The 72,089-nt window shown below is 37.4% G+C and overlaps 1 protein-coding gene across 1 annotated transcript; it reads right to left on the bottom strand.

The window, feature by feature from the left end:
- Positions 1 to 34,045: 34,045 nt before the first annotated feature.
- On the bottom strand, positions 34,046 to 68,142 carry LOC128241003 (mucin-19-like). The gene is made up of 19 exons (XM_052957989.1): positions 67,791 to 68,142; positions 55,816 to 56,030; positions 54,577 to 54,666; positions 54,161 to 54,311; positions 53,514 to 53,655; positions 53,146 to 53,239; positions 52,694 to 52,771; positions 52,337 to 52,532; positions 51,554 to 51,668; positions 49,171 to 49,335; positions 47,153 to 47,297; positions 46,579 to 46,692; positions 45,985 to 46,036; positions 45,520 to 45,669; positions 39,950 to 41,111; positions 39,422 to 39,547; positions 38,052 to 38,836; positions 35,872 to 36,016; positions 34,046 to 34,094 (listed from the first exon to the last, which is right to left on the bottom strand). The coding sequence occupies exons 1-19, from the start codon at positions 68,140 to 68,142 to the stop codon at positions 34,046 to 34,048; spliced, it is 4,326 nt and encodes a 1,441-aa protein (XP_052813949.1).
- Positions 68,143 to 72,089: the final 3,947 nt, after the last annotated feature.

Here is a 72,089-nt window from a genome sequence, read left to right as displayed (position 1 = left end):
AGGGTCTTGGAGCATGCTCCCTCCATTTTTTTTCTAGGACATCTCTTAGTTTGCCATTGACGCCACTTCAGCCATGCAAAACTACCGTAAAATTCGTATTATTGGCACTTTATATACATGTTCATTTTTAATGAGCAAGCTTAAAGGAAAGATTTTCATACATTTATTATTGGTATTAGGACCCAGGGACGAGCTCGGCGGAAAAAGCGGGGTTTATGATTTTAAGCAATTTCTGATTATTGAAAGACAAATGAAGTAAGCAAACACTGAAGATACACCATAAATATAACATTTAATTCTGTTTTCTGAATCAAAAGCAAAAAAACAAAAACACTTCGATGTCCGGAATCACCGTATATGTGCAGTCTATTGGAATGTTTTTATGGACACATATCAAACACAAACAATTAAGACTAGCTATAAACCTGTTAAAAAACTGCGCAATATTTGATTTGGAATGTTTTTCATCATGTGTGCTTATCTAGTTCATGAAGTAGTTATTATTTCCGTTCACGCGGTTTTGGACTTTTAACCAACCCCCTGAGAGGAATTCCCCCTGCGAAAAGTTTATAATATCTGAAATTATGTCCATGTGGACATGTCTGCGTTTGTTTATTTTCCTGTGTGTTAAACAAGCGTGCTCTACACTTAGCAACCGGAGCTTTTCATTCAATTAAATTTCATTAAATGTTTATATATTTGATACATGTAGCCGAGATTTAAGCATGTCTAAAATGGAACATGCAATAATTCGTTGATAAAATTTGTATATATTGTCTAGGCTGTTATAAAAATAAAATATTTCAAATTCATTCGGAATCAATGGAATAATACGGAGTGCCATTCTGTATATATCTAGCGTGCCCTCAATGCGCGAGCAAAAAGTCATTGCTGTAGAATTTGGTACATTGTACAGAGTCCCGGCAGTACTAAATGACAGCAAAGAAGGTGCCTCGGTTTGGCTCATTGTCTGTTGCTACGGCATTTTTCATAATTAAATGTAACATAGTAATGATTTCGCGAATTCAGAGGTCAATCTTATTAGTTTTCATTGTATAAGTTTTTTTTTATTTATTTGCTCTCCAAATTTTAACCGAGGTACCTGCCTCGGTGTGCCTCAGTGTGGCTACTTGCGCTGGACATTTGAATAGGAATCTTAATTCGAACTCGTCACGTGTTTTAATATTGCTCGGTAAAGGTTTTGCTGACAGGTTTGTTATTTCGTTTCACTTGACTTAGTATACCTTCTATACTTGTTTTGTGTTGTTCGGCCGCTTTTAGCAATGAGACACTAACTGAGCGCCGAAATTACCAATTTCATAACGAATTCGTGTCTGGTATATCAGACCTGAGCAATCGTTAAAGCGAAAGTTCCAAAGGCCGTTATTCTCAAGACATTGTCTTAAAAGGGTAATTATAATGTAGACTGGATTTTCTTGGACTAGATGAGCGAAGTGCAGCGGTATTTTCGTGATTATGCGATAACATGTAAAATACCTTTCTACCTTTCCTTAAGATAAACAGTTGTTAATGTTTTCGCTGAAATTAATATCCCTATCTGCGGCGATATAATAGAAGCATTTTAAGTTAAAGCTGTTCCTTTTCATTAAATTCATCATTTCCTGAACTTTTATTTATTTCACTGATAGAAAGTGTTCCGATAAGTGTATATTCTGCAATCCAGCTATGGACCCGTGAGTTTTTTAAAAATGAAGACACAATGTCAAGGAATTTATTTTTTCTCAAGAATGATATGCAATCCAAATGTTAAAATTTTCCTCTGATGGTTTTGTAATACAGCCACTGACACTTACACAACATCGCGTTGCAATATGTAACCTGTATTTGATGAAAAACTGTGTTGTCATCTTTACGACTTTCGTGTGTTTTTTGCTTACAATACAATGATACAATATATAGGAAGGTATCTGCTGCCAAATAAAACAACCAGCTACCAACAAGCAACTTCGCCATTTCACAAAATGTTCAACTTACGTGCAAAATATATCTAGACTAGAACTTACATGGCTCGAGTACAACTCGTAGTACATATAACGCCGTTAAGCGACCATACAGTTTTCAGTTGAATAATAATCGTTTTCTAATCAATTAGGTCATGTTACTTCCCATACCCCCAACATAATTGACATTATTCCTTGTTTCTGACGTCAAATATTTGACCCGCCGCTAAATTATGTCTGATAACATGTATATAATTGAAATTGATATAAATGTTAAATGTTAGATTATTATTGAAACCTGACATAAATCTGGTTTTTAAGTCGTTGCTACCTTGTCATTTTACGTTTTTAACAATTTGTTGGTCTGTACATAAGTCTTATTCATTAAACTCGACGTCTGGTAAATTATTTTACTGCAACAAGCTTGTCTTTAAGTCACACATGGCTGCCTGGAATGTCGATATGTATGTAGACTCCCTAGAATCTTTAACAGTGAGAGAACGTCAATGAAGTTTGAACTAGCTGCTGTTGAGCTTTGTTGACGCCCTTTGTCGATGTTAATCAATTGATTTAAACATGATATCCACCTAAACCATTGTACTTACCAAAGATTGGGCGAGATAAGATTTCTGCATGTCTATACTTCAGCATAAGGAATTTACTTAAATGTCCCATGGCTTTAAGAGTAGATGAGACGGCATTTATATATGCATTACCTACATTATAATCATGCTTCTGATATGTATATAGGTGTCAAGGTTGTTGAGACAGCACATCTGCATGTCTATTTCATACTAGAATTTTTCATCAGAAACTGTCTACCATATTACAATAATATTTTTATAAGGAACTCTAATACACTATTTCAATCCAAGCAATGGTGTTGTCTTATCAGGACATTGTTGCCAGAAGTAGTTATGGGTTTATTTTATAGATACAATGGTTAAATTCCTCGGCTTGAAATGGCTCCCCAGTTTTAGTATCATATGATTATTTTTTGTTACTCTTACTTTAATTATTCAAGCCATGCTGTCTCGTTGAATCAAGATTGGCAGGGTTATCTTTATGTTGAGTAATAAAATTGGTGTTCTTCATTAGAAAACCGACGGCCAAACTTATTTTCTAATTTCATTAAGTTTGTTTTTGGATGGTCAATTCAGCCATGTCAGTATGTAGAAAAACACTGTAGTCAGGGGCCGGACTTATTTGTCTTATATATGGACCAAATGTCGGTAAATTTATAGAAATATTTATGAGTTGTTTTCAATGACGAAAAATGTGTCATTGTTTGGCTCGTTCTGTCTGTCCTGAATGTTCGTATAGAAGAAGAAGAAGAAGATTTTATTAACTATAAGCTTACAGCCCATCAGTTACATATAATATAAACATGTACAGTATATAAACATTTCCGATAGAACAACTTTCAAAATCAATCATAATGTATAAACAAAGTAAAGTTATATCACATTTGCTTTAAATACTGAAAAATAGTTAGTGGAGAAAAGTGTCTAATGTCTAAACTGACGCATTTCAAAGCCCTTATAGACAAAACAACATAGTTTTCTAATAGTAGTTACATTTTCGCTCGAAATCAGTTCGATAAATTTAGGAATATTTGGATTGCGCCAATAATATCGCTTAATGTATAAGATTCTTAATTCATGATATAAAGGACATTCTAAGAGAAAATGGAATTCATCTTCAAGGGTATTACAAAGTTGGCATTTTCGTTCATTTCTTGGAATTATCTGGGGCTTGTGCCATCTGCCCATTTCTATTTCTAATCTGTGTGATGCTACTCTTAGTCGTGTTAAAGCTGTTCTGAATTTATTGTTTTGTATGGTGTCTAAATATGAGTGATAATTAAAATTTGCAAATAGTATGTATGTTGACGCTCTTGATGACTCTCGTAATTCTTCATTCCATTTTTGCATGAAACAGTCTCTAGCCCTCATCTTAAAGGTGTGTATAAAATATTTTGTATTTACAACCCCTTGGTTAAGCCAAACTTCAGCGAATCCCATAGATTCTAACAGATTTTTAACTTTAATTGCCCAATTTATTTCCGTTGCGTTGTTTTGTATATCAGTTAACATCGAGTTATATGTAAGTCGGATGAATTTTCTTTTATCCGTCAATGTTATTTTCAACCAAAAGCGGATGATTGATGTCAATCTATGGACATACAATGGGATTTTTTCAAGTCCATCTGCTTTCGAAAAACCCCATACTTCTGAACCATAATTAAGTATTGGAGTTATTAATTTATCGAATAATGATAAGACGTGGCTTACTTTCAAATTTGTAAATGTTGATAAGTATTTTTTAAGTTTAAATATGGCTTTGAGCGCTTGACCTCCAAGGGCTTCAAACGTTTTATTAAATGAGCCCCCAGTGGAAAAAGTTATTCCAAGGTATGTAAACTGATTTACTATTTCTATTTCTTTATTATCATAAAATAATTTTAAATTATTTCTTAATCTGCCCCCTTTCCGAAACACCATAATCTTTGTTTTTTCAATATTAACAACTAATTTCCATTTCTGACAATAATTTTGTAAAATATTCAAGCCATTTTGTAGGTCTTCCTCTGAATTGGAAAATATAACGATATCATCGGCATACAATAATAGCAGTAGTTTGAGTGTGTTAATATTAAGACCTTGGAACCCTTTTAGTAAGAATTCTTCTTCTAAGTCATTAATATACATAGAAAATATAAATGGAGACAAGCAGTCCCCCTGACGTGTCCCTATTGAACATTTAAATGTCTCACTTAGCTCATTTTGAAATTTTATGCTTGATTTTACATTGCAATATAACGACTGTATAGTATTCATCATGTTGCCACGTATGCCGTATTTAATTAGTTTGTAAAATATATTACCCCTTAATAATAAATCAAATGCTTTGGTAAAGTCAACAAAACATACATACAGTTTGTTGTTCTGTTTAAGAATACTTTCAATGATATTACTAAAGACATATATATTGTCAATCGTACCCATATTTTTTCTGAAACCGGCTTGTGACTCGGTGTAAACATAGTAATTTTCTGCCCATGTATTCAATCTATTATTAATTATACGGGTAAATAATTTGCCTAATTTGTATACGTTAATGCACATAAACTTACATAGGAATAAATAACGGACACATTAAAACTTCAGTTGTGTATTCAACAAAAATAAATTCTTAAAAAGGGTAACAATATAAAGATTTGAAAATTTAACAAACAAAAAATGATTAACTCATCGATGTATAAGTAATCTATGTGAGTAGATTTAAAGATGTTCGTATATGTGTTGGTTTTAATAAAACTGTCAATATGACATGAAAAAATAGCAATGAAACAGTTGGATATGTGACCAAGATCATGTTTGAAGTCACAAGGCTCTTGGCTAAACAAGCAACACACGAGAGTCAACAACACACTAACAATTCAGAACTGATAGAATATTGTTATAAGTTAACCTTGAAGCGGTCATTGAAATTGAGATAGGAAGTACACTTACACATTTGACTTCTGGGGAGGCGTGTGTTCAAGCAGCCGCAATAATTTTTCATAATTTTTCACAGCAACAACCATTCGGGTTTTCATTTATGCATTTTAAGACAGTCTAAAATAATATATGTTTGAAACAGTTTTTGTCAAAATAGATAAAATTATAGTTTACAATGCATCATGTTATCACTGAAGGCAGACTTACTTTAATCTTCATTATCAATACTCTTTTAATAAGAAAGGTGACAAATATCTCCAGAATCCATATCGTTTAAGTCCTGGTGTAGCCAGTCTGGTAATGATGTAGATTTTGTGGAGCGTTAGATGGTCTCGTGTGTTGTTTGTTTGTTTGTCATTGTTTTTGATTTTGATATCTGTGATACTAGAAAAGACCCTATACTAGTAGAATATTCATCTTGTTATCTGATTTTTGTACATTCCACTGTATTACAATAACCAGCAAAAAACTCTGAACTCTCAATTCCCTTAAACACCCGTCTTTGAACTGTACATCCCCGATATCGTTATAACACTATTCTGCGGACAGCGTCTTGAGTTTTGAGCCTTTCCCTGTGGATTAACGACCTGGAAAGTAAAATAGCAAGAAGTATGTTATGCTATCATCAAAATAAATTTACTTGGAAACGACTAGTATAAATTTAAAAGTTCTCTGAACCTAGTTCGCCCATGACCTCAACACTATTTGTGAATGCATGCGTGGTCTGTCCGTGGTGTTCTATGCGTTTTAATTGTCTAGTTCAGTGTCTGTCAGGCCATGCTTTTGTGCCTTTTAACAGGGTATTTGTTTAACCATTGGATACTAGGCTTGTCTCTGTAGTTTTAACTGTATCAAGACCATACACAGTGTGTGCAACATTGCTTGAGTATCTATTAGTCGAACCTCTATCAACATGTTACCGTATGAAACCAGACATTACTACTTTCAGAACATTTTTTACTGATGTCCAGACATATTTAATTAACATTTCTTTTTCAAAAAACATGACTGTAAGTTAAGTAATCGATTTTTTTTTGCATATTAAAAATCCTATTTCGTTTGACCTTGTCACAAATCTGTGAAGAATGCAAGATGCCTAGCATAACATATACGGAATCATTTGTTTGGGCATTAAAACAGCGCATTTCAAATCAAATTGATTTGGATTCATCTTTAATGTGCATTTATATGTCGGAATTGCAAACTGGACGAGGGGCGATTAATTTTAATGTACTACTAGGTGATTGTATCTAAGAATTCCATTCAAATTTCAAATACAGCAGATATGCTTTGTACATTTTATTTCAAACAAGAGATGTTGCCTTAATGGGATGGATAATGATAGTTTTAATTTATTAATAGCTGGTGTTTTAAATATGGGGTTAGTGTAATCAACGCCGTGGGCTCTTTAAAACACATATTGCAATACTAACCGATTGTTTTGAGCTAAAACAATCTACAATTATAACATTAAATTATCAGATGTGAAATACTCTCATCACTGCAGGAACAATTTACATTGCTTCTGGTAGAATTGCACCGGCAATTCTTAATAATGACAATGATTCCTGCCGCAACCAACACGCAGCCACAAGGCACGCCGATCATTAGAACCACCCTCTGCCAATCTAGATGTAAAAGTTAAGATTATTAATTATTGAGGTCCTAACTGAAAATAAAATGTATTGATAAGTATATTAGCCCAAAAACAATATTAAGATAACTACGTTAATACAATTGCTGCCATCTACATGTAGTAGGCTTTATTTAGTTTTAAGAGAAAATCATGCGGAAGGGTTTCATACCTGCTATACCGTAAAAGCCCTGGTCTTCTCCCGGATCATTTCCATGACCCTTTCCGCTCGGTTGAGAACTACTTCCGGAAACCGTCGTCGTCGTCGCATTTGCATTTGTTGTCGTTGCTATCGATGATGATGCCGTTGTTATAGCTACTGTTGTAGTAGGGGAAATAAGCGTTGTAGTTTGCAATGTAGTCGGCGGTGTTGATGGCGTTAAAGTTAGCGTAGTAGGTGTAGAAGGTATTGTAGCTGGTGTCGTAGATGGTTTTGGTGTTGTAAAAATGGGCGTTGTATTTAGCGCTGTAGGTGGCGTTGAAGTTGGTGTTGTTGTTGACATTGTACTTGGTGTCGAGGTCAGTGTTGTTGGTGTTGTTGTAGCCGATGTTGTAGTTGGTGTTGCAGTGGTGGTTTCAGGTGTCGGTAAAGTGGTAGTTGTTGTCGTGGTTGTCATTGTAGAAGTCACAGCGCATGTTCCGCAACACAAGACATCATGGGAATTTTCATCATAAAAAGGACATCTTTTAACATCACAACTGGTCGATCTATCGCCATATTCACAACCTGTAAATATATTTTCACAATTGTGACATCCAGTACGGCATGAACACGTTAAATAAACTATAAAACCTAATACACATATGTCTAAAGACGTTGCCTTGGTTCTTAAATGGGATCTTTAATTTTTGATCGGTTTGTATCCTCTTGACAGTAAATAAGCAATGATTGTATTAAGTGTCTATCATTTATTGGGTTTTCAATGGCAGTGAGCTTTGCTCGTGATCCGTTAAAGATTACTGTTATGTTTTCCAACACTCACCGGTGATTCGGATATAGTGTGCATTGCAAGTCTGACAACATCGTCCGGAGAAATACTGTTGGTAGCAGTAGCCTGGGTTCCCGGAAATCAGTTCGGAACAATTCATGGAGTTGTGCACAATCCCGGGTAAATCCCCATGGGGACAATCATCTACAGGGCCAGCAGATAAAGTCAGATAAAATATTTAGAGGATAATAATAAGCATTAAAATAACTTGATAAAACATAGAATGAGATCTAACATAAACTAGGATGTGCGGTAATATGGGCTGGTATTCAGATTTACTAAGTTGCGTATTCAATACCACCTTAGTTCAAAACAGTTCATAGAAAAGTTGGGTTTCCAGAGATCAGATCAGTGTGTATTTTTAGGATTGTACACAAAGCGATGAAGTCACCGTGGAAATGGGAGTATGGTAGAGTTTTCATCGGGCGAATGGTGAACAATATTCTATTTGAATCGCTGTGGAAATAAATCATCTAAAATAACTAATTGCAGATGTTAAACCTGAGGCATTTTCATCTTAAGTTTTAACTGGAATTTGGAAAATATTTATCCTTTTCTCTTGACATTACGATACAACTGAATTATGACTGGAAAGTATCAACAACATAATAATCGCGCCTACTTTATATCATCAAATGACGGAATATACGTTTGTAATGATGGGATTCTTGCGAGACTTTTTCTTCAATTTACGTTTATTCTTAAGCATACCTGAAACGGCTGGAGCGGCTGAGTCATCCGTACAGACACCAGAACGACACAACTAAAATATAAATGTAACAACTGTTCATACCCATTTTTCCTAGTTCTTTTGTTCATAAAAATATGAACGGCGCTGTGAAATCATTGTATAATTCATTGCTACATTTTTATTGCACAAGCACGACGTCAGTTGACCAATGGTAAACGAAGTTTCAAATATCGGCCATTCTTTTCACAGAGAAAACAATCAGACAGAGAATAAGTAAATATAAGGAGTGTTTGCGCTTTCATTCAGTATGAACGTTCGCATTCGATCTTGCTTATTTCTGAAGAAGCGCTAGCACGCATCATGGATATATCTTAATACAACGTTTCGATATTATTCAGTAAAAAGACGTAGGTTGAAACTTTAACGGAATCATCCATACAATACGTTTTAAAACAAAGGGAGAAAATAGCAACTATTGCCGTCAATACAGATTTCAGGAATAATCTACCTTCATTCTTGGTTTACTACAGAGTTATAAAATAAAAGTTTTATTAATCAGAACAGTTGTATTGTAAGTTGTGATTAAAAAATAAAGATGTTTTAAACTGGAATTAGGCCAGACCCACGTCATATCAATTAATGACGACGTGATAACGCCTTAACGTATAATTCCTGAATATTGTTTCCTGCGTTTCATACATCTCATAACGGGTCATTTACTAACCCCGTAACGTATATATCACGTTCACAACCTATATCACACCTTTATAGTTCCATAATGGGGAATGTTTCATTTAAAATGTTCCTCGGAATCGAAAAAAGACGCCATTTTCGGACTATATGAAGATTAGTGCCCCATTATGGACACAAACTGGTCATGGCGTTGCGTCCTTTATGCTGGAGGCGGGACTATGAACGTGAGTATACATATTTATGTGACATCATAAAGTACCAATAACACAAAGTCTAGTACCAATTTAAAATCACTGTATCACGTTCCTTCCTCTCGTCCTCACAAAACGTTCCCCAAATGTTGTACATATCGTGCTTGAAAACAATATATCGTCGCAAGTATACATTATTATGATGGTACTATATCACATGACCTGCCTTGCTACCTCCCACTCCCCACCCCTAACAGCCAGTGTTTACCATGATAATACTTAAAATGACATCATAATAAGTTATCTGCATGACGTCAAAGCATCACGTGACGTACCTTCTGATTACCACAAACACTTCCCTCCCAAGCTATTCCAGCTCGACATGACGTGGAACCAGGTACAGTACACCAGAGTACTGCACAAAGCTCGGACGTGTCCGTGTACAATTGCTGAAATATACTGTTCATGTATTTGGGAACATGATAAAATATGGTCAAAATACAACGAATGATATATATTTATCAAATGGAGCTATATAGTATAAATGTAGACATAAAGTAGACAGAGCTTTGAAAAATCATTGTGGTTAACGTAGCCATCATTAACAACAACAACAACAACAAGATCATCTTGTACTTAGATAGCAGTAATAAAATCACCACCAAGAATAGAAAACACTGTTAATTGTACATCAAGTCTTTATATCCATAAATTGCAAAGCTTAGAACATAATTAATACATATAACGTAGTTTTAATCTAAAATTTGACCTAGTCACTGTTATCAACACGACTAAAAGATATATCCCTGCAAATGCGCACATACCCTGCAGAAACATGACCCTGTTCCCTCTTCGACTTCACATTGAACATCCGGGCCATATAGAAGCCCGGCCTCCAGCCCGTTGTAAGCGTCCAGAGCACCGGGATCGTGGTCCGCTGACAGAGTCAACAAGCAATTGTTACCAGAGCTAAAAAAAAACGGAAAACATTGTATTTACATACCAAAATTAGCAATGGTCCAGCAGCTTGCATTATGATGAACACTGCCTACGATACGCCGTCTGTGCTAGTTATTATGTCACATTGATGGCGACCATTGAAAAGGCATACATGTAGACTGAAACCTTTCTTAATATATATGATTGAAATCCTAATTTATTTGGGGTCAACACATTGGTTGTTATGCACCAGTCAGTTATAACCACGGCCCCTAGGTCCGGGGTATACCTGGGTTACGGGGCCAATGGACCCTGTTTTTCCCTTCCAGTTGGCCCCGCTGTGCCGAGTGAATGCCGTGGTTTTGATTTCGCGCCGAAAATAGCGAAAATGTGGCTTAACTAGGATGTCCCCATGGTGCGGGGACATTTGGCGGGGATTTTCCAGCAGTGTCTAGGGCACAGTCTTGAACATCATTTTGTGTTATACTTTGGAAAATAGTTAAGACTGAATTTAAAGTATATTCAGTTATTCACTAACCATTTTTGTAATAAGCCTTCGGCGATAGCTACAGTTTGTGTTCAAAATTATATTTTGTCCAATGGGATGGAAATAAAACAGCAGTCAAATCATTTTTAACATATGTTGATTTAAACTGAGGTTGGACCATTAGTTTGACGACTAAGTGGGTTAATATGCTTGTATCCTATGAACAAACATTTCAGATATAAAAGTTCGTCCTGTTTGAACTGTTGTGTTAACCTATGCTGTGGTGGTGTAGATTTTGTTGTAGATGTTGTAAATGCTGCTGTAGTTGTTGTTGTAGTTGTTGTTGTTGTTGTTGATGATGTTGCTGTTGATTTTGCTGTTGCTGTTGTTGTTTTATGTTGCTTGTGCTGTTGCTGTTGCTTTTGTCGTTCAAGCTATACAGGAAAATCCTTTCTTGAAAAGCTTCAAATTCAAAGCGCAGCAAACCTGTCCAACGTAGAAATATAGGCTTCAAACTGGTCGACACTGCACGAGGAAAATACCAAGTGGTTAACTGCACGTGAATCTGTGACCCCTCCCTTACTCGGTGACATCACGTTCTTCTCGTCTGCTGAACAAGCGTTTCCGTCCCCATCATGGGTAGAACCGAGGCTGAAAGAAATAAGGGAGATATTTAATGAGTTTAAGGTAGTCAACCAACACGTCATGTTTAAGCCTGATATCTGGTGAATTCATTTTAGCTAGACAAAGGCATGTGGACAAAACATCGATGTTGCAGCATAATTGACGTATGTTAAAGCTGTTCTTCATAATCAGCAGACACTAATTAGTCTGAACGTACACAACACTATTCAGATATGCTCTCCTTAAAGTCATAACGTCATTATCCCCGGCACAATTTCTCAATCTGTTGTGACATTATGGCCATTACTTATATATAAAAAGTCAGATTATGACGTCACCTACTTGTGCCCCAGCTCGTGCGCTGCAGTGACGGCCATTCCAGCGCCGAAGTGATCCTCGGAGATGCTGTTAGCGTTAGGTGACGTAAAATCACAAGCACCGCCTACCCATGCAAGACCTGTGGTATAAATCAAAGTAGCCTTTATAACAGAACTACAAAAACGATAGTTATCAAATTAGCATAAACTTCTGAAATAGTTCATTTTTTCATTAAGTAAAAGGGCTGACTATATCAATAAGTGTCTGAAACGGACTAGTTAAACACTTTCATTATGTGCTTTCTGTCGGTTTATAGAGCTTAATCGGTGAAATAAAATTGATTTTTACTGTCTCAAACATTGAAAGAAAACTTTCTTTCTTTTTTAAGGAGTCGACTACATCAGGTCTTGGACACACATTCATCCTCCAAAATGACGAATGACGCTACTTAATAATAGTTATTATTTCTTTGGTTTCAAATTTGTATTTAAAATAGAATAATTGCACGTTACTTTTGGACAAAACTTGCTAAATAAACTTATTTCGTTACCCAATATAACCTATTTATGTTTGCAAATATATTCGTACCCGCAACCGTATTGGATCCTGATCGCACAAGGTCATATCCGGTAAATGCCATCGCGTGGTCGTAGACCGGAAGTTCAGCAGTCTTGGCGGCTAGCCAGTCTTTGAAATCGTCCAGGGCTACACTGGAGTCCACTTGATCCTTGCCACCAGAAACTATGACCTTGTTGTCTTCCGTCCATGTGGACACTGTAGGGCCCTGTTATATTTATGTTTATTTATAGTTATGATAGCTGAACAACATTCCAATAACCATTACAACATAATCCAAATATAAATTCCTTGCATTTGTTATAATATATTATTTAAAATATCAACTCGCCAGTATTTGCTTTTTTAATGAAATTGTCATACTTTCATGACCGTCGGTTAAACCACTAGGTTGTTTGAAATTGAATATCTACCACCCTTGCAGTAATTAGGTCATCAGCTATATGTGTGTACAGAAATTCGTTTCGTTCGGGTTTCTTTAGCCATATATGTATGTACAGGAAGTAGTTTCGCTGCGGTTTCATCAGCCATATATGTGTGTTCAGAAAGTAGTTTTGCTGTGGTTTCATCAGCCATATATGTATGTAAAGGAAGTAGTTTCGCTGCGGTTTCATCAGCCATATATGTATGTACAGGTAGAAGTTTATCTGTGGTTTCATCAGCCATATATGTATGTACAGGATGTAGTTTCGCTGTGGTTTCATCAGCCATATATGTATGTACAGGTAGAAGTTTATCTGTGGTTTCATCAGCCATATATGTATGTACAGGAAGTAGTTTCGCTGTGGTTTCATCAGTCATGTAAGTATGTACAAGAAGTAGTTTCGATGTGGTCACATCAGCCATATATTTAAGTGTACAGAAAGTAATTTCGGTGTGGTCCCATCAGCTTTATGTGTGTACAGAAAGTAGTTTAGCTGTGGTTTCATCAGCTATATGTATGTACAAGAATTAGTTTCGCTGTGGTCACATCAGCCATATATGTGTGTACAGAAAGTAGTTTCGCTGTGGTCACATCAGCTATATGTGTGTACACAAAGTAGTGTAGCTGTGGTTTCATCAGCTATATGTATGTACAGCAAGTAGTTTCGCTGTGGTTTCAGCAGCTATATGTGTATGAACAAGAAGCAGTTTCGCTGTGGTCACATCAGCTATGTGTGTGTACAGAAAGTAGTTTCGCTGTGGTTTCATCAGCTATATGTGTGTACAGAAAGAAGTTTCGCTGTGGTTTCATCAGCTATATGTGTGTACAGAAAGAAGTTTCGCTGTGGTTTCATCAGCTATATGGGTGTACAGAAAGAAGTGTCACTGTGGTTTCATCAGCTATATGTGTGTACAGGAAGTAGTTTCGCTGTGGTCACATCAGCTATATGTGTGTACAGGAAGTAGTTTCGCTGTGGTCACATCAGCTATTTGTGTGTACAGGAAGTAGTTTCGCTGTGGTCACATCAGCTATATATGTGTACAGGAATTAGTTTCGTTGTGGTTTCATCAGCTATTTGTGTGTACAGGAAGTAATTTCGCTGTGGTTTCAGCAGCTATATGTGTATGAACAAGAAGTAGTTTCGCTGTGGTCACATCAGCTATATGTGTGTACAGAAAGTAGTGTAGCTGTGGTTTCATCAGCTATATGTATGTACAGCAAGTAGTTTCGCTGTGGTTTCAGCAGCTATATGTGTATGAACAAGAAGCAGTTTCGCTGTGGTCACATCAGCTATGTGTGTGTACAGAAAGTAGTTTCGCTGTGGTTTCATCAGCTATATGTGTGTACAGAAAGTAGTTTCGCTGTGGTTTCATCAGCTATATGTGTGTACAGAAAGAAGTTTCGCTGTGGTTTCATCAGCTATATGGGTGTACAGAAAGAAGTGTCACTGTGGTTTCATCAGCTATATGTGTGTACAGGAAGTAGTTTCGCTGTGGTCACATCAGCCATATATGTGTGTACAGAAAGTAGTTTCGCTGTGGTCACATCAGCTATATGTGTGTACACAAAGTAGTGTAGCTGTGGTTTCATCAGCTATATGTATGTACAGCAAGTAGTTTCGCTGTGGTTTCAGCAGCTATATGTGTATGAACAAGAAGCAGTTTCGCTGTGGTCACATCAGCTATGTGTGTGTACAGAAAGTAGTTTCGCTGTGGTTTCATCAGCTATATGTGTGTACAGAAAGAAGTTTCGCTGTGGTTTCATCAGCTATATGTGTGTACAGAAAGAAGTTTCGCTGTGGTTTCATCAGCTATATGGGTGTACAGAAAGAAGTGTCACTGTGGTTTCATCAGCTATATGTGTGTACAGGAAGTAGTTTCGCTGTGGTCACATCAGCTATATGTGTGTACAGGAAGTAGTTTCGCTGTGGTCACATCAGCTATTTGTGTGTACAGGAAGTAGTTTCGCTGTGGTCACATCAGCTATATATGTGTACAGGAATTAGTTTCGTTGTGGTTTCATCAGCTATTTGTGTGTACAGGAAGTAATTTCGCTGTGGTTTCAGCAGCTATATGTGTATGAACAAGAAGTAGTTTCGCTGTGGTCACATCAGCTATATGTGTGTACAGAAAGTAGTGTAGCTGTGGTTTCATCAGCTATATGTATGTACAGCAAGTAGTTTCGCTGTGGTTTCAGCAGCTATATGTGTATGAACAAGAAGCAGTTTCGCTGTGGTCACATCAGCTATGTGTGTGTACAGAAAGTAGTTTCGCTGTGGTTTCAGCAGCTATATGTGTGTACAGAAAGTAGTTTCGCTGTGGTTTCATCAGCTATATGTGTGTACAGAAAGAAGTTTCGCTGTGGTTTCATCAGCTATATGGGTGTACAGAAAGAAGTGTCACTGTGGTTTCATCAGCTATATGTGTGTACAGGAAGTAGTTTCGCTGTGGTCACATCAGCTATATGTGTGTACAGGAAGTAGTTTCGCTGTGGTCACATCAGCTATTTGTGTGTACAGGAAGTAGTTTCGCTGTGGTCACATCAGCTATATATGTGTACAGGAATTAGTTTCGTTGTGGTTTCATCAGCTATTTGTGTGTACAGGAAGTAATTTCGCTGTGGTTTCAGCAGCTATATGTGTATGAACAAGAAGTAGTTTCGCTGTGGTCACATCAGCTATATGTGTATGAACAAGAAGTAGTTTCGCTGTGGTCACATCAGCTATATGTGTGTACAGAAAGTAGTTTCGCTGTGGTTTCATCAGCTATTTGTGTGTACAGGAAGTAGTGTAGCTGTGGTTTCAGCAGCTTTATGTGTATGAACAAGAAGTAGTTTCGCAGTGGTCACATCAGCTATATGTGTGTACAGAAAGTAGTTTCGCTGTGGTTTCATCAGCTATATGTGTGTCAGAAAGTAGTTTCGATGTGGTTTCATCAGCTATATGTGTGTACAGAAAGTAGTTTCGCTGTGGTTTCATCAGCTATATGTGTATACAGAAAGTAGTTTCGCTGTGGTTTCATCAGCTATATGTGTGTACAGAAAGAAGTGTCACTGTGGTTTCATCAGCTATATGTGTGTACAGGAAGTAGTTGCGCTGTGGTCACATCAGCTATTTGTGTGTACAGGAAGTAGTTGCGCTGTGGTCACATCAGCTATATGTGTGTACAGGAAGTAGTTTCGCTGTGGTTTCATCAGCTATTTGTGTGTACAGGAAGTAGTTGCGCTGTGGTCACATCAGCTATATGTGTGTACAGCAAGTAGTTTCGCTGTGGTTTCATCAGCTATTTGTGTGTACAGGAATTAGTTTCGCTGTGGTCACATCAGCTATTTGTGTGTACAGGAAGTAGTTTCGCTGTGGTTTCAGCAGCTATATGTGTATGAACAAGAAGTAGTTTCGCTGTGGTCACATCAGCTATATGTGTGTACATAAAGTAGTTTCGCTGTGGTTTCATCAGCTATATGTGTGTACAGAAAGCAGTTTCGCTGTGGTTTCATCAGCTATTTGTGTGTACAGGAAGTAGTTTCGCTGTGGTTTCAGCAGCTATATGTGTATGAACAAGAAGTAGTTTCGCAGTGGTCACATCAGCTATATGTGTGTACAGAAAGTAGTTTCGCTGTGGTTTCATCAGCTATATGTGTGTACAGAAAGTAGTTTCGCTGTGGTTTCATCAGCTATATGTGTGTACAGAAAGTAGTTTCGCTGTGGTTTCATCAGCTATATGTGTGTACAGAAAGTAGTTGCGCTGTGGTCACATCAGCATTGTGCATGTACAGGAAGAAGCTACACGAAGCATACACGAGAGTGCTTTTTTAACTTGTATTGGGTTTTTAAAATATCAACGGACAAATTGCAAATAATTATACGTTTTTGTCCCTTTTGGAGAATTGTATCTTACCGTTGCTATGAAAATTCCTGCAAAAACTATTTGTATGGAGATTGTGCTGCTTACAATACTCTGGTAACGAATATCAACCTGAAATTGGGAGATAGGTTTGTTAGAAATATCATGATCGCTTTGCGTCTGGCATCCATTGTCTTGCGTCAAGCATCTCTTAACCACTGGCGGATCTCAACTTACTTTACATAAATGGTCCTTCGATGTTCCGCAAAGTGCTTGTTAAGTGCTTAAATAACTGAATTCCCTGTAGAACTATGTTGTCAGTGGCAGAGCCAAGCAAAGGTCCTTGGTTTGATATACATTTGACAGATGGTAGTTCGGTATAGATTCATTGGCAAAACACAATATCATGTTAGTACGTATTGTTGAAATGTCAATGGTTCCAACATCTATTAGCTGTAGTGACAATTAAAAACATTGATCTTATATTAAGGAAAACCTTGGTAAAATCGTCGTATGAGCTGCATTAGCTTGAGTGAACATTTTAGGTATATAATAGTATCTAGTCATTCACTACGAAGTTTGTTTAAATGGCAATACTGGGTTAAAATTCGTCCATATCAAAGCGATTTCTTAGTTTATTTAAAATCAGGTGAGCTGTATGAGGGCATTCTGCGCCTCTTGCTTAAAAGAATGTTCTTCCCTGTTTACTTGACGCTATACCCATGAGTGTCTATACAGCGGTTGATTGAGTAATTGCAGTTAAAAAGTATTTGACAGTAATAAATATTTCAAGTATCAATCGCTATATCAAATTAGCATATAAGATAAATTTTATTTTTATCAGGTCGTTTCACTTCGTCAATTTGAACCGACTATTACATTACCTTTGAATTTTAAATCACTGTTAAGTTAACCACAATTCTTACCGCATTCAGTACAAAGGCGTAGAATTCTCGAATTTTCTCCACGGCATCCAAATCCTTGGCGCTGGCTGTAGTCGCCTCGCTTCTCTGGTACCAGCTAAAAGACGGACGGACGGACGGACATGTAAAAATTATCCAGCCGTCTAACAATATCAATTGTTTTTCTCATTTTTTTTTAAAAAATTAATGTAAAATACATGATATTACATATACGGCATTTACGTTAACATAGAAAAAAATATCGTTCAGGTTAAACTGTGAACGAATGTTTATCAATAAATTCAAAAAGTATTATTTTACTTGTTTACCCTATTTCATGAGACGTTTTATTTGCAAATTGCATACACTTACAATTGTTAAATGATATTGTTCCACTTCGATATATATATACTTATATATATTGTATGTAATGTTCGTTTTATAAAATAAATAAAATAAACGGGTTGTCATGAACTGGCAATTCCAAAAAGAAAAAAATGCATACACTATAAATACAGTACATATATATAATACTTACAAATCATATATAGGGTAATCAGTTACTGGCAGAAATTCGACTTTGTAAGGTACCACTGCACGCTTCTTCCGGTTCGTTGGCACATGGTGGGAACTTCCGGTCTGGTTCAATGGACGGTCTACACGGAATTTAGGTTTGCCCTCTGGCACAGAAGAACAGAACATAGTTTAAAAGGCATTACAAAATGAATGCAACGAAAAAGATTACAAAATGTTTCTGGGGTGTTGTTTTCTCTCATTTATATTCATAATTCATTTCTATGGCAAAACGCATTAAAGAGGTATGTTTTGTTCAAAATTCTTTCTATTGCATGCAAGAACCAAGAGAAATAAGACACACTTTTATTGCCTGATATCAAGACTATACTGCAAAAACGAAAACAAAATACAAAAAATACCTGGATAAATAGAGTCAGTCATAAAATCGTAATTCACGTGCGTCTCATAGACGACGTGGATGACATCATCAGTAATGTCACGATCGTCTGAAATATCGGTGTCGTCTGGCTCAAGCATATAATTGTTCTGTTGGAATGTGAAACTGCCCCTCTAAATCAATAAATGGAGTGAATAGAATGGAATTAAATATGTTTTCATTTCAGTGTATGTCAAACTGTACTAGGCGATATCGTAGTACATAAACTTAGGATGATATTATTGCGAACTTTAACATGTACAGTAGACCACGGAAAAGATTTCTAAATATATTGACATGAAGATCGATGTAACAAAACGACCGACAATACCACAAGATGTTTACACGAGTTGTTTCCCTTCTTCGCACATTCCAGCTCAACAGAGGCGCCACTGTGAAGATCCTGATAAAGAGCCGTTGTCTGAAGTAAAAGAGGTGTTTATATACTGATTTATTTTTTCTGTTTAAGAAAACACCGAGTTTCGGCTTTTTTCAGCTGCTGAAAATATTTTCATTTTAAGACGGTCAAAATCAATATGTTGTGTGGTAAATGAATTGTAGTTCATTCATTTCGTTTTCTATATGTTGATTTTTCGTCATTAGTCAATTTGGTCATTTTTGCCAAACCTACCATGGCGTTCTATAGAAAACAATCCATACTTTGATAGGCAGCTTAGAACCCCTTTTGGTGAAAAAAATAACAAATTACTGGACAATTTTCAGACATATCGGATTTTGAAAATATAAAACCGATTGTGAAGTGTTTTAATTTCTATTTTCATAAGCTTACATTAAGAAAAAAATGTATTTTTTAATTCAAACTTTTTTACGAACGTTTAGAATAAAGTCAGATATTCTACTCGCAAGTCGAACAATGGGCGTCGGAATTTCTGAGCTTTAGGTATCGTCGTTTAATTTGGTTGTTGTTGGTTTTTGGAAACATATAAAAAGGAAGTTGATTATAATCTTGGAAAAGTGTTCTTTTAAAAGATACATTTGGTGCATGTTTCAATTGCTCGTGTATGATCAGCTTTCATAGGCGCGCGAATGATAAATTGAGCCTTCATCAGCGCGCGTTTGATAAGTTGAGCTTTCATCGTCGCGCGTATATGATAAGTTGAGCCTTCATCGGCGCGCGTATGATAAGTTGAGCTTTCATCGGCGCGCGTATGATAAGTTGAGCTTTCATCGATATGATATTTTAAGCTTTCATCTGCACTTGTATAATAAGTTGAGCTCTCATCGGCGCGTGTATGTTAAGTTAAGCGTGCGTATGATAAGTTGAGTTTACCTTAGCACACGCATTATAAGTTGAGCTCTCATCGGCGCGCGTATGATAAGTTGAACTTTCATCGGCGCGTGTATGATAAGTTTATCGCGTGTATGATAAGTTGAGTTTTCCTTAGCACACGCATTATAAGTTGAGATTTCATCGGCGCGCGTATGATAAGTTGAACTTTCATCGGCGCGCGTATGATAAGTTGAGTTTTCCTTAGCACACGCATTATAAGTTGAGATTTCATCGGCGTGCGTATGATAAGTTGAGCTTTCATCGGCGGGCGTATGATAAATTAAGCTTTCAGCGGCGCGCGTATGATAAATTATCGGCGCATATATATGTTATGGGTCATATTCATTTATTAACAAAAAAACGTTCACGGAATTTACGCGCTGCTCAACTGAACGTTCAATATACATTGATAAAAATACACTGGGCAACGCACAATTCTGTGCTGATTTCCACGATGAACATTAATCATGGAATAACCGAGTTAGCCTGACCTTTTATGAGACGGTGTTATTTCAAAATTGTTAATTTCGTTGCCGTTTTCTCAAATGGGTTTGTGTTCTTTTGAATTCGAAATTAACCTTATATTTCAGAGAAATTTTATTTTGCATTTTAAAGTCGGCGGCTGATGATCTAAATCTAAAGAAAGTTTGGCAAAAGCCTTGCTTTAAAAAAATCACATACTCTTTTTGAAGGTAATTCCATTCGACGAATATCGCCATTACGTTGAACGTAAATAGGGACTTCCGGTAGGATATTGTGGTTTCTATGGAGACTGAGATTGACCTTTGACCCGGAAACAGTAATTTCAATGTCAGTGTTTTCCGGAAGAGGATCGATGACGTCATTTTCACGCTTGATTCGGTAAATTGGTGACGATAGTCGTGCGTACGTTGTACCTAGTTTAATAAAACAATGACTATTATCAAGTTGTGTTACAATAGGGAACATATCAAACGAAAGGGCATATAAGCAGAATTGATGAAATACGCTGCTGAAATTACAGTGAAGCCATTCCTTAGAAAAAGCTAGTAATACCATGGCAAATATTGGACCACACAACTCCCTATGATCGTTCAATGCATTTCGCATGTAACTTAAAATCATCAATTATATTCATTTGCTCCGGCCTCAGTTTCTCAAAATCTCTTACTCAACTGAGTTAATATTTAAATGACATTGTAAATCAAGAAGAAAGACATTCTGGTTATATCATATTTTGTTTATTGTTTGAACCTTTTTTTATAATAATTTGACCATCAGCTGAGTACAATAATTAGTGTTGAGTCCTTACTAAAGTTTATATCTTGCTCTTAAATAACTGTTTTCGACCAAAAATCTAAATCAATGCAATGATTCTACCGAAGTAAAATCATTAGAATTGTGAATCATGGTAGGCTGTAAATATTTCAAAGATAAAACATGAGTGTATCTTTATGCGTTTGTGCTTGCGTGTGTGTGTGTGGAGGGCGTGCGTGAGTGCGTGCGTGCGTGTGTATGCGTGCTTGTGTGTGTGTGTGCGTGCGTGCCTGTGTGTGTGCGTGCGTACTTGTGTGCGTGCTTGCTTGCATGCTTGCTTGCGTCCGTGCGTACGTGCATGCATGCGTGCGTGCGTGCGTGTGTGTGCACGTGCATGCGTGCGTGCGTACATGCATACATGCGTGCGTGCGTGCGTGCTTGCTTGCGTGCGTCCGTGCGTGCGTGCGTGCGTATGTGCTTGCGTGCATTGTTTATAGTTTGTTATTTGTATTGACGCCATATAGACGCGGCGGTATGATTGATATTGTTCTAGTTCCCTTAAGACGGAAATTTAAACAAATATCAACAACAATTCACCACACCACTCTTACTCTTAATTCGAAAGTTGATATTTATTTAGCTCTGTTATGCCGTAGTCTTGCAGTGACAAATCATCGGCAGAATTTTGGTAGTCACTACCCAAAATCGTAGCGTTTTACGAACGTTTGTATTTCATTAATCTTCATACACTAAGATGAGTAAGCAACAATGACTTTAAAGTTACTTGTTTTATCGATGATTGGCCAATGAAGAGGAGGATGATCATGTTGACGACAATATAAATGATGAAGTCTTTAAAGCTACCTAACTTCGTTTCATTGCACGATCCCGACCTTGCAATGCCACCAAAAACGGCCTTAATTTGGGTAGTCACTACCAAAACTCGTCGCTAACAAAATACGGCATAATATGGTTTCATCACCCTGAAAACGACTAATTTACTTATATGATGAATCTAATTGATTGTCTTAATTGTAGCGTTAATATTAGCGCATATGAATTAAACGTCTTATATTCTTACCTTTCCTTATATTTTCGTTGTTAGTTAGTTGTAAACTAAGAGATTCTGTCAATAATATTCCCAAAACGAACGTTCGACGGAAAATGAAATTTAAAGTCATATTGACTATTCCACCTAAACGATTATTCAGGCAGCTCCATTCTCTATTCCATATATATCTCTCTCTCTCTCTTTCACGTTAAACAAACATACAGCACTATTAGAGGCCCTTCATGATAACTAAAAATACAAAATTAAAAGACGGAATTGTACAACCTCATAATACGTCAGGTTTTTGAGATCAAATGCATTAAGGAGTCTGACCCTAAAATAAGCTAATTATCTGATAACTCCGTTAACCATAAATTATAAATTTGGATACCTTAATTTGGTGAAAGTTAATAAAAAGGAAAAGCTTTTCTAGTTGCGTCAATGTCTCTTCCGCTCTGCTGTCCTTAAGCCAATTATTCAAGGACTTGATTGGAAATAAATAATGTGTACTTTCAAAGGTTATCATAAACCGTGAGATCAAAATAAAATACATACAAATAATAAATGTCATTCAATTTTTTTCAAGTGGGTATTTGAAAGCTTCAAATGAACCTCATCTTTAAAATAATTATCACATCTCTATAAGCGTGCACTGTAAAGATCAAACGCCACTAATTATTGTATACAAAAGTGCATATCGAATTGATATCAATTAAGTGCAGACAGTTTTTCATTACTTTATTTTAATTAAGTCAGAGGGTATTAGAATCAGAATAATGGGGCGGGTGGCATATAAAGGAAACACTGCTCCATGGCAAGGGATGAAAGGGTTGTTATATTGAAAAAACAATGAATTACTTAAGATGTGGTGTGTTTTTTTCCAAATACCGATGCCCATGGCTGTTGAATCATCCGCAGGTCGAGGTGGAATTGATCGGATATTACAACTTGCCCGTTACGATTGCATTGTGCGAATGTGTAAAATAATCAGTCAAACGTAATCAATCTATTTTGTTTTTATTTCGGATAACTTATACTAAAAGAGAAAAGATTTGAAATGAAAATGTGTTTTCTGGACAATTTTAATTCAGAACATCGCGGACAAGTCTTGCGGAGCTCACAAAGAGCTCAGGCGTACCTCGTACGATGCACGTGTGTTCGTACGGTGCTCACTACGTACCCGTACGGTGTCTGCACGTTGTCCACCCGACAAGGATAAACCAATGCGGCGATATCTGAAAATTTCTCATTTTAGCCAGTCTACACCTTGTGATAATATTTTCAGATTTAATAACCAAAATGTTTGTAATATCGTACGGGCATCATTCGTTGACCGTGAAACGCTCTAACGGGCCTCGCGGTGATCAAAATCCGCACGAATATCGTGCCCGTTCGAGCTCTACCGCTGCTCTAGTATAAGTTGCTCCAGACTTTGAAAATTTCTACGAGCTCGCCGAAACATTTTCAACGCCTCCCCAGTCAACGGTGTCCTTACGAACACCTAAACCCTATTCGTACAGAGCTCGTGGCATGGATCTGATCAGGGAATAAGTTTATTATGGGATAGTTTAAATTATTTCTAAGACAAATGAACTTTATCGATATGAACTAATTAATGATATTTTTCGTATATCTACTCATTTTTTTAAAGTAAAAAAATTAAAACCAATTGCGCTTGGCTTTATTTTGACCGCAAAGAATGTCAATTTTCGGCTTAGTTGAACATTTCTTTAAGTATCTTATGAGCTTCCACGATGCCCATAATTAGGTATGTAGCGGATACCTTTAACTGGTGGGTACACTAGTGTACATGTTTAAGTGAGTATCGGTTATCCCTAAACTTGACTTTAAATTAAACTTACAAATCACATTCAAATATAAAAACTTTGCATAAGTATTTTAAAGACATACTAACAAACGGTTTTTGTGTCATCACACCGCAATTCAGGGTCAGACAACAATACACATGAAACCCCCCTCTTGCAACACTTGAAACACCACTCGTACCTTGAAAACACATTACCCCCCCCCCCCCTCGTGCATTGGCAACACATGAAACACCACTTGTACCTTGAAAACACATGAAATCCACCCCGTGCACTGACAACACATAAAACACCCCCCGTACCTTGACAACACCCCTCGTGACTTGATAACACATTTTACACCACTCGTACCTTGAAAACACATGAAACACCACTCGTACCTTGACAACACATGAAATACCTCTAGTCCCTTGACAACACATGAAATACCTCTCTTCCCTTGACAACACATGAAATACCCCTCGTCCCTTGACAACACATGAAATACCCCTCGTCCCTTGACAACACATGAAATACCTCTCGTCCATTGACAACACATGAAATACCTCTCGTCCCTTGACAACACATGAAATACCCCTCGTCCATTGACAACACATGAAATACCCCTCGTCCCTTGACAACACATGAAATACCCCTCGTCCCTTGACAACACATGAAATTCCTCTCGTCCCTTGACAACACATGAAATACCCCTCGTCCCTTGACAACACATGAAATACCTCTCGTCCCTTGACAACACATGAAATACCCCTCGTCCCTTGACAACACATGAAATACCCCTCGCACATTGAAAACACATGAAATACCACTCGTCCCTTGACAACACCCCTCGTGACTTGACAACACATAAAATAACCCTCGTCCCTTGACAGCACATGAAACACCTTTATACCTTGACAACACATAAAATACCCCTCATACCTTTACAAACCATGAACACCCCTTGTAACTTGACACCATATGAAACGCCCCTCGTGCCTTGACACCACATGAAATACCCCTCGTACCTTTACAAACCATGAACACCTCTTGTAACTTGACACCACATGAAACACCCCTTATACCTTGACAACACATGAAATACCGCTCATACCTTTACAAACCATGAACATCCCTTGTAATTTGACACCGCATGAAATACCCCTCGTACCCTGACACCACATGAAACATCCCTCGTACCTTGACACCACATGAAATACCCCTCGTACCTTGACACCACATGAAACACCCATTATACCTTGACAACACATGAAATACCCCTCACACCTTTACAAACCATGAACACCCTTTGTAACTTGACACCACATGAAACGCCCCTCGTGCCATGAAAACTGATCAAATACCTCTCGTTCCTTGACAACACCTGAAATACCCCTCATACCTTTACAAACCATGAACACCCCTTGTAACTTGACACCACATGAAACGCTCCTCGTGCCATGAAAACTGATAAAATACCCCTTATACCTTAACAACACATGAAATACCCCTCATACCTTTACAAACCATGAACACCCCTTGTAACTTGACAGCACATGAAACACCCCTCGTACCTTGACACCACATGAAATACCCCTCGTACCTTGACACCACATGAAACATCCCTTATACCTTGACAACACATGGAATACCCCTCATACCTTTACAAACCATGAACACCCCTTGTAATTTGACACCACATGAAATACCCCTCGTACCTTTACAAACCATGAACACCCTTTGTAACTTGACACCACATGAAATACCCCTTATTCCTTGACAACACATGAAATACCCCTCATACCTTTACAAACCATGAACACCCTTTGTAACTTGACACCACATGAAACGCCCCTTGTGCCATGAAAACTGATAAAATACCCATCGTACCTTGACAACACATAAAACACCCGGCATATTTTGACAACATGTGAAACACCCTCGTTCCTTGACAACATATGCAACACCCCTCGTACCAAAACATAAACCACCCCTCGTCCCATGACAACACCCCCTGTTACTTGACAACACATGGAATACCCCTCGTACCTTGAAAACACATGAAGCACTCCTCGTCCCTTGACAACACATGTAACACTATTTACCTTGGCAACCTTTGAAGCTTCCCTCGTTCATTAAAACACTTAGATTGGGCAATTCATCTACCTGTGCATGTCAGATGCATTACGAACATTGAACATGAAAGGGTGTACTGTTTATCTTACTTTGAGATACAATCGTTTGTTTGAGCATAAATTTCCAAACGTGTGCACCCAGTCAGACATAAGTGTGTATTTTCGACTTGAACGTAATAAAGCATCAACATATATTATTTATATGGTACTTGGCTTGTTTCTATAATTGGTTGAATTGATATTTATGATTTAATAAGTCAAACTATCCACTTGTTAACTTGTGTACACTTGTTAGATGTCTATATTCATCGAAACTTCCTCATGGTTAAGATCGTGCATGAATGATACCGTTCATCTTGTAGGAGATCTACTTTACTTTAATTTATATCACTTCTTAATCGGGATTTCGTTTCGAAGTGTCTTTTAACAGCGGTGTATTTCATTTGAGCTATAAAAGTCAATTGGCTACACTATGGCCTGACCCCACCACAACCCCTGTGCATGTTTAAAGAGAAATACACGCTCGTATCAAAACCCTTCAAAAATCAAACTAATAAGTCACATTTGCGAGATGTGTACTATTCGCACATATTCTTTACACACTTTTTAGTAATACGTTTATGTGAAAACACAATTCATCAACGTTTTTTATATTTCCAATATGGTAGGCATATATTAGTCGCACTGCATGTCGGACGTTTGACCGTCCGTTTATATTATGTCAACATTCAGTCGAATTTCTATGCAACTTCATACAATGGTTCAGTAATAGAAAAACATCTCAAAGATCAGTGTCTCACTTGGAGGTTAATGTGTATTTCATAACAATGCTACGTGTCTCCGCCATACATTTCTAACTATAAATGGGAATAATACAGGCAAACTCCCAGCATTGTTGAGCACTATGGGAAGGTGTGTCACGAAAATAATCATATTGTGATTGGCGTTCTAAAATTAAAGTCACTCGGAAACCGATGTTCCACAATATGGATTTCATAATTGAGTCTCAGCCTCTCTTACTAGTAACCATTTCAATCAAACAACACAGAATTGTGAAACACCATCGGAAGGTTTTGAAGGTGTATTGCACATAAAATGAATGTTCTCATTTCTAAGGTCAAGGTCATAAATGTAGGTCTTGTTTCAAATATGGATTTAATAGCAAAATCTTTCGTTTCACCCATACATGTTCGGTATTTTAATTTGATTTTACAGATTTGAAAGGCATGATAAGTATGCTTGTCATGCAAAACCCTTGGATTTCTTATTTCCGAATACGGATTTCATAGCTATATTTGATATCTCGACACTAACTTATGTACCAGTCAATTGTAACCACGCCCCCCCCCCCCCCGGCCAGGTCCGGGTGTATACTGGGGATAGCCGAGGAAATACCTACAAGTGCCGGGTTAATGCGGTGGTTTTGTCTTCGCGTCAAAATAGCGGGGAATGGGCCTTACCTATGATCCCTGCGATGCGGAGTCATTTGGCGGGGATTTTACCAGCAGTTCGTTACACAGGCTCGGCTGGACCGAAAGTCAAAGTTCCCGCTATTCCCCGGACCTCGGGCCGTGGTTACAATTGTCTGGTGCATTACTGTTAATATTCATGGAATGTTAATGACCTTCATATCTGTTCTCCATGTCGCACCTATCAGTTTTAACTAATATTGTGATTTCAATCATACTTTACACCTGTGTAAAACATCATTGGTCAGTGGTTCACACAACCTCCATGCTTTCAGCTCGAAGGGCAAGGTCATACATACCGCGACGTCAGATTGGAATAGGTTTCAATGCTGTATCGTTGAGGACCAGCCAGCATTCTTATTGTAACCTTTATGAACAATCAGTAATATCAAGACTAAAGAATAAAGAACCATCAAGATACAAAAACATATCTCTTGTGCCGTTATTACAAACCTTTGGACATATTCAATGGGTAGTTAATAAATTGTCCCCAAACTCGCAGTCTACATTTTTTTGTGGTTTTTTTATAGCTTGATATTAACCTTGGGACTCGATTCATCAAACCTCACAAGAAAAGGGTTTCGGGGGATATTTTTTAGTTTACATTAATCTGAGTTTTAATAAACGGGAAAACCTAAATAATGTGAAATTCATTACATATAACAGTATGAATTATACCATAAGTCTTGACCAGCAGATGAACCATGTTAATTTTGATGTAAGTGCATCAAAGGTCTTGTTGGTTGTGACCTTAAGCTGAAAATCGGTCCCCGATCAATATCTAAATAACGCCATAACCCAAGGACCTCAAACTTTGTAGGTAAGTTGGACATTACCAGCAGATCAACCCTATTGCTTTTGAGGTCAATGGGTGAAAGGTCAAGGTCATTGTCACTGTTTTTAGTACCGTCATTAACATCATCATAATTATGTTGTATCTAAATAATCATCATGGATATGCTTGCTTTTTTGTGCAGGTATCTCAACGATATCAATTTCTCCATGAATAACTCCTTTCAGACGCCTCTGTTGGACTAACTAGATGTCCCTTCGTAAAAAAGCATGGTGGCCAGGGCCGGACGTGTTTCCTGAGAGTATTTGGCAAAAACGGGCATTTACAAAATATTCTTCAAAACACATTCACACAATAATTGTACGAAATTATTTATAAGTTGACTTTACGAACAAAATATAACGGGGTTTTTTCATGGAAAAGGTGCATGGCTCGAAGGGTCCGTAATCAATGCATAGGATTTATTTGTTATTAGTCCCAGAAGATAATATACAAGATAAAAATTCATTCAGATAAGTCTTTCATCTCTTTTAGGAAGTAAATAAACAACAAAGAAAACTGTCATTTTTATTCAAACAAAAAGTAAAATTCCATCAAAAATAGATTCTAACAAAAAGGAAAAATCAAACGAATTGAAAATTTAACAAACAATAAACTTACAACGATTCATTGATGTATATGTGGAATTAGTTTTGTGAATTTTATGTATCTGTCCGTTTAGGTTTAGGTCCATTTTGGCATAAAACAATAGCAATAAAGCAATGGTAAATATAAAGCTAGCTCCATTTACTTTATTCATAACTTTTGATGCCTGTAAACTCCATATAATTTCTTTAAAAATTATTTGTTTACAAAATACTTATGTAAAAAAACATTTAAATAAAGTAAAAAATCTATATATTTGACTTTTATTTCAATTGAACTCGGGACGTAAATGTTTATTTATTTTTATCTCCGAAGGCCAAAATATGTTTGTTATATAACGTCGGGTATTTTTATTACATTTTCTTAATCTCCATCTGCATACAAAACCCTTCCAATAGTACCAATATAATTATGAGTCACCGGGCATCCAAAATTGCATGATTACTGGTCGGATACCTCCCGCACGACCATAGCTCAGTGATACATTTCAAAACTAGCGTTTGTTCAAGAAATCGCCATTGTATTTCACATAAACAACCATTCGGGTTTTCATTTATTCATATTAAATGCCCCCAATCCGTGTAAAGCTAGAACACAACTTCTGTGTCTTTATTGCCCTGTGATGTCTATCAGATAACAGATCGAAGATTAAAGAAGATGAACAAAGTATCTTATCTCATCGTGTAATTGATTTTTGATTTGATTTGATTTGATTGTCTCTTAACACAACTCTAATCAAATAAACAGAAAATAATGTATGTTTGAAACAATTTATGTCTATAAGACAAAAGCATATTTTTGCAATACGATTCTAAAACTATCATCAGTCAATATATACCTGCTGTTACTGTTATAATATCAATTAACCATTTAATTCATTTAATTCGAAAAGTGAGAAATATCCCTTGGATTCATAACAAGGGCAGTAATGTCAGGTGCGTCCAGGATCCCTGGTTCATTGTTTGGGATGTAAAACTTCATCGGTTCGATGAATATTAACAATGGTTTCAATATGGTAAAACGAATTGAGTAGATCTTGTCAACCGAAGAAAGAGGAATTGCTTGTTTACGACGACACTTGTTTTGGATGAAAATCATGTCCGTATAAAAATATCTCGTGAAAACAATGCACGTTCTTGCTAGGCTTACCGACGCACTTAGTGCACTTTGTTCTTAAAAAAACTACGATTTTATACCGTTCTCTTTGTGTAAATCTCATCCGAAACCTTGTTTTGGTCAATGAAGGGTATTATCATCGTTTTCCAAGAGCAGATCGCCAGTTTTGGATATATATCTGAACACTTAAGAAAATGCTTACTTGTTCATTCTGTACATTTTAAGAACCCAGGTTCATCCCAAATCTTGTATATCTATGGCACACCAAAATAACAATAAAAATGCGTCGATTTTTTTATCCAATTCCATGTATAAAATTTTGCTATAAGAAGAATTGTCATTACATTTTGGCGGTTATAAAGTAAGGGAGACACGGTTAATCTTTGTTTAAAATAGTGTCGACTAAAGTTGTGACAAAGACGTTAAATTATCAACTGTCTAAATTCTTCATTTGACATACTTAATTCTGTCCATATTCAAAGTATCTTTTTACACCATATACTTCCAGGAGTTTAAGCGTGAATAAAAAGTATCAGATAAAATGATTTTCCGCAAATCTACTGATATATTATTGATATTATATGATTAAAGATAAATGTAAATATAAGAGAGAGAGGGAGAGGGGTGAAAGATAGGGGAAAAGAGGGAGAAAGAAAGGAGAGGGGAGAAATATTGGGGTGAAAGAGAGGGAAAAGGTTGGGATGAAAGAGGGGGAGAAGAGGGGGGAGAAAGATAGGGGTGAAAGAGGGTGAAGAGGAGAGGGGAGAAGATTGGGGTGAAACAGGGGGAGAGAAAAGGGGAAAAAGATAGGGATAAAAAGAGGGGTGAAAGATAGGGGTAAAAAGGGGGAGAGGGGATGAAAGATTGGGGCGAAATAGAGGGGAGAGGAAGGAGATAAGATGCAGAAGTTAGGAGGTTGAAACCACATAAGAAAGTTTTTGAGATTTAAGAGAAAAAGAGGGGAGGTTGTGTAAAGAGAAGATAAAGTGTGGGGAATGAAGGCAAAGATAAGAAAGTAATCAAGATTTGATAGATCTCGAAACATGTGCGACCACATACACATGTACGATCAGACTCAAAGAGCCAGAAGGAAAGAAGAGAGGCGACATATCTCGTACCATGCACGACCACACGTACGAGCGGTGGCTCTGAGAGCCAGGTTCGATAACCAGCACCGCTAGTTCCCGTACAAATTCATCCAAGATTTAAAACCCTGGGATTTGTCATGAATCAAAACTTGAAGGTTTAAATGGCAAATTTAAATTACATTTTCCGTGGAAATTTGTATAAATTCATGCAGTGTTACGAAAAAAAACTACATGATAAAATATTATATTTTAAGACCTTTATTCTGGAATGACAATTCTTTAAAATGAGTTAATTACCTTATTTTAGCCATTTAGTATTATTTTTTGTCTTCCGTTTATTGCTTATTCAGTCTACTTATATCATTATCAATATTCTATAAATAAGTGTATTATTATGATAACAATGATATACAGTAACGCCATTGGCCATCACAATAAAAGGTGCGAACATCTGTACATGAATAAAATTTGACTGTAAGCTGTATACCGGTAGAAAATGATTAGATTAACTCTTGAAATATGAAGAGTTCTGAAACAATGCCGTATATAGTGTGATATGGAGGCACCACGCCGCCGCATACAGTATGTGGCAGATATATCACTGCATTAAAGGTCGCGTAACGGTGCCCCACATAGAGCACCATCTGAAACACTTATGAAGATGTTCGTTTATTTATCATTGACTGTTTTGGGTAAAAAATTGATACAAACATGAAGGAAATAAAATAAAATATAGTGGCCGAGAAACTAAACAATAAATACATGATATAACATTATATTTTAAGAGCTCTATTCATGAATGACAATTTTTCAAAAATGAGTTAATTGCCTTATTTTAGCAATTTAGTATTATTTTAATGCATTCCGTTTATTGCTTATTCAGTCTATTTATATCATTATCAATATTCTATAAATAAGTGTATTATTATGATAACAATGATATATAGTAACACCATTGGCCATCACAATAATAGGTGCGAACAACTGGACATGAATAAAATTTGACTGTAAGTTGTATACCGGTAGAAAATGATTAGATTAACTCTTGAAATATGTTCTGAAACAGTGCCGTATACTATTCGGCAGATACATCACTGCATTTAGGTCGCGTAACGGTGCCCAATATAAAGTACCATTTGAAATACTTGAACACCGTATGAAGATGTTCGTTTATTTATTATTGACGGTTTTGGGGAAATAATTGATACAAAAATGAAGGAAATAAAATAAAATATAGTGGTCGAGAAATCAAACAATAATTTTGCTTAGCCTCACACAGAAAAGGCATCATATCAGATAAACGGAAATGATATTTTCAAAGAAATGTCCTACATTCATTATGATTCGAAATTGGAAGCCAAAATTGTGAACTTTGTTTCACGTCATATCTAGCACGCTTTAATAATAACATAAACTAGTTGTGTAAAACTGCCATTCCTGTATACAATCCTACCATGCAAAAGGAAGGTTACCAGGCTCGCTGAGCCTGAATTGGAGGCTTTTCGTGATGATCTAGCCGTCCAAAACTTCGGTGGAAAAGCTGGAGAAGCACGGTTTCCTCGTTATCGCAGGCGAATCTTGGCGATCTCGTTACCGTGGTATCTAAGGTGAATCACGGCTAACTCGTTACAAAAGATGAATCATGGCTACCTTGTTTTAGTATGTGAATCACGGCTTCGTCGTCATTGTTGGTGAATCAAGGTTTCCGCATTATCGTAGGTGAATCACGGCTTCCTCGCTAAGGAGGACCCTTCTTCAACGTGTTATAGTAAACATACATGGATAAGGAAAACCAATCGATGCCTTTTCATCGTTATTAAAGTGTGCCTTAGATTTACAAAATTACCAAATTATCGTAGATGAATCGCGGCTAATGCGTTATCGTAGGTGAATCACGGCTTCCTCGCTAAGGAGGACACTTCTTCAACGTGTTATAGTAAACATACATGGAAAAGGAAAACCAATCGATGCCTTTTCATCGTTATTAAAGTGTGCCTTAGATTTACCAAATTCGGGACGAAGTTGCGTAAAAATGACCAGAATGAACCGGTAAGCATTTCCTTAAATGTACTGATCTATCTCCAAAACTTGCGATATGCACTCGGAAAACAATTACAATACCTTTGATTGACCAAATCACAGTATCAGATGAGAATTACATGAAAGAGAACGTAATAAAATCGTTGTTTTGAAGAATATATCTTGCAATGAGTGAGTCGGTAAGCGAAGTAAAAACGTGCATTGTTTTCACGAGATATTTTAATATGGCCATGCTTTTCACCTAAAACAAGCGTCATCGTAAACAAGCAATTCTTCTTCAGTCGGTGCACAAGGTCATTTCTAAAAAAATATCGTTTAAACATAAAGAAAACAATGATTATACTCACCATATTGATGACGTTTTTCACCCAAAACAATGAGCCAGGAAACCTGGACGCACTTGGCATAAGTACCCCTGCATAAGGGCAACTCAAACTACGTGTTGATTTAAGATGTGTGCGGGGTAATGTGTATTTGTTATTTATTTTTTTAGTTTGAATTCGTGTCCTTCTAAAAATGTCATAGTATGTTTTAACCTTGTGGGCTGGTTTCTGTATAGTTCAATGCATTTCAATTAACAGCATATTACTCTTAACTCTCGATTCCCTCAAAAACTGTTCTTAAAAGTAATTTAAATGTCCGATATGGTGATTACACTACTCCGCGGACAGCTTGCATTCGGTCCTTGAGGCTGAACGACCTGAAATGAAATAACAATAGGTTTTATGCCAGTAAATGTTGAACTGGAACAAATAGTATAGAATCAAATGTGCCCTTGAATACAAACAAAACTAACCATGCATAGTGCACTGTAAGGAACTACTTATGTTACTACTGGCAGAACTGCACAGGAACTACTTACGTTAATTCTGGAACTTCTTACGCTACTACTGGCAGAACTGTACAGGAACTACTTACGTTACTACTGGCAGAACTGTACAGGAACTACTTACGTTACTACTGGCAGAACTGTACAGGAATTACTTACGTTACTACTGGCAGAACTGCACAGGAACTTCTAACGCTACTACTTGCAGAACTCCATAGGAACTACTCACGTTACTACTTGCAGAACTGCACAGGAACTACTTACGTTACTACTGGCAGAACTGCACAGGAACTACTTACGTTAATTCTGGAACTACTTACGTTACTACTGGCAGAAATGCATAGGAATTACTTACGTTACTACTTGCAGAACTGCACAGGAACTACTTACGTTACTACTGGTAGAACTGCATAGGAACAACTTACGTTACTACTTGCAGAACTGCATAGGAACTACTAACGTTACTACTTGCAGAACTGTACAGGAACTACTTACGTTACTACTTGCAGAACTGCATAGGAACTACTTACGTTAATAATGGCAGAACTGCATAGAAACTTCTTACGTTACTAAGTGCAGAACTGTTCTGGAACTACTTACGTTATTACTTGCAGAACTGCATAGGAACTACTTACGTTACTACTGGCAGAACTGCATAGGAACTACTTACGTTGCTACTGACAGGAACTACTTACGTTACTACTGGCAGAACTGCACAGGAACTACTTACGTTAATTCTGGAACTTCTTACGCTACTACTGGCAGAACTGCACAGGAACTACTTACGTTACTACTTGCAGAACTGCATAGGAACTACTTACGTTACTAATGGCAGAACTGCATAGAAACTACTTACGTTACTACTTGCAGAACTGTTCTGGAACTACTTACGTTATAACTTGCAGAACTGCATAGGAACTACTTACGTTACTACTGGCAGAACTGCACAGGAACAACTTACGTTACTACTGGCAGAACTGTACAGGAACTACTTACGTTACTACTGGCAAAACTGTACAGGAACTACTTACGTTGCTACTGACAGAACTGTACAGGAACTACACATGTATTTACGTTACTACAGGCAGCACTGTACAGGAACTACTTACTTTTCTACTGGCAGAACTGTACAGGAACTTCTTACGCTACTACTGGAAGAACTGCACAGGAACTACTTACGTTACTACTTGCAGAACTGCATAGGAACTACTTACGTTACTACTGGCAGAACTGCACAGGAACTACTTATGTTACTACTGGCAGAACTGCACAGGAACTACTTACGTTACTACTGACAGAACTGCACAGGAACTACTTACGTTACTAATGGCAGAACTGCACAGGAACTACTTACGTTACTTGTGGCATAACTGTACAGGAACTTCTTACGTTGCTACTGGCAGAACTATACAGGAACTACTTATGTTGCTACTGGCAGAACTAGAACTGTACAGGAAATACTTACGTTACTACTGGCAGAACTGTACGGGAACTACTAACGTTACTACTGGCAAAACTGTACAGGAACTACTTACGTTGCTACTGACAGAACTGTACAGGAACTACACATGTATTTACGTTACTACAGGCAGCACTGTACAGGAACTACTTACTTTTCTTCAGGCAGCACTGTACATGAACTTCTTACTTTTCTACTGGCAGAACTGTACAGGAACAACTTACGTTACTACTTGCAGCACTGCATAGGAACTTCTTTATGACGAAGATGATTCCTGCCGTACCCAACACGCCACCAAAAGGCACACTCACCGTTACAACCGCTATTTGCCATCCTGAATATCAAAACGTGAAAATTAGGTTAATGAGGTTAGTGTCCAAAATGTTAACAGTTACTTAATTACTTAAGTAATTTATGGCAACGTAACCATAGAGACTTGAAAGTATGATGCAGATCCCAACAGCTGCCCCTGGCTTACTTTAAATAGTTGCCTGTCACCTCATCTGATGATTATTCTTTGAGCAGCACGCATAGATATGCTTAGGATTGGTATACGAGTATTAGTTATAAAATTCATGTCTGAACTTGACGTTTACCGTTTTCATGACGAATTGTGTTTTGGAGAGTTTCTTCTCTTGTCAATTATATAACCCTTGTGGATTTTTAGATTTTATGGAATATTGAAATATCGTCGACAAATCATAATAGTTGAATTGTGTCCCATGACGTGATAAGCAGCCCATAATATGTTGTTTTTTGGTGTTTTTTCATTTTCAGGATCAAGACTGATTTTACCCAGCTGAGGCCGCAGGCAACTATTTAAAATAAGCCAGGGGCAGCTGTTGGGATCTGCATCATACATTCAAGTCTATGTGAACGTAACATAAATCGCACATTTTACTGATGATGAAAACAAGAAGTGAAAATGGTTATAAGAGATGGATACACGCTACCATTGGAATTTTCTATTTATCGTGTGTGTGTTTTAAAATCCAAAATTAAAGATATTTTTGAACGAATGAAGACAACCATAAACATTCTTTAAATGCACCATCTAGCCTAAAGTTTAAGCCAATTAAAACTGCGGATCTTGTTTATGCACCAGTCAATTGTAACCACGCCCCCCGCCCGCCCATGTCCAGGGGTATACCGGGTATAGCCGGGGAAATGGGCCGTGTTTTTACCTTTCAGAAGGCCCCGCAGTGCCGGGTGAATGCGGTGGTTTTGTCTTCGCGCAAACTATAGTGGGGAATTTGCCTGACCCAGGCTCCCTGTGGGCATTTGGCGGGGATTTGACCATCAGTTCGTCACCGCGGGGCGGTGATTTTACCCGGGGTTGGCTGGACCGAAAGTCAAAGTCCCCGCTAATCTCCGGACCTGGGGGGGGGGGGGGTGGGGCGTGGTTACAATTGACTGGTGCATAAATATTCATACGTAAAATCTTCCCGATTGAAACATGGGAGTAAAAAATCAGAAACATATTTATAAACGAGACAAAGATAGAACTCTTAAGTACTGGTCTTTGTTTTGAATAAGTGACAATTTACTGTGTGATCTTCATGTGGAGACACGAAGACATTTCATACCTCAGTGTTTTCTATATATAGAGTTATGCCCACACAGTAAGCAGAATGACGGAATGCTGACGTCATTCCATAAAGTGTAAGAGACATAGGAGTGTTTAAATGTCTTCCGAAGCCAAAATTACATTTTCAAAACTTATGTTCCTGTTGGTAAAATAATATGTAAATTTTAATATGTGTGATATTTTTATAACCCTAACCCTTTTAACATATACTTTTATTTCCAGGTGACAAGCTCATTGTTATTTTTATTTGATATGTTATGTATGTCTGTTATTCATGTCGGAAAATAGCTCATTGAGCTAATGTTTCTTGTTAACACATACCCGACATTAAATAAAGATTCTTGTATCTTGTTTTGTATCTTAACAAAATATTTGGTCAATGCAAATTTTGCCGCCTTGAAGCCTAACAAAACATTTTAAATATGTTATGCACCAGTCAATTGTAACCACGCCCCCCCCCCCCCAGGTCCGGGGGTATACAGGGGATAGCCGGGGAAATGGGCCGTGCTTATACCTTCTAGGTGGCCCGGTGAATAAGGTGGTTTTGTCTTAGCAAAATAATAGCGGGGATTGGGCCTAACCGATGGTCCCTCAGGTGCGGGGGCATTTGGCGGGGATCATACCATATTTATCATATGTTCGTCCCTGCAGGGCGGGGATTTTACCCGGGGTAGGATAGATCGAAAGTTAAAGTCCCCGCTATTCCCCGGACCTAGAGGGGCCGTGGTTACAATTGACTGGTGCATTAGACGTCTGCAAATGACTTATAAAAGGATTGTACCATTTAAACCTCCTGACTCTTGGTCTTCTCCCTGTTTATTTCCACCATCGTTTCCATTCGATTGAGAACTACTTCCAGAAACCGTCGTCGTCGTTCCTGAATTTGTTGTAGTTGTTATCGATGATGGTGTTGTTGGTGTTGTAGTTGGCGTGGTAGTGGTCGAGATGGTCGTAGTAGTTGGTGTTTCAGTAGGCATTGTAGTGGTCGAGATGGTCGTAGTAGTTGGTGTTGCAGTAGGCATTGTAGTGGTCGAGATGGTCGTAGTAGTTGGTGTTGTAGTAAGCATTGTAGTGGTCGAGATGGTCGTAGTAGTTGGTGTTGCAGTGGTTGAGATTGTCGTTGTAGTCGGCGTTGCAGTGGTAGAGTTGGTCGACATTGGTGCTGTTGTGGTCGAGATAGGTGTTGCAGATAGCATTGAAGTTGTTGGTGTTGAAGTTGGCATCGAAGTGGTCGATGTTGGTGTTGAAGTTGGCATTGAAGTTGTTGGTGTTGAAGTTGGCATTGAAGTAGTTGATGTTGGTGTTGAAGTTGGAATTGAAGTTGTTGGTGTTGAAAGTGTCATTAAAGTGGTTGATGTTGGTGTTGAAGTTTGCATTGAAGTGGTCAATGTTGGAGTTTCAGTTGGCATTGAAGTTGTCGATGTTGGTGTTGAAGTTGGCATTGAAGTGGTTGATGTTGTTGTTGAAGTTGGCATTGAAGTGGTTGATGTTGGTGTTGCAGTTGGCATTGAAGTTGTCGACGTTGTTGTTGAAGTTGGCATTGAAGTGGTTGATGTTGGTGTTGAAGTTGGCATTGAAGCTGTTGGTGTTGAAATTGGCATTGAAGTTGTTGATGTTGGTGTTGCAGTTGGCATTGAAGTGGTTGGTGTTGCAGTTTGCATTGAAGTGGTTGATGTTGGTGTTGAAGTTGGCATTGAAGTGGTTGATGTTGGTGTTGAAGTTGGCATTGAGGTGGTTGATGTTGGTGTTGCAGTTGGCATTGAAGTTGTCGACGTTGTTGTTGAAGTTGGCATTGCAGTGGTTGATATTGATGTTGAAGTCGGCATTGAAGCTGTTGGTGTTGAAGTTGGCATTGAAGTGGTTGATGTTGGTGTTGCAGTTGACATTGAAGTGGCTGGTGTTGCAGATTGCATTGAAGTGGTTGATGTTGGTGTTGAAGTTGGCATTGAAGTTGTTGATGTTGGTGTTGCAGTTGGCATTGAAGTGGTTGGTGTTGCAGTTTGCACTGAAGTGGTTGATGTTGGTGTTGAAGTTGGCATTGCAGAGGTTGATTTTGGTGTCGAAGTTGGCATTGAAATTACCGAAGTTGGTGTTGAAGTTGGCATTGAAGTTGTCGATGTTGCTGTTGCAGTCGGCATTGAACTGGACGATGTTGGTGTTGAAGTTGTTGATGTTGTAGTTGCAGTTGGCATTGGAGTTGTCGATGTTGGTGTTGAAGTCGGGATTGAAGTGGTTGATGTTTGTGTTGAAGTTGGTATTAAAGTGGTTGATGATGGTGATGCAGTTGGCATTGAAAGGATTGATGTTAGTCTTGCAGTTGGCATTGAAATGTTTAATGTTGATGTTGTAGTTGGCATTGAAGTTGTTGATGTTGGTGTTGCAGTTTGCATTGAAGTTGCCGATGTTGCTGTTGCAGTCGGCATTGAAGTGGACGATGTTGGTGTTGAAGTTGGCATTGAAGTTGTTGATGTTGGTGTTGCAGTTGGCATTGAAGTGGTTGGTGTTGTAGTTTGCATTGAAGTGGTCGATGTTGGTGTTGAAGTTGGCATTGAAGAGGTTGATGTTGGTGTTGAAGTTGGCATTGAAGTTATCGATGTTGGTGTTGAAGTTGGCATTGAAGAGGTTGATGTTTGTGTTGAAAATGGCATTGAAGTGGTTGATGTTGGTGTTAAAGTTTGCATTGAAGTTGTCGATGTTGGTGTTGCAGTCGGCATTGAAGTGGACGATGTTGCTGTTGAACTTGGCATCGTAGTGGTTGATGTTGGTGTTGAAGTTGCTGATGTTGTAGTTGCAGTCGGCATTGGAGTGGTCGATGTTGGTGCTGAAGTCGGCATTGAAGTGGTCGATGTTTGCGTTGAAGATGGTATTAAAGTGGTTGATGTTGGTGATGCAGTTGGCATTGAAGTGGTTGATGTTGGTTTTGCAGTTGACGTTGAAATGGTTGATGTTGATGTTGCAGTTGACATTGAAGTTGTCGATGTTGGTGTTGAAGTTGGCATTGAAGTTGTCGATGTTGGTTTTGAAGTTGGCATTGAAGTGGTTGATGTTGTAGTTGCAGTTGGCATTGAAGTTGCCGATGTTGTTGTTGAAGTTGGCATTGACGTAGTTGGTGTTGCAGTTGGCATTGAAGTTGTCGGTGTTGGTGTTGAAGTTGGCATTGAAGTGGTTGATGTTGGTGTTGAAGTTGGCATTGAAGTGGTTGATGTTGGTGTTGAAGTTGGCATTGAAGTGGTTGATGTTGGTGTTGCAATTGAAGTTGTTGCTGTTGGTGTTGCAGTTGGCATTGAAGTGGTTGGTGTTGCAGTTTGCATTGAAGTGGTTGATGTTGGTGTTGAAGTTGGCATTGAAGTGGTTGATGTTGGTGTTGAAGTTGGCATTGAGGTGGTTGATGTTGGTGTTGCAGTTGGCATTGAAGTTGTCGACGTTGTTGTTGAAGTTGGCATTGATGTAGTTGATGTTGGTGTTGAAGTTGGCATTGAAGTTGTTGGTGTGGAAGTTGGCATTGAAGTTGTTGATGTTGATGTTGCAGTTGGCATTGAAGTTGTCGACCTTGGTGTTGAAGTTGGCATTAAAGTGGTTAATGTTGGCATCGTACTGGTCGAAATGGGTGTTGAAGCTGGCGTTGAACTTGTCGAGATTGGTGTTGTTGTGGTAGAAACAGTTGCCACTGTTGGCGTTGTTGTGGTGGTGATAGGTGTCGATGTCGTGGTGGTCGTTGTCGTAGTTGTCGTTGTTGTAGTCACAGCGCATGTTCCGCAACACAAGACATCACGAGAATTGTCGTCGTAGATAAGACAGCTATTGACGTCACAACCGGTTGCTCTATCGCCATATTCACAACCTGAAAGTGTGTCTCACAGACTTGTCCCAAAGCATCGGAAAAAACAAAAAAAGGGACATGAAATAAAATTGATAACAGTGCCAAGCCACCTTTAAATTATCTTCAAATAAATAAGAAAGCTTAGCTCGAGTTCTGCTTAAGTTGATAATGTCTGTTTACCTGGAACGCCGATGTAGTAGGCATTGCACGAATCACAACACATGCCTGGCCATTGACTACTGTAGCAGTTGTTAGGGTTACCATTGATGACGTCAGAGCAGCTGTCCGAACCGAGAACAGGTGCGACCTCGTCACCAAAAGGACATGGAGCTGCGAAAGGACATTCTATATTTTTATTGAACGTTTTTTTGTTATTTTCTTTACTTGGACAAACTCATGCATGTGTAAGCATATATATTTTCATTAACCGTTACATTGTCGATTACTGGGGTAATTTCTAACTTCAATAAACAAATACTTTCTTACACGGCAGAACAGGTGCAGTAGCGTCGGAAATACACGTGCCGGAAATGCACCACATCTGGTCACCACATGACGTTGTATCCGGTGGAGAGAATCCTGAACAGGACCCGGGTGACCCGGGAATGTGACAGTACATGGCGCCGCACACAGTTGTGTAATCCGAGTAGTGGAAATACTATTGAAAATCAAAGAATGAAATAAAAACATGGACTTATTTGCTAGATCTATTCAAATGTGAACATATTTGAGATGTTTGAAGGTTGAAATAAAACAATAAAAAATAGAGGACTTTTGGGGAAATTGATTGATTATAAACGAGCTGCTACAAGAAAATGGGATGTTTCTGGAATCATCAGTTTCGGTATCGTAGCAACGATATTTTTCATCAAAATTAAGCGTTAACTTCCGTAAAAGTATAACTGTAAAACGCGTTCCACCAACACCACCGCCATTCTAAAAGCGAAATTCTAATTTAAAGTGCAATTAAACTATGACGTCATTTTTTTTTTTGCTTTTAAGTCATATTTACTTTTAGACCTTAGACTGTTTGACGCAATTCCGAAGTTGACACATATCAACAGCAAGAAACGAATTATCGAACAAATAAATGTATTAAAATCAATGATTTTTAAAAGTCACACGTTCAATTGCTTGTAATGAGAAATATTAGTTTCTTCATCATCGTCAAACATTTTACTGTGATATGTTCATAAAACACTCTCCCCGGCAGTATACTTACCCTACACAACGACGACCCCGCCCCGATAGTACTTTCGCATAACTCGTCCAGAGAGCTGGATGTAGGATTGCCACCTGTCGAATGAATTACTTCAACTATCCGAGTTATTGAAATTATACAATCAAGATGGTTGTCAGTGTAGCTCCTCCTAAATTGTACCTTTCCGATATGGGTTGTATAGACGGAAATAAAACCCCTCCCCAACATGTTCCAAATATGTGAAAAACAGCGGTGTGAAGTTAGCTAAACATATGACATTGGACATTGGACATTCAAAAGTGAATGTCGTGCTGGCATGACATTGGACATTCAAAAGTGAATGTCGTGCTGGCACGACATTGGACATTGGATATTCAAAAGTGAATGTCGTGCTGGCACGACATTGGACATTTGACGCTCTAAATCGAATGTTGTGCTGGCACGACATTGGACATTCAAAAGTGAATGTCGTGCTGGCATGACATTGGACATTGGACATTCAAAAGTGAATGTCGTGCTGGCACGACATTGGACATTGGACCTTCAAAATCGAATGTTGTGCTGGCACGACATTGTCAATTGGACATTCGAAAGTGAATGTTGTGCTGGCACGACATTGGACATTCAAAATCGAATGTCGCCTGGCACGACATTGGACATTGGACATTCGAAAGTGAATGTTGTGCTAGCACGACATTGGACATTGGACATTCAAAAACCGTTATTAAGCACGGTATATATGAAAATGTTGCAGATGTTAGTACAAATAAATTGAAATATATAACACTACATATTGAACATTTACAATGATTATTTAGTAAACCTACTATGAATACTTTTTTGGTGGAACGCATTGTTGCAATCGAATGTTTTTCCTCTTTTACTCGTAAATTGTGTTGTTTGCTATTATTGTTGATGTGTACAGCATACGTCTTATGTCAATTTTGATACTCTCATAATTCGTTAACTTTCTTCAGATGTTCCATTTCTTTACAGACAGTCTTTGAAGGGAGTATTGTTTTGGAATTTGGAAACTTTTAATCCATTAAAGTTCGAAACCCTGCTGATCGCCCATCGTAAAACAACATATATAAGCCCTTTTATCACGCAAATATTCTCCAGACCCATTATAACAGTTCAAAGTTCCGTCGTCCAAGATGAGATTGGTCATTCGAAACGAGATCGGAATATGTTCAGTAAAGGTCTTATATTTTTATTGCTCAATATGTTTTATAATCCGCAGAAACAATAACGCTTTAACTAGCTCTTTCATTTCACATTTTATTACTTTTATAATCATCACAGACTTTTGTTTGAACAAAAACAATATACAAGGTATGCATACATTTGGTAACCAATCAAATACGTGGTATTCGAAAGGAATCGGTCATTTTGAGAACAGATCTAGGTTAAAATCATGAATGAATTGTTGTCCAGTGCACGACTTAATTTTTGATTGTCCAATGTCCAATGTCGTGCTTTAAAATAACTTATAAATAACTTTCTCGTACAGTCATTCAAAATCCCATATTGGGCATTGCGCGTCACACCACTACACTACATGTCGAACATATCGGTAAACAAGTTAGTTATTTACTTAATATTATCATAATCAGAAAAGACTTTCCAATTTCCTCACAATTTCATATGAATAGCATTATCATGTCTCCATGTTAATAATTGACATGTTCTTATTTAAAATTGGCAATGACATCGACAATGAAATCAAAGACCTATTTTACCAGGAGCATTCAAAATGAATTTGGAAGCAGGACCATTGGTCGACCTCGAGCAATAGGGCATTAAGACCAGAGCTTTGACCAGGTGCATGTTTCATGTATATAACTTGAACAGTTGTCTAGTTATGGAATGCTTTTATACTTTGCGACGATATCGCAACCGTCGATGACAAAATACAATACCTCCATTTTGTCTGCAAAAAGTGAAGATCTAATCGATTGAACATTTGGTCTTAAAGGGTTTTTTTACCTGTACCGGAAGTAGTAGCTACAGTGCTGTCGGATGTCGTGGTCGGCGGAGTTGGAGTAGAAGTGGTCGGGCCGTAAGTTGTTGTTGTTGTGGTTACTCCTTAATGAAAAAACAACACTTTGGTGAAGTAATAATTCGAATACTAGTAATCGTATAACAAGAAAATTACAAGATATGTACGACTGAATGGTGTAAGTCTAGATCTGTTTTGCGACGTCATATGGCCAAATAGCATTGCACAAAAACCAAATATGTACTTTGGTTGTATGGAAAAGTGAAAACCTGTATAAATTGACAAAACTGCATAAAATAAAAAAAAAAAAAAAAAAGTTACAAACTGTACCAGTTATAGTGGTCATGCTTCCAGGCGTCACTGTCGTCACGTTTTCGCACGTGCTAGGTGGCGTGACGTAGGGAAACGTTTCAGTAGCGCATGTGCCACAGCAACCGTAAGAAAGAGTTTCGGCGTCATAGGATGAGCAGGAGTTGACGTCACAACCGGTATAGTGGTCACCGTATTCACAATCTGAAGACGAACGAATTGTAAATCAAAAGATCCTTATTCTGACCGGTTTCGTGATGTTCCAACTTGTTGTCAACTTACCGGTATACGGTTTTAACAGTGGTTTCAAACATCTGGTTGGAATATAATCAGGTTGGACAGCAGTATGACACAAAACTGGTTTTACCAGCTCTTCTTAAATGACCGCCGGCGTTTGTAATGTACAAATCTTAGACAATTGGCATTTGACCGGTTTTAACAGCGAAATAAAATGACCAGACTGGCATTTGACCGGTTTTAACAGCGAAATGAAATGACCGGACTGGCATTTGACCGGTTTTATCAGCGATTTCAAAAAGTATTATGTCATAAACCGCTTTAAGACCCGATGGCATAATACCGGTTAACCAGTGATGTCCAAGGAATGAAGCGGCTCCACCAAGGAAGTGAACAATTGAAATAAATACAATACTAACGTAATAATCCACGACAAAATAAATTATGATTATATACTTGGACATATTTAAATAGCTTATGGTGTGTCATACATATTAGTGTGGTTTTATTATTATAATATAACATTGTTGACGGATTTTACGGACAAAAGTTGAATGCCTCTTAAGTCATCAAGGAGTAAACTAGCCATAATGTTTTCATCAATGTTAGTGGGCGTCGTGAAACCGTGAACCCGTGAAACACAGCTGTTTTTTTTCCCTTAATTATTTCTCAAAACTAACCGGTGATTCCAATATAGTACGCGTTGCAAGTCTGACAACACCGTCCGTAGAAATACTGTTGGTTGCAGTAGCCTGGGTTCCCGGAAATCAGTTCGGAACAATTCATGGAGTTGTACACAATTCCGGGTAAATCCCCATGGGGACAATCATCTACAATTCAAGCAGATAAGATGAGGTATGATAAGAAACAAAAATAAGAAGATTTAGCAGAAACAAGCCTTTTCTGGAATTCATTGCACAACTGGTCACAAAATTGAATGTATTTTTATCTTTAATACGTAATAGGCAAGACATTTACCAAACGGATAAGCTTTCACAGCTTTTTAGATTTTACAACCGACTGAAATCTTTTCACAATTTTTATCAAAGATTCAACACATGTATTAAGTAATTTGAACTCAATCGTTTTCCTCATTACATTAAAACAAATTTCTTGGCGATTATGGATGACAACGAAATATCTACCCGGAACAACAGGGGCAGCCGTATCACAGGTACAAACGCCGGAACGACATAACTGAAACATGTTCACAATGAGGCATACAATATGGAAATAATTACTTTCTCGAATAACATTTTACAAGAGGAATATCAAACTATAATGGGAAAGAAACCAAAACACTTCGACGAACGCTATCATCAAGAGTAACTTCTCTTTTTTCTTATTTATAACAACATATAAGTGGGTGTGGTAAAAACTGTTAACAAGGCAAGGCTAACGTCATTTTAATAGTGCATTATGCGTTTCTTTGGTTGTTGAGATATATCAGTGAAATAGCAAATAGATTTCACTGTTTCAGACATTGAAAATATTACATTAGTATTCCACTGTTCTGAAAGTTTAGCCCGCTCTCACGTCCAAATCACACACGCACGCACGCACGCACGCGCGCGCGCGCGCGCACACACACGCACACACACACACACACACATATATATATATATATATATATATATATATATATATATATATATATATATATATATATATATATATATATATATATATATATATATATATATATATATATATATATGACGTCACAATGTACAATGTACCTTTTGGTTCCCACAAATACTTCCCTCCCAGGCTATACCGGTCTGGCATGAGGAGGTACCAGGAATAGTACACCATAGTACGGGACACAGCTCGGAGTAGTCAGTGTAGAATTGCTGAAAAAGGGCAATTCATTTGGCGATAAGAAATGTGATACATAAACCTGTTACAATTATGCACCAGTCAATTGTAACCATCCCCCCCCCCGGTCCGGGAAAAGCAAGGACCTTGGCTTTCGGTTCAGCCAAGCCCGGGTAAAATCTGCTGGCAAAATCCCCGCCAAATGCCCCTGCACCCCTGGGACCCTAGGTAAGGCCGATTTCCCGCTATTTTTAACAAGGTGAAAAAACACCGCATTCACTCGGCACTGCAAGGCCACCTGGAAGGTAAAAACATGGCCCATTTCCACGGCTATCCCTGGTTGCCCCCGGACCTTGGCGGTGTGCTTTCAATTGACTGGTGCATTAAGAATTCGAGAAATTTCGGGCAGCAGGGTTTAAACAATACTGGATCTATAGTTAGCAACATTTGAACTAGTTACGACTCAAAAGATAAGCTCTGCGCATTGTTTCTTACCCTGCATAAGTAGGACCCTGTTCCCATAAGGATCTCACATTGTACATCAGGATCATATACAAGCCCGGCTTCAAGCCCACTGTAAGAATCTAGGGCGCTGGAATCGTGACCCGCAGACAGGGTCAACAAGCAATTGTTACCGGAGCTGAAAATTATGTGCTAAGTGTGTTGTTTTATTTTTATTTTCATTTCAAAATTGGCAATACCATGAAAATCCGTTTATTAGATCATAAAACAAAAATCACTTAAGTGACACTCAAAATCGATACAAACACATGTATGAAAAGCATAAAATTTGAGCGATAAAACTTTAACTACTTACTAAATAATAAATTTATGGATTTTTTTTATTTCAGTTAACAAGATTGTAACCATGTATTTAATAGCTTAAAACGCAAAAATATTAATTGATTGGTGAATGCTAAACTATTTACTGTGATCTACTATAGTCTCATCAGGTAGAAATACATTTTTATGCACATTCCTTTCAAATGAAACTCGGTATCCTTCATTAGAACCTTTGTTTTCAACATTTATTCATCCATTTTTTAATATTAAAACAAAAGTTTTAATTGTGGTAAATCTTCCGTGGGAATAAGAGTGCATCTTTAACTTTTAATACAACATTTACAAAAGTGAACTTGCAATGTTTGCGTCATGTTTGGTGTAATATGAAGTTGAATTTAACGGACGAATTAGTTGAAATTACGTTTTTAAGGAGTATAAGTATTTGAACAATATGAAAATAATAATATTGTGTCAAAATGTTCTAAACTATCCAATTGAAAAATCTTTAAAAAATAAAATATTCATTAAACTAGTGTAAAATAGTGATTTGAATTCTTCCTCTGCTTCCAAATATATGCAAATATTATTTTTAACGTTGAAACAAACATAACAAAGCGATGTGACAGTTGGTTTGATAGAGGCAACCATTCTGGCACCCCAAACCATTCCTCATCTCCAAACACGTTAAAATGAAAAATATTTCTGGACCAAATCTGATCAAATATGTTTATTTTATTCAGTTTGCAGAGCTCTTTAAAACACTTACACAAATAAGACCAAATACGTGTATGCTAAGAAACTTCTATTTTTGAAGATGTAATTTGGATCGCAAAAGGCTATTTTGGATTGTGGACAATCATTAGCATTGCACATGATCTTAACGAACAAACTCTACAAACCTCGTACAAATATCAGCTAGATGTCAATATGACCTCGTACAGTTAATTAGTGTGTTAGTGACGTATTCATATTGTTTGGAAAATAATCTCATATAAACTTCACCACTTTCGCAAATAATACGAATGAAAGTTTAAAGTTTTTAATAAAATAATTAAGAGTTTCCTAAAAGTGTTCAGTTAAGCTATATTGCTAATTTAAAAGACAAATAAAAACTTGAATAGAACACATTACTTATTATCCGATCCAATTTTCTCCACAAAGCATATCATTTAAGGATAAGCTTTTTAGCAAATGTCTCACTTCATAACCTTACCTCTTAACAGAAAACGAAGCTTAACAAGAGAAGCCCATGTTTGCCATTAATTACTATTTAATGAATTAATGATAATACATGTGTGAACGTGTGATAGTAAACATTGTTTCACATGGTGTCACACGTGAACCACAACTTGATTTTATCTGAAATATTTCATAATAATGATACTACTACTACTGCTACTGTTACTGCTGCTGCTGCTGCTGCTGCTGCTGCTACTGCTACTGCTACTACTACTAATAATAATAACAATAATCATCATAACTTTTAAGGAGTGCCTCACCGATTTGAACAGGCTTTAGTGCCCAATAAAAAAATAGCAAAATGTAAAACCATTTGAACTGTTTCTGCATGAATCGTCATTGAGATCGTTTAAACAATATTAAAAAAATGATTGTTGTCAAAAACTCATTTTCGCTTACACGAAATCAACACCTTGATTTCAACGGCCGCATCGAGGTGTTTAACAAGTTTTACATGTCATTTGTAACACAACGTCATGGCAAATACAAACCTGTCCAACGTTGAAATATAGGTTTCAAACTGATCGACGCTGCACGAGGAAAATATCCAGTGGTTCACTGCACGTGAATCTGTCACCCCTCCCGTGCTTGGTGACATCACGTTTTTATCGTCTGCTGAACAAGTGTTTCCGTCCCCATCGTGGCTCGAACCGAGGCTGAAAGAAGGAGGGAAGTGTTAAAAGGATGTCCACAATTCTATGCATCGTAATCCTATAATAGAAGAATTTGAGAGAATTTCATGAGTGCAAAAAGAAACACTCAAATTTGACCAACATAATTTTACAACAAAGGTTTCATTGCTGTCTCTATTTCTTATATCCGATTAGACAGTGCTGATAAGACTCCAATCAGACAGCAGAATAGTCCTTGCGTACTTAACGGTAAGTATAAAATTGCTTGCGCACGACTATGCGCCGACTATGCGAAGAATTGCGTGAAGTATGAAGTCCATTGAATGAAGCATTGAAGGGTATATGAGTTATACGCCGCCTATACACACGAGTGTGTGAAGTACGACGTCCATTGAATGAAGGGTATATGAGTTATACGCCGACTATACACACGAGTGTGTGAAGTACGACGTCCATTGAATGAAGGGTATATGAGTTATACGCCGCCTATACACACGAGTGTGTGAAGTACGACGTCCATTGAATGAAGGGTATATGAGTTATACGCCGACTATACACACGAGTGTGTGAAGTACGACGTCCATTGAATGAAGGGTATATGAGTTATACGCCGACTATACACACGAGTGTGTGAAGTACGACGTCCATTGAATGAAGGGTATATGAGTTATACGCCGACTTTACACACGAGTGTGTGAAGTACGACGTCCATTGAATGAAGGGTATATGAGTTATACGCCGACTTTACACACGAGTGTGTGAAGTACGACGTCCATTGAATGAAGGGTATATGAGGTATACGCCGACTATACACACGAGTGTGTGAAGTACGACGTCCATTGAATGAAGGGTATATGAGGTATACGCCGACTATACACACGAGTGTGTGAAGTACGACGTCCATTGAATGAAGGGTATATGAGTTATACGCCGACTATACACACGAGTGTGTGAAGTACGACGTCCATTGAATGAAGGGTATAAGAGTTATACGCCGACTATACACACGATTGTGTGAAGTACGACGTCCATTGAATGAAGGGTATATGAGTTATACGCCGACTATACACACGATTGTGTGAAGTACGACGTCCATTGAATGAAGGGTATATGAGTTATACGCCGACTATACACACGAGTGTGTGAAGTACGACGTCCATTGAATGAAGGGTATATGAGTTATACGCCGACTATACACACGATTGTGTGAAGTACGACGTCCATTGAATGAAGGGTAAATGAGTTATACGCCGACTATACACACGATTGTGTGAAGTACGACGTCCATTGAATGAAGGGTATATGAGACATCAGCGCAATTAGCAGAAAATGCACGGAATGGGATTACCATGCCAAACATTCCTTAAGCTATGCCTTTAACATTGTTTCAATGGGCGGAAGATCTTTCCATCGCCTTGACAAATTGCGGACATGGAAATGGTATTTGACACCTAACGTCCTATGTGTCAACGGAGGTGGGTGGCTGGAAACGCGTTCTGCGCTCTCCATGGTTTGTGGAACGTAATTTTAACATCCTCCCATCTGTTGACGTGTTACGGTGCGGACGGACGGGTGGACAAAGCGACACCAATATATTCCCAAATTTCGTTCAGGGAGCATAGTGGTATAATTTACAAAATATACCCATAATTGGTTGGACTATAACTAGTTCAACATTTTCGCTTTGAAATCGTTGTACAACAAACATTATGATTAATGCATGTATAAGACGTCAATACATAGTTAACATGATTTATTTATTTCCACAGTTATCTGAAGGTACTAACACAATCGTACTGTTATCTCTTAAACTGACATTTTTACATGATGCTGTTATTTTATTTCTATTAAGTCTTGCTAATAGATTCAAATGCGTATGTACATTGAAAAAATGTATGTTGTACAACGTCTTTCATTAACAAAGTTAACAGTACAACTGACGTCTTGTTGTGATGTTAAACATGTTTTCATTCTGATGCTAATATAATAAGACTAAAATGCCTTACTTTCCTTGCATGCAGCGTGGGAGAAAGATTGACGTATGTGAAATGTGAACGTCATGATCAGTTTCTGAAGTAAGTAATGTTGTCGAAACTTATTCCTACGTAATGTTTTTGAAATGTGACATTTTTAAATAAACGATACATTAGTCCTCACGTGCAGTTTCTCAATCTGCTGTGACATTTTGACTTCTATATAAAAAGTCATCACAGACAATACGTCCGACTAAGACGTCACTTACTTGTGCCCAAGCTCGTGCGCTGCAGTAGCGGCCATTCCAGCGTCGAAGTGATCCTCGGAGATGCTGTTGGAGTAAGGTGAATTCAGATCACACGTTCCGCCAACCCACGCCAAACCTGCGGTATATCTGTGTTTAGCTTTCGGTTGTGTATCTAGAGTGTTCTAAAATTAGCCTATAATTCTGAAATATCCAATGTATGTAAAATAAAGAATCCTGTTCGTGACATCGCGGTGACTCATACCAAGCATCTTAAAATTGCCCAAGAAATCAACCATGAGATTAAGATTTGAATCTCGAAGGTTTTTTGTTTCATGATCAGTAACATGTCCATGTATAAAAAAAAAGATCCACGGAAGTTTAATTCATATACCGTTTTGTTTTTGTTTTGTTTGTTGTTGTTTTTTCAGGAGAAAACTGATGTATGTATTGAACGAAAAAAAGATGCGAGAACGTAAACTCGAATCCTGCGGGAAAAGGAAAAGGAATATCTAACTGATTCGTAACAAAAATAAAACTTCTATTTCATGGATTATGAGGAGACAAATGACGGGGGTAAAGATGCAGGACTGCAACAAAGAAATCTCGCTTGTTTTTTGTTTGGCAATATCAAGGGGACAGGAATTAAAGAGACCGCGATGTCACTACGAGAAAGGATGGTTTTGAGATGTGTACGTTTTTTGTTTCATTCTGCTTCGGAACAATAACAAATTAAACGCCAATTTTGACAACACATTCAAAACAAGTTTAATCCATATACCGTGTTAACTTCTTCAATATTTTTACCCGCATATGAAGATGAGCCTGATCGCACAAGGTCATATCCGGTGAATGCCATCGCGTGGTCGTATGCCGGAAGTTGAACAGTCTCGGCGGATAGCCAGTCTTTGAAAGCGTCCAGGGCGACGCCGGAGTCCACTTGATCCTTGCCACCGGAAACTGTGACCTTGTTGTCTTCCGTCCATGTGGACACTGAAGGGTCCTGGGCAAGTATACAGAAGCACATTCGACTTATAACTTATAAAATTAGTTTGAACGCGTTACCAAAACGACATCAATAATATGTTTCATGGTTTTATATCAACCGAAACTTTGCAAATAACTGTATCTTAATTAGTCCCTTTTTGGAGAATTGTATCTTACCGTTGCTATGAAAATTCCCGCAAAAACTATTTCTATGGAGATTGTGCTGCTGACAATACTCTGGTAACGAATATCAACCTGAAATTGGGAGATAGGTTTGTTAGAAATTGGAAGATGGGTTTTAAACAATGTGTTCTAATCTTTTTGTTTACGCATTTCACATGAATGCTAAAACGAAAACAGGGACAAGCATGTTTATAAAATAATTGTAAAAAATACACCAACTGAGTCAGTTATTGCAGACTACTGCAAAGTATTTCACTTAACTGTATATTTGAATTATTACTTTCCATTTTTCATAGAAGACAACTAACATCTCCAGCACTTTGCCCTTGTGAATCGTATTTGTAAGTAAACTTTAACAAAATTTCAGTCTCTGCAATTATAAACTATACATAAACTTTAATTTACGTCAAATCTTATCTACCTTTTAAATAAACTTTAATTCTTACCGCATTCAGTACAAATGCGTAGAATACTCGAATTTTCTCCAGGGCATCCACGTCCATGGCGCTGGCTGTGGTCGCCTCGCTTCGCTGGTACCAACTGAAAACGGACAAGTTAAAATATCGAAGCGACAAGCACTCCTTTTTCTTTTAGTTGTATATAAAATATCCAAGCGACCTGTACTTGTATTCAATGAAAAATACAAATTACAAATTAACGTGAAAAAGGAGGATAAAGACAAATAATGATCGGATATCACTTAAGTCGATAGATCTATTTCAACCGTTTATACTTTTTCATGATAAGTTTGCGAAATTTACGAAATTCGCATTCAGTACATTACAAATGCAATACAAATATATACACTACTTACAAATCATATATAGGGTAATCTGTTACTGGCAGAAACTCGAGTGTTTGCGGCACCACTGCACGCTTCTTCCGATTTGATGGCAGAAGGTGAAAACTTCTGGTCTGGTTCAATGGACGCTCGATACGAATATTTGGTTTTCCCGCTAGCAAAACGAAACGGGGCATATTGTTAAGGATAATATAGATCAATTGAAAATGACAACAGAAGCCTATGTTTTGGCAGATTTGCAATTTGCACAACGCATGTGCAAAGTATATTTAAACAAGTATTTTTTTTCTCTATTTAGTTATATATCCCCATCTTCTCGAAGTGCAAATATCAAGAGCGAAAGAAACGCTCTCATGACATGATATAAACCTACATCACTCCAAAACATAAATGACGTAAACGCAACGCCATTGGTCCAGGACGGTTTAAACGGTGACCGTATAAATATCCATATTGGGTCACTTGATTATATTGTTCCGAAATGGCGTCTGTTTTTCTATTTCGATGAATAAATGAAACATTTCCCATAAATCGATCAGTGTTAACATGTTGTCGACGTGATATATATATATACGTCACGGGGTTAGTAGGTGACCCGTTATGGGATAAACGGGGCGCAGGAAATCATATTCGCATTCGAGCTCCGGCACTTAAAATACCTGGATAAATAAAGTCCGCCATATAATCATAATTCACGTGCGTCTCAAAGATGACGTGGATGACATCATCAGTGACGTCACGATCGTCTGAATTTTCGCTGTCGTCTGGTTCAAGCATATAGCTGCTGTTATGGAATGTAAAACTGCCCCTCTACAATTAATAAATGGAAATAATTGGAATGGAAAGAGTCTTCCTGTCATGACGAAGGGATTCTACAGAGCCCATTTTTCAGTTGATATTGTGAGACCCTTGTACCTTAACTAGGATACGTTAAATATCACAGAAATGTAACCTTTATCATTATTGTGATATATTTCAATTAAATTCGAAAAAGGAAAAAAACGTTCTAGATATTTAGATATTGACATGAAGATTGAAATGTTATATGACGCACAAAAATACAAAGCAAACATACCACAAGATGTTTACACGAGTTGTTTCCCCTCTTCTCACATTCGAGCTCCACAGAGGCGCCACTTTGAAGATCCTGATACAGGGCCGTCGTCTAAAGTAAATAGGGTAATGTATACTGATTTATTTAAGCTCGATTTAATAAAGAGACCACTAAAAAGAATATCGAGTTCGTTTTATGTTTTATTTAGTCATAAGTTGAACTAATAAGTTTGTTTCATATTTCATTATTTTATTATATATTTTCTTGGATTGAACATAAGCAAGTATTTAACTTTAAAATAAATATAAGTAAATAAGATAAAAAAAGAAGAAGAGGTCATCGTTGACGTCTCCAACAAATTAAAGATGTTGGAAGTTATGACTAAGCATTCAGAACACCTCCGCCATTTCCCATCGAAAACAACCTCTGATGTATGCCGGTACATCAGTAGAATAGTAAGAATAGTTCGTATAAATAAATGATAGTATTGATTATTTGTGATATTCTAACGTGTATTTTGTATTTCTAAGTTTAAGATGGTGTACGTTTAAAAAGTGTATTATTACATGAATAATTAAGATTCCGAACAGTAAAGTCATTAAGTTTAACTGCATAATTGAAATTACTACGCGATCTACTTGCAGCGTAGTTAAATGTAAAGAATTCTGACATAGTAAACCGTCTATATACATCCTAAGTTGTTTTCGATGGAAATGGCCGAGGGGTTCTGAATGATGTCTAAGATCTTTAAATGAGGTCAAACGATTAACGAAACATGAAGCATTCTTTCATCCACGTATGAAAAAATACAGTGACCAGACCGTGCCATTGGTGTCAGGACATGAAGTGCTGGAGCTATACATGAGCGTGGAACATTCTTACCTTAAAACACATTAAAAGACAACGAAGTATTGTTCTTCCAGGTATTTAAAAGTTGTAAGTAGCGTAGACTAGGTTACCTCTGTCTACTTGCATTGTGTTAACGTTATAATATTTTATTTCAGTAAATGATGCGAAATTCTGCCTTCAAATTAAATGTTTCCATACTTTGTATTCTGTCGTGTATTCCCATTCCAACAAGGGACACAACTCGACATTGATAGAATCCTGAGTTTTGGGCCTACCTTTAATCATGTGTAAACTGTTTCCTGGCAACGTGTGTACCAAGCCCATGTCCATACCTCAACTTTTTTTTAACAAAACTGGCGAACTTTAAATTCAAATCAAAACATGATGACTATCTGCAATAAAATCACATACTCTTCGTGCCGGTAAATCCATTCGACGAATATCGCCATTACGTTGAACGTAAATAGGAACTTCCGGTCGGATATTATGGTTTCTATTCAGATGAATATTCACTTTTGACCCGGAAACAGAAATTTGAAGATCGGTCTTTTCCGGAAGTGGATCGATGACGTCACTTTCACGCTTGACTCGGTAGATCGTTGACGATAGTCGTGCGTACGTTGTACCTAGTGAAAAAACAAAAATATATATATTTATTATAAAGGATGTAGCTACCGTGAACCAGTGTCATTATGAAAGTATAGGAAGTAACTGCCATCTCCTCCTACGCAGTGTATATCTCAGAAGCTGGTTAATTAAGGCTTCGACAAAAATGAAATCTTTGACTCCAAAGTTTGTCTAGTAAGTAATACACAATTGTTAAAAATACCCATGGTACAATTATTTGGTTAATGCGCATGATTCGACTGATTGTTAAATATGTAATATTGTAATACTGTACACAGCCGTGTATTAATGGCCTGGCTTATCGCACATTGCTTTTTTGATATGCAGAAAAAAATATTTATCAAGTATTGCCAAAAAAGTGCTTCGCTTATGTGAGCACTATAGAGCAAAATGGAGGAAATGCAATGTGTGCGTTTTCTATTTTCCTTTTAATGAAGCAAATAGGTGGTCATTGAAGCAAATAGTCGGTCATTGAAGCAAATAGTCGGTCATTGAAGCAAATAGTCGGTCATTGAAGTAAATAGGCGGTCATTGAAGCAAATAGTCGGTCATTTGTTATTGTAGTTTACTTTGTTGATCTTTTGCCTGAGTTTATTGACTCATGTAATGCAGTATAAGATAGCAATGAACATGATAATGTTGGGGTGGGAGGGGGTACAGTTATGGCATTTTCAAAACCTTAAGGGTACCATTAACTATACAAGGAATACTACGAACACGAATGAGGTTTATAAGGCATCCGACATTAATTAATGAATGTCGTTAAATCCGAGTTCTACTTTTTAATAAATAAATGTTTACTAGAACCGAGCGTAGTCCAAATAAATGTACGGATTCTTTATACGAATTTTGGTTAGGGATTGGAAGAATCCCGCATAACACGTCTATTATTTTAGACTAGAACAAAGCGGTGACATCCAAACACACGCCCCCCCCCCCCCCCCCCCCGCCCACACCGCCGTTCTAAATGCGGTTTTTAAAAACACGTTTTTATTAAAAATAGTTACTACCTTGGTTTTGATTAAATTTCTGACAAAACCGGAGATTGGGGAGAGAGAGGCTTTATAGTTTCCCGCTGAACTGGCTATAGAACCAGGTTTGTATGTGTGGGTGGTGCTTGTATTTTGTCGCAAAATGAAGAAGGCGTTATTTAACTATATTCTAATTCGTGTAGGACCTGTTCCTGGTGGAAAACCGGAACTGCTGTCCGTTCTGAATAGCAAAGATGTGCTAGGATGGTGGGCGCACCCATGAGTGGGTGAAAGGCGAACACCAACCTTAACATTCCAACTCTTTTTCTTTCCATTTTAAATAACTCGAACACGCTGTACATGGCAAGTTAAAAGATGTATATACAATTATATATACATCTGAATTGTGTAGATAGATATTAAAACATTTCAATTATACGAGTAATATTCTTACCTATTCGTACTTTTTCATTGTCAGTCAATTGTAAACTAAAAATTTCAGTCCACAAAATTCCGAAAATGAGCGACCGACATAAATGAAACGTTAAAGTCATCCTGACAAATCCATTTGAATGATTTAAATCCCAGATTTATTTAGGTAGCTGATTTTTTCATATTCATGAAAGGATATTTTCTTTGCCGTAAAACAAACACTGCATTCTGAGGCCCTTTATGACTATTTGCAATATTTAATTGTAAGACGGAATTGTACAAACCTATTAATGGTAAAAAAATGCTTTAAGGAATCCTTCCCATTAATAATGAAGATCTCTGATGTACGTGAAGTAAGCGGCCTGGCGGCATGAAGTCAGCGGCTTAGCAGTATTTAATGTTGTTGCTGTTGTTGTTGTTGTTGTTGTTGTTTTGTTCTTTTTTCAACCTTTTCAACTAATTTGGATGTAAAATACACTTTGTATATTTTACGGCCAATAAGCATATCTGTGTTGTTATTATGGTCTGTTTTTTTATTTATCTCTCTCAGACAGGACGTAAACCTGGTAAGAGCTATTCTGGTTCTTTAACGTGCACCAGTGCATAGAATTGTCACCTGGGATCCCTGTTTATCGTGCACCAGTGTATAGCACCGTCACACAATACCCCTGTTAAACATGCACCAGTGTGAAGCGTCATTACACAGGACCTGTGTTTAACGTGCACCACTGTGTAGCACCGTCACACAGGACACGTGTTTAACGTACACCAGTGTGTAGCACCGTCACACGGGACCCCTGTTTAACGTGCACCAGTGTGTAGCATCATCACTGTTTAACGTTTTTTCCCCGGAAGACGCAGTCAAACTTAAGACCGCTCGAGGTATCTTACTCGACCCACAGACCCGCCACTCATGAAAACAAAAAATGCAAGAACGGTGTAAATAAGCCTGATATATACTACTCCTTTTGAAACTGTTATTGCCTAAAATAATGTATAATGCTATAAGGCAAACAATTTGAAGGGCGGGTCGAGGTTCCCGATAGAGGGGGATAATCATAAAAGCCCCATTGTTTTGATAAAAACTCGAAGCCTAAAACAAGTGTTATAATTACTAGAACTTATTTTACCTATTACTCTGATAGGTATCATTTGCGATACTCTAATAACACATTTTAAACGTCAATAATGGTAAACAAGCTTTACCTTAAGAGATCAAAATTTGCATAGCGAGACAAATTAATTGACCAATAGAAATTAAGATGAGTAATAAATAAAAAACTCCTGCTAGTTGACCCTCGACAACAAGCGATAACCTCGGTTTCTCGACAGAATAACAAAATACAAGTTAGATGTATTATATTAATTTACGATATCTTGAAATCAAACAAAATCAAAAGGAATTTAAGCGAACGGCCGTTTTTACCTATATTTCAATGACATTGATTTTTACAATTGCCGGGCCTCATAAGTGCTAAAATCTAGTTATTTTTTTCAAAGAGTCATTGTTTACTCATTGGCCTTGTTTCAAATATTCAACAAATGGCAGCAAATAAATGTCCTGGCTGTAATTATGACGATTTGGTCCAGTTTTATTCCTTTCTGTGAATAGCATTTACGCATAACGTTATTAAATATCTGTCTCTTTGAAAACTTTGTTTGCAAACTGTATTTTATTAAGTGTATTTTTATAATTGAATCGTTTATACAAACAAGCGTTCAAACACAGTTTGCCTTTTAAAGAACATACAAATAGCAACAAATCAAATAAACTACAACTTAAGTTAATGGGAAGTGAATACTCTCGAAAACGATTCTATTCGATTGATACATTCAAGTGTCAATTGTTGATCACCGAATTTCAAATCGCTTTCTTTAATATCATTTAACAACTGTTTAATGACAATCATAAAGAAAATAACCATTTACACTAATGAAACTAAGGCAATATTGTATTAACCTGTTATGAGTGTTTTTGTTGATTCCAAACTAGTTTCAGTTTGGTTTTAAGGGTTTCGGCGTTTTGAAAACCTGTTTCAAAAGATTTGCTTGAAGTAACAAACGAATGGTTTGGTGTTCAGTTTTCAACGGCATGTTGAGGCCTTTGCATTTAGCCATTATTTCTGAATATATTCAAAACACTGATACACTTGTTTTAACTAATTGATGTGTGAACACATGTGTTGGATCACTGTCCGCCATTATCTTTTTTTAAATGATCTAGTTTCAGAATCGAACGTACCGACAAATCTGCCTCCGGAGGAGGTTTCGATTGTTTCGAAAACAAGTTTCGGTTTTCGTTAAACAAACAATAAAATTGTTTTTTATTTGATTTCAAACTGTTACAACAAATACACTGATTGTGAAACCAAATTAAAACCAAAACTAGTTTATTACCAACAAAAGCACCCTTTGTTTCCAGTTAAAACTATATTACGGAATGAACTTTGAAAGTTTATTTAGTTTATTTTCTTGAAATAAACAAAGCCAACATTGAAAATAACATGATAATGACAACAATCCATGTTTGACCTGAATCATGATATTAAACAAGTAAGTATGTGAATTATACTGATCTACAGACTGAATATAGAATACCTAGTGGTCGATACTAGTTAATGCAAAGAGATACCCACCCCACCCACCAAAAACTGCTGTTGTTTTGACCCTATTCAGCTAGAACTCTGATAACACTGACCATAATGTTAAATGTTGATGCACCATGTACTTGGGCATTATTTTAGAGAATATTGTTTGCTGGTTAAAGCAATGTATATGCTAAATAAATTACCAAAACTACAATGTACATGTCGCTGGAACTCTTGTGTGCGTAATGAAAATAATTTGCGTATAGATATGTGATAATTCGTGATTGTCATGGATATGCGCGCAGTTATTCAGATTACGTAAATACATGTAGTCAAATCGTTCTTTAAATAGTTCTGAGTAGAGTGCAGCAGTTATTTATTAAATGGAGCATGACAACTTTTTTATGGTGCCATTTGAAGCGAGGAATAATTAATTAGGATTCAAAAATTGCCGCAAGACTAGGTTTCCATGATGCTACAGACGACGGTCTTGAACAAGGGATGTAATTGTGATAACAATAAATAGGTGTTCCATACGGGTACTTGTTTCATCTTCCCCGTGGGCAAGATTAGAATTTATAGCATGGTCAAATTTTGGATCTACTTATCTGAGGTGTAAGATAGGTTCACACAGGTTGTTTTACGGAAACTCGGTAAACCTCGTTTCCGCAAAAAACTACACTCGGTGGGATGAACGTATCTTACACTTCAGTGTATGCTCAGTTTGAACAGGGGTCAAGATTAACCGGATGTTAGTTTATTGAATTGACCAGTAAGAGATTGAGTTTCATAATTTTATGATGCATAGCTTGAATATCAGGGTGGAGAGAATATTGATTCAGTTATAGCGAGCACAGATATAAGGCTTTACTTACTTTCTTTAGTTTTCAATATTGAATGGTTTTGAGTATGTATTGATAAAGTTACAAACAGTTCAATACAACATTACATAGTATGGATTTTAATATAAGAATTTACGTATGTTTTTATAATACAGGTTGAGATACTATGATGGGTACAGATTCCCAGAGCATGTTTACGTGTAAATAATATTGTTTTCAGTATAATTAGTAACTATGTGCAAGAAATGGTTCTGTATCATCTTTCATTAACTTATATTGCAAACATAATATGCTCTTTTAAACATTTACTTATCGTAATAAAAATCAAAACTTATTTCATCGCATGTTTTACTTTGTTTCCGGTTTTATATAACAATCACGTATTTTTGTATTGTTACATAATATGATATTTGTTCTTTTATTTCACGAAAAGCGTTCTTAAAACTTTCGTCATTTTCACTATGAAAATGATGAAATTAACATATAACAAAATGATGACGTCATCTAACTGGATGCGGCGTCACCATTTGAAAGAAAGCAAATTTCGATATTTAAACAACATGTTTAGATTCAATTTGTGATTAAATTGCGATTTAATTCAATTGACACCATCTCAGTATTCATATTACTAGTAAAACGATCAGATATATATTTTCTTTTAAATTTCGTTTACTGAATTTCTGCAACGCATGTAGCGCGGGAACTTGCGTTGCTATTATGGCTCATCTTGAGCGCTGTAACGCCGCATAGCAGCATCCCCGCATAAACGTGTGTTTTTACGTTTATGCGGTGATTTTCAACGCATAAACGAGGCGACCACGTTTATGCGGCGACGCTCAACGCATAAACCAAAAATTGATTATATGGGGCGCAACTGTGCCATTTTGCCACATAAAGAGGATATACTTAACCATTTATTATAAAGCTAAAAAATAAAGTTCTAATATTTCAACAAAAACGATGACGATGATGATGATGATGATGATGATGATGATGATGATGATGATGATGATGATGATGATGATGACTATGATGATGATGATGATGATGATGATGATGATGATGATGATGATGGTGATGATGGTGGTGGTGGTGGTGGTGGTGGTGGTTGTGATTGTGGTGATGATGATGATGGCGGTTGTGATGATGTTGTTGATTTTGATGATGACTAAGATTAGGGCGAAGCATATTACTGTCATTTTGAAAAAAACACGTGAAAGGTAGGCTGGCAAATTGGTCAAATTTAAGGTATTATTTTAAAGTTGAGCCAAAATTTAAAGTTGAAATCTATTTATTACTTCCCTTGGAGTGTTCACATTATCTTGGTTACAAATGACTAGTGCATAAAAACACAATCAATGACAGAAAGACGTCCATGATGACCCTATATCAGTCATATGAGTCCTCTTGTTCAAGTGCCCAAAACTAATGTTGTGTTGATTTTTTTGGAAACAATATAATATCCAAAAGTTTTGCTTTCGTTGCCCTGGTAACCAGAAATATACACTGATGACCTAGACGTGAATAAAATTCACAATCGCACAATTACCAGTGGTTCTTGACAAGGAAATAATTCTTAGATCATCTGAGCACAAAGAGCACATGTGGAGCTGTGAGTATTGATGGATTTCTGTTGTATGTTCGTCGTTAACAACTGACTTTTCTAGAAATGTTTGAAATGACGTTGAAAGTGCGCATTGTCAAGGGTACATGCTAGACAGTCTGACAAAAAGGCGAGAATATATGTAACGTCATACAATGATTCAATTTTCTGATTGTCCCAAATGACGGTGTTGTGAGTTGTCGTAACAAATATTCCCGCCTTTAGTCGGGCCAAACGTCATTTCAAACGTTTTCGCAGAAAGATCAATTGGTTTAATTCACATTTAAGGCCACACCAAATTGATATTTCGTTCCGCGGATTTACCGCTCCTATTTTTTGGAAAATCTAAACAAAAATATTTTTATTTTTTTTGTGCGCCCGCACCTCCATTTTGATCGCCAAGCAGATTTTTTCAGGTAATAATTTATTAAAAGGCTAAAAATAATTAAGTATAATTTTTCTACGCTAGTTTTCGTGTTTATGTAAAGGGAAGTTACCGATGCGTAGTGTTTTTATACTGTATATCGATCGGTTTAGCATGGGTTTCAATAAATTCAATCAAAATGGCGGCTTCCGGTATAAACAATGTGGCTCGAAGTTTGGAAATTAAATCTTATTTTTGACAATAAATATGTTTTGAGCATGCTTGACGTCATTGTTGATCGTCTCATGCATTAAAGGATCATTATTTAAAGCAATCATTATGCAATAAAGCATGTGTACCTGAGACTGGTAGCGATTATATTGCGTAATTAGTGACTCGTTTTGAATGGAAATCGGAATGATCAACTTAGTACTATTTTATTGAAGTCATAATACAAGGGACCAAAATTTTACCTCGTTATAACGATGCTGAAAATGACAGGTCAACTTAACTGGAATATGAGTCATTGGTTGGTCCAAATTGATGTATCAACCTCATTTTTGATCAAATTCTGACAAAACAACAGTTTTGAACAAATATCTTTTCACAAATAGCGATATAAACACTGGTCTGGATATACCTCAACATAAGTTTTGTTTTATTTGCAGCATAATCCGGGATTGTAATGCACTTGTCAATTGTAAAGACTGCACCGCCCACCACTCGCCCTTGTTCAAGGGGTATACCGGGGACAGCAGAGGCAATGGGCTGTTTTTTTACCTTTCAGGTGGCCCCGTAGTGCCTAGTGAATGTGGTTTTGTCTTCATATTGAAAATAGTCGAGAATGGGCCTAACAAAGGTATTCGGGGTTGCGGGGCCATTTGGCAGGGATTTTACCAGCAGTGTGTCCCTGTAGGTCGGGTATTTTACCCGGGTTTTGAGAGACCGGAAGTCAAAGTCCCCGCTATCCCGGACTGGGGGGGGGGGGAATATACAATTGGCTGGTGCATAAAAACATCTAAATAACCAAAAAATGTACTCTGAAAAATACCCTTGTTCTTTTTTGTTTTAAAAAGCACATGTCATTGCATTTCCTGTGAGAATAAAAACAAAATTTAGTCTTATATGGAGTCTGATGTTTGATGATGCCTGTGTTAGTGATAATTTTTTACAAATCCAAAATCAATCCTAAGTTATGTCTAAATACAGTTGCATATTATGTTAAACTGATTCAGGTAGATTTATATAAGTCGTTTCAAACTTTTTACTAAAAGCAGGGTTCTTTATTATTATGAATGATCGTCATATTAAAGTACGTTTTAATTATATAAGAAATTAGATTTATCCATATAATGTTTGTACTAAACACGGATGAATAAATAGTATGTATTCAGACATTTTCCCAATGTCCATGTAATAGAGGTTCAGTTCAAGATGGCATTAAAATGGGTTTAAGGGCAATAATTTTTAACAATCTTTCTTATTTATATTGATTTTAAAGGAAAAATATATTTTTCGCTCGCTTCGGTTTTTATAAAAACTGACAAAATTTTATTTTATTTTTTTTCGCTCGCTCGCTCCAATTTTTTTTTGGCAAAAATCTGAGGAACTAAACATTTATTTGGTGTGGCCTTAACAGATCTCACAAAATCTCAGAATTTACGTACCTAAAAGTCAAGTTCAAAGCTTGGTTAAGTGGACACAAAACACTAAGTCCGATCTTGATGAAACTTTATCAACCACCTAGTACTAGTATGTGTTTTAATTGTGTTTATGCGTTGAAAATCACCGCATAAACGTGGTCAATTTCGTTAATGCGGCGATGCTGTTATGCGGCGTTACAGAGCGCAGGTTACACAACCAGAATTTTTGCCATTTTTTATCGAAAAAAAGCATTTGATAAAACGAATCTGGCACTCGTCATCCAGGCTTTGTTCTCGCTTACTTACAAATTACTGAACTCGCAGAATAAAAGGATGTACTATGTGATGAAAAAAAAAACAAAAAACCAAAAAAACCAAAAAAACCTATATTATTAATCATTATTATTTTTAAAACAACCATAATAACCCTCTCTATATATGTACATGTACATTTAAAAAACATGTAGGCAAAGTAATGTCAACGCACTCTCTGGTCTTGAAGAATTTCCAATAAGTAAATAGTGAGGCAATAGTCGGGCATCGACAACAAAGTGGTCAGTTCATATATATATTAGAAATATTAATACATATAGTGGGCAAAAAGTCCTGTTCTCACAACACTTTCTTGTCAATGAACTGACCGTGAGTCTTGCCCATCCTTCAAATAAATACTATTCTTACACGTAAATGTTTTTTAAGATACAAGACTGGAGAAATGAAACCATATCCAATATTCAGAGCTGTGGGACCTCCCTAGATGTCATTCATCGCAGGTTTCGCGGCATTTTGGGTAAAAAATTACTCCTTTGACGAATATCCCATCAACCGATGGGGGTAAAACTCCCCTTTTTGCTTCAAAATTCTGTTTAAGTCACACTTGGGGATGTGACGGGGTCAAGCCATAATGCAGCCATTATAGGTCGCGGGCAGACCTATATAAACTCAACAACAACAACAACGACTCATGACAGTCACTCTATACATTGCCATAGATATATGGCAACAATTTTATTCGTAGGACATGTATATAATATAAGTTTTATATCTGCTATCAACATTATTAATCCATTAGTTAATACATGTTTGTTTTTAGAACATATAAACATGGATACCATATATTTAAATCAGAAAACACAGGACAAGTTGAAATACAGAACGGCAACTAATCACAGTCTATTATGAACGTTTCAAGGAGTTTCCTCCCTTTGTCACTTCTTAATAAGTTTGTAGTGTAAAACTTCTGTTGGATTTTATACGTAAAGCTGCACTCTCACAGATTTACCATTTTTACAACTTTAACTGTCTTGGAAGATCAAATTGTCGCGTCGATATCTCCAAAACAATGATATAAGATTGCTGACAAAAGTTCAGATCGCAGATTTTCATATTTCAGTTCGAAAATTAATGTGCGAAAAAAAACATTAAACACATTAAACGGCGGCACGCGTTTTAGCGAGCGATTATTTTTTTAAATAAAGAACAAACTTTGAAGTAAAAAAAGTCCATAAATCAAACGTGCATTATATATAAGTAAGACATATTGAATCTAGCAATGGTTGAATTGATAACAAATTGCTTTTTAGTTAGGACAGCACGAGCAAAAAAAATGTTCAAAAATTCGTAACGAGTCAACTTTTTGTCAATGAAAATCCATAAGCATTTGCACTTATCGCTAAAACCTTTTGAGACGATAACAACTTTCATGGAAATCCAGACTTTAACGTTGTCAACAATTAGCACTAGCAAGTCGTGCACGTTCTAGACGATCAGATTCTCATTTTTGTTCATTTTTTTACAATTAGGGCTAAGCATAGTCAATCCTATATAGAACTACATTTCCCGATTCCTTTCCGTGCTAGTATAAACCACTGAAAAGGAAAAACAATCATATAATTTATGTCCTTTTTAATCTCACTATTACGGAAGATGCGTTGGGGCACTTTCAACGCATATCATAATGTTGTGGTTCCAGCGATTGCCTACTGTATTGTAGGGTGTTTAGGCCAACGATAGCCACTGCGCTGTAGGGCATGCAGGTCAGCGATTGACCACTGCGCTGTAGGGTATGTAGGCCAACGATTGCCCACTGTGCTGTAGGGTGTGTAGGCCAAAGATAGCCCACTGCGCTGTAGGGCATGTAGGCCAACGATTGACTACTGTGCTGTAGGGTAAGTAGGCCAACGATTGCCTACTTTGTTGAAGGGCATGTACTATGTAGGGCAGCGATTGCCCACTGCACTGTAGGGCATGAAGGCCAACGATTGTCCACTGCGCTGTAGGGCATGTAGGCCAGCGATTGCCAACAGTGTTGTAGGATATATACTATGTAGGGCAGAGATTGCCCACTGTGCTGTAGGGCATGTAGGCCAGCGATTGCCCAATGTGCTGTAGGGCATGTATGCCAGCGATTGCCCACTGTGCTGTAGGGTATGTAGGCCAGCGATTGCCCACTGCCTTGTAGGCAAGAAGGCCAGCGAATGCCCATTGTGCTGTAGGGTATGAAGGCCAGCGGTTGCCCACTGTGTTGTGAAATTGCCCACTATTATGTATGGAATGTTGGCCAGCGATTGCACACTGTGCTGTAGGGTATATCATATGTAGGCTAGCGATTTTCCGCTGTGCTGTGTGGTATGTAGGCCAACGATTGCCCACCGTGCTGTTTGGAATGTAGGCTAGCGATTGCCCACTATGCTGTATGGAATGGAGGCCAGCGATTGCCCACTGTGCTGTATGGTAATTACTATGAAGGCCAACGATTGTCCACTTTGCTGTAGGTAGGTAGGCAAGCGATTGCCCACTGTGTTTAAGGTACATAGGCAAGCGATCGCCCACTGCGCTGTAGGGCATGTAGGCCACCGATTTCCCACTGTGCTGTAGGTAAGTAGGCCAGCGATTGCCCACTCTGCTGTGAGTAAGTAGGCCAGCGATTGCCCACTGTGTTGTAGGGTATGTACTATGTAGACCAGCGATCGCCCACTGCGCTGTAGGGCATGTAGGCCAGAGATTGGCCACTGTGTTGTTGGGCATGTAGGCAAGAGATTGCCCACTGTGTTGTAGGGTATGTACTATGTAGGGCAGCGATTGCCCACGGTGCTGTATGGAATGTTGGCCAGCGATTGCCCACTGTGTTGTAGGGTATGTACTATGTAGGTCAGCGATAGCCTACTGTGCTGTACATAAATAGGCCAGCGATTGCCCACTGTGCTGTCGGGCATGTTGGCCAGAGATTGCCCACTGTGTTGTTGGGCATGTAGGCCAGAGTTTGCCACTGTGTTGTAGGGTATGTACTATGTAGGGCAGCGATTGCCCACTGTACTGTAGGTAAGTAGACAGGCGATGGCCCACTGCGGCATGCGGGTCAGCGATTGTCCACTGTGTTGTAGGGAATGTTGGTCATCGATTTCCCACTGTGCTGTATGGAATGATGGCCAGCGATTGCCCACTGTGCTGTATGGAACGTTGGCCAGCGATTGCCCACTGTGCTGTATGGAATGTTGGCCAGCGATTGCCCACTGTGCTGTATGGAATGTTGGCCAGCGATTGCCCACTGTGCTGTATGGAATGTTAGCCAGCAATTGCCCACTGTGCTGTATGGAATGTTGGCCAGCGATTGCCCACTGTGCTGTATGGAATGTTGGCCAGCGATTTCCCACTGTGCTGTCGGGCATGTTGGCCAGAGATTGCCCACTGTGTTGTTGGGCATGTAGGCCAGAGTTTTCCACTGTGTTGTAATGTATGTACTATGTAGGGCAGCGATTGCCCACTGTACTGTAGGTAAGTAGACAGGCGATGGCCCACTGCGGCATGCGGGTCATCGATTGCCCACTGTGCTGTATGGAATGTTGGCCAGCGATTGCCCACTGTGCTGTATGGAATGTTAGCCAGCAATTGCACACTGTGTTGTAGGGAATGTTGGCCAGCGGTTGCCCACTGTGCTGTATGGAATGTTGGCCAGCGATTGCCCACTGTGCTGTATGGAATGTTGGCCAGCGATTGCCCACTGTGTTGTAGGGAATGTTGGCCAGCGATTGCCCACTGTGCTGTATGGAATGTTGGTCAGCGATTGCCCACTGTGTTGTATGGAATGTTGGCCAGCGATTGCTCACTGTGTTGTATGGAATGTTGGCCAGCAATTGTCCACTGTGTTGTATGGAATGTTGGTCAGCGATTGCCCACTGTGCTGTATGGAATGTTGGCCAGCGATTGTCCACTGTGCTATATGGAATGTTAGCCAGCGATTGCCCACTGTGCTGTATGGAGTGCTGGCCAGTGATTGCCCACTGTGCTGAATGGAATGTTAGCCAGCGATTGCCCACTGTGCTGAATGGAATGTTAGCTAGCGATTGCCCATGCACTGTGCTGAATGGGATGTTGGCCAGCAATTGCACACTGTGCTGTATGAAATGTTAGCCAGCAATTGCCCATTCCCAACTGTGTTGTAGGGTTTTTGGCCAGCGAAAAATGAGAAACGAAGGCTGAGCCGGAAGTGCGTAAAAAGACCTTCATGTTAGGTCGTGATATTCTCAAACTATTGTTGTAAGTAATTCAAAATGACCCATTAGTACTAATACTTATGATTAACATTACATTTCTAAGAATAGCTGACAATGATACTAATAATTGTACTGATAGCAATAATTTTAGAAGTATTATCCATCAAATTTTAAACTGTAAGTCATTTGTCAAATTTACGCTCTCATTTGCATGAATTTACTATATCACAACAATAAACATTGATAGATGAGAAAATTCAATGGTGTCACGTGACTATATGACTCATTTGAGCACCAATAGAATTCCTTGTTACAAAATTTTCTCACAGGCGACTGTCCAATTAAATGTTCTTCTAATTTAGGTTAACGGTATTCCTTTTAAACTTTTTTAAAACTGCTAAAATAAACCGATAAAAAAACACATTGCATCAAATAAAACCGATATGCAATATTGTCAATGTTATATACATCCATAGTTTAAAAATCATTGGAAACTAAACTGTACTTTGCGAGTTTTCAGTAGTTTTATCCAAAGGTATATCCTTGCCGGGTTGTGACTCATTCATTCATACACTGAAATTAACTTACAACGTAGAGTAATTAATGTCATGTTTTAATGAGTTAAATATAGTATTACGCCCTCAACCTGTGTCTGACAATGCGAACGCGCTGAAATTCATAATTTTAACTCATTTGCATAAAATGCCACCTTTTAAGCCAACCATTAGGACGAAAATAACTTTGCGTTATCATCATAGGCTTTAATGGTTTAATGAGTGTCTTAATATACAACGACCTAAATATGCTTGGTTAAGGTAATGACTCATTTCTTGTAAACAAGTAAGTTAAACATAAATCGTAATGAATTAATAATTAACATATCTCGTATTTGTACCAGGAAATGTGTATTTAAGCTGAAACTGTAGATTTTAAACGAAATCATTTCATTAATCAACGTTAATTTATGTGTGTATTATGATCATTCTTTTCCCATCATATTTTGTTGCAAAATATTGAATAATAATGTTTTAAGTACAATAAAAAATAAACATTTAATTTTAAAATAGTCAGACCTATCATATTTAGTATAGAAATGATTGTCTATTGATATAGAATTGACTCAGATAACTCATAATATCATTTCTTGATATTATAAACATTTTAAGTTATATTTTGTATTTTTGTCATCATATTTGCAACTTGCATAACTTCAGTAATTTCTTAAGCCAACACTAAATTCTTACTTTTAACTGTTATCACTACATTTTAGCACCTTTTTTGTTCTATGGTTTTGCTAATCATAAGAATTAGGCTTAAACACCTATGCAAGCCAGACAAGTTGTGATAAGCATATATTAGATCAAAGAAACAAAGATTATCTAAAGGAAACTCTTAATTCTAAGCCGAGTAAAACTCTTTAAGATGACAATGTCAGTTGTTGGCATCTCAGCCTCAAATTTAGTATTTAAACCCATGACTTCTCAGTCCAGGTTGTCATTTAACCTTGGACAATAAACATCGAAAGTCTTATTTGGGTACTTGTCTTCTTATTCACAGGTATGTGGTTTGACTCTGTTATTAGATTGTTATTTTATTTTTGACTTAAAAGCTTGGAATTAAATTAAGTTCATTAGATAGGCTAAAATAAGTTATGTATATTGTTGTTACAATTATGTTGCAAATATACACTGTTGACTTTATAATTCACTTGTACCTTATATTAGTCATACAAGTTGTTTCTCTATTTAATACAATCATATTTATTGGTACCTTTTACATTGCTAAGTTGTTATTATCAATATTCCCCAAATATTGTTAATATTCTTAATTGTCATATATTCATGCATTTGCATAAGTATGCTTATACTTTAATATTTAGTTTATTATAATTTGTCATTTAACCTTGGACAATAAACATCGGAAGTCTGATTTGGGTACTTGTCATCTTATTCACAGGGACGACACCCTCTAGCATTATCTTCGCTGTGCCGTCTTCGGGTAGTAGTCCGACAACAGAAAATAGCGTCATAATCTGTGTATAGAGCTGCACACTCACGTTTTGACAACTTTTTGGGGGGTTTTGTCTTGGAATGAGCAAATTTTTGCGTTAATTTCTGCAAACTAGTGATAAAAGACTGATGACAAATGATGAGATCGCAGATTTTCAATTTTCCGCTTCAAAAGTTATGCTTTATGCATTTTTACTAAACCCGTAGTAACGGTTTAAGCCATAAAACATTAAATTTGGAATGGAAATATGAAAATCTGCGATATGATCTTTTATTTTGGAGACTAAACCGATTGTGAGGACTTTCATCTCACACACTAACAACAAAAACATCTACCAAGGGGCAGGGCATAATTTGGTTCATGCAAACATGAAGTGAAAAAAATGTTTCATGGCAAACAAAATGGCGGATTTCGAATGAAAAGTACCGATTCAGCTTCCAACTTTTGCCTGGTAGGTGATTGTTTTCCTTTAAAATTTGAAAAATGTATGCGTCCAGTGTGTGGCGAAAACATATTCCTTGATCGGCATCTTAGATTGGTTTCATAACTTTTGAGATAAAAATGTTATTAAACAGATTGTGGCTTACGGGGCAATCTTTACCAATAACCGTGTAAATTTTATCCACCAAAATGTGGGTAATATGCTTGCAATAAATAAAATGGGGGGAATAAGGAACTCAAAATCGGCCAGGAAACATGAACAGTCGAGTTATAAACATGAAGTTTGGAAAATAGGAATGTATGCATGCAAGCACGGTTACAACATGCACAGTGTACCCAAGCAGCACAACATCCGCGTGGCTTTTGACAGAGCAGTGTTCTAAATAAGCACAACACGCGGATGCTGTGCTGCTTAAGTACACTTCTCTATCAAAGGCTTTTGTCGCTGTGCCTTTAAACAAATGCGAAGCCAAGTATTTACTTCACGGCTCATCTCTATTTGAACGTGTTTTAAAACTGCAATTGTTCAAGTCAGTATGGTAGAACCTAAAACTGTTCAAGTCAATATGGCAAAACCTAAAACTGTTCAAGTCAATATGGTAGACTTAAAACTGTTCAAGTCAATATGGTAGAATCTAAAACTGTTCAAGTCAATATGGTAGAGCCTAATA

Source organism: Mya arenaria, chromosome 7 (assembly GCF_026914265.1).
Source record: "Mya arenaria isolate MELC-2E11 chromosome 7, ASM2691426v1".
NCBI lineage: Eukaryota > Metazoa > Mollusca > Bivalvia > Myida > Myidae > Mya > Mya arenaria.
The sequence above is the reverse complement of the archived record's forward strand: the minus strand, read 5'-3'. Positions and strand labels throughout refer to the sequence as shown.

Excerpts from the sequence above, each read along its gene's own strand:
- LOC128241003 (XM_052957989.1), bottom strand. The coding sequence starts at position 68,142 with ATGCCCGACAGCACAGTGGGAAATCGCTGGCCAACATTCCATACAGCA. Across the intron at positions 46,693-47,152 it reads CAGGGTCCTACTTATGCAGG|CAATTCTACACTGACTACTC; the intron begins GTAAGAAACAAT and ends GCCCTTTTTCAG. Across the intron at positions 39,548-39,949 it reads CCAACATCGACAACTTCAAT|ACCATCATCAACCACTTTAA; the intron begins GCAAACTTTAAC and ends GCCAACTGCATC.